The 72,089-nt window shown below is 36.8% G+C and overlaps 2 protein-coding genes across 7 annotated transcripts in view; one reads left to right on the top strand and one right to left on the bottom strand.

Annotated features, from left to right (window-relative positions):
• LOC135203203 (sodium-coupled monocarboxylate transporter 2-like) overlaps positions 1-5,523 on the bottom strand; it is a 16,995-nt gene extending 11,472 nt beyond the window's left edge. Inside the window, exons 1-4 of one of the 3 annotated variants that reach the window (XM_064232953.1) lie at positions 5,239-5,523; positions 2,385-2,518; positions 926-1,114; positions 121-275 (exon numbers count right to left, since the gene is read on the bottom strand). In XM_064232953.1, the coding sequence (XP_064089023.1) occupies positions 121-275; positions 926-1,114; positions 2,385-2,518; positions 5,239-5,452 (692 nt within the window). In that variant the 5' untranslated portion in view covers positions 5,453-5,523. Of the gene's footprint in view, positions 1-120; positions 276-925; positions 1,115-2,384; positions 2,519-4,570; positions 4,765-5,238 lie in introns of those variants that run through there. The other 2 variants (XM_064232954.1, XM_064232955.1) reach the window with 2 other exon arrangements.
• A 13,088-nt stretch (positions 5,524-18,611) lies between these two features.
• On the top strand, positions 18,612-44,199 carry LOC135203202 (sodium-coupled monocarboxylate transporter 2-like). Of its 4 annotated transcripts, XR_010311883.1 has the most exons (11): positions 18,613-19,114; positions 21,605-21,738; positions 22,099-22,288; positions 23,197-23,352; positions 23,607-23,747; positions 25,030-25,236; positions 26,199-26,317; positions 26,644-26,798; positions 30,914-31,212; positions 33,046-33,146; positions 40,497-40,992. XR_010311883.1 is itself a non-coding variant. In XM_064232952.1 (7 exons), exons 1-7 carry the CDS (start codon positions 23,608-23,610, stop codon positions 43,780-43,782), a joined length of 1,122 nt encoding a protein of 373 aa, XP_064089022.1. In that variant the 5' UTR covers positions 22,354-23,607; the 3' UTR covers positions 43,783-44,199. The 4 variants fall into 4 exon arrangements, 2 of the variants coding, with proteins under 2 accessions (XP_064089022.1, XP_064089021.1); XR_010311882.1 differs by having other exon boundaries at positions 18,612-19,114; positions 23,197-23,747; XM_064232952.1 differs by lacking the exons at positions 18,613-19,114; positions 21,605-21,738; positions 22,099-22,288; positions 40,497-40,992 and adding an exon at positions 43,682-44,199 and having other exon boundaries at positions 22,354-23,747.
• Positions 44,200-72,089: the final 27,890 nt, after the last annotated feature.

The raw sequence follows: 72,089 nt of genomic DNA, 5'->3' as shown, positions 1-72,089 counted from the left end.
GTAAGATATATCACCATTCCTTTTAAGTATCTTTGTACAGTAATTTTTTGTAAAGGTAAGCTTACTTAAAACCCCACTTCCTCTACGAATCGACAATCATACCAGATTACGTGTACCTACTTGAAAAACTCCAATCTTCCACCTTTTCCGGCTTTGTAGAAGACATCACCAATGCCATCCAGATCCATGAGACAGAAAACAAATGTTAGCACAAGTCCCAGGACCATCAGGAACGACTGCAGTACATCTGTATACACCACAGCTTTTACTCCACCCTGGAGGGACAGATGAATGAATTACATTCCGTGGACCTAATTTGTATGTTCATTACGGATGGTGAACTTTATAGAACAGCTTCAAGAAAAATGTAGTAAGCCTATCTTTGTCGAGAACCCGGAATTGGAATGAAATAGCAACAAAATCATAGAAGTACTTTCATTACATTTAAATAACCTGAGAATTTGAGTTATCTAATTCGATCTTTAAACAAGACTTCAACTACATCATACTTTCTTACCTTATTGACCACCAAGAAAGAGACCTCAATTTAATTATCACATAATTAATTATTTTTTCAGTTATTCAAAGTTGTGAGCTAAGAACATTTTTAAGTAAAAAAGCAGTGACTTAGTAACATGTGAGAAAAAACACAGGAATAGATAAATGTAGAGGCCCATCCTAAACCTAAGATGTATATGGCAAATACAGATGACAATTCTAAATCTAATCTGTTTCTGAATATGTCAATAACTCTGTAAGAGATGTAAATATACCTCTTGCAAACTTACAAAAAGAATTTATAATATTCCCCATGACAGATTTCTATTATTTTCTTAAAAGCCCTTGTATGGGACAAGTGGACTATTTGAAATGTGCAATAGACCACGTTGTAGCCCAGGGTTAAAATGAAGCTCTCAAAACTCACAATAGTGATGTAAAATGTGCAGCTGAGACCAATGATGGCAACTGACAAGTTAGGTGAAAGACCTGTCACTGCAGACAGGGCGAGAGATGGACTGTAGAGAACGATGCTCATGTAGATGAGAGCCGAGATCATGAGAGTCAGTGATCCCAAATTCTTAAGAGTTTTGGAACCGTATCTCAAGACGATGTACTGTTGGCGAGATGAATAAAAACTAGTATTGTATTATTGGGAAGGTGAATAAAAACTGGCAATGTACTTTTTGTGAGGTGAATAAAACTGGTCATGTGCTGTTGGCAAGGTGATTAAAACTGGCATTGTACTGTTAGGTAGGTGAATAAAAACCATGTACGGTTGGCAAGGTAAATAGAAATTGTCAATGTACTGTTGGCAATTGGCACAAAAACGGGCAACCGTACTTTTGGTTTGGGTCATTCTTTGTACCAAAAACCGGGCAAGTGTTCTGTTTGGCAATGGTTAATTAAAAAAAAAAAAAACAAAACTTGGCAATGTACTGTTTGGCAATTGGTAAACAACAAAAACGGTTTTCAATTGTACTGTTGGCAATTGGTACAAAAACGGGCAATGTACTGTTGGCAATTGGTACAAAAACGGGCAACGTACTGTTGGCAATTGGTTAAACAAAAAAACGGGCAAACGGTACCTGTTTGGCAATTTGGTACAAAAAAGGGCAATGTACTGTTGGCAAGGTGAATAACAACTGGCAATGTGAATAAAAACTGACAACGTGCTGTTGGTAAAATGAATAAAAAGTGGCAAATGTTTATTATATGACGACAATACATTGGTTGTAGCATCAGTTACAGCAATGTTTGTGTGTACTAAAACATGAGCTTGTTTTTAAAGCATTGCTTGTTATTTTTGCTGGAATAACTAACATTCTTTACGGATCAGTTTAATCCTTGTATCAAGTACAGCAAGGATGGAATGTCTTGAGTAAAACAAAACAAAAACAAAAAGAAATTCGAAATGGCACTTTATCAGGAACTGTGCTATATTCTACAAAAGCTAATATCTTTTACAAAAGATACATTCCTAAATACTATCACTTGTATCGCAACTCCTTATTCCAAAAAACTAATTCACCTCTTTTATTTATGTAACTCGTAAACTAAAGCAATATGAACATTGTCATTTGCTAAGACAAAAATATGTTATATTTATCTCGACATTAAGCAACAAGAATTTTTGTCTTTTACCTGACCAGTGGATCGTTTATTAACAAGCATCTGAAATACCCCATCTTTTTACATATTTCATAAAACAGCAACAAGGCATAATCACCTCCTTTTACAATAAAAGTCCATTACCATTTAGAAAAATATGACAAATAGATATATGCCATTTTTTGAAGTATTGGTATTTTTCATTTACAAATAAAGAATTTGCTCTTACTCTATATATATCATTCAAAATAAAAGCTAGGACGCTGAATAATTACCCGGCTAATCGAAGCTATTTTCAGAGGATATAAAACTGGCAGTATAAGTTGGTGTAATATCAGCGACCCGTAGACTATCCCGAGAATGCTCAGGGACAACTGAGTTCCAAAAAAGTACATTTCAGCTGGGAGGCCTGTTTCAGGTTAAAGAAAATAAGTTGCCCCTCTGGAAAATCTTTAAAGTTTCAAATCAGTCAAAATCTGGAAAAGAATCTTTATTAAAGTTTCCCGCCAGATAAAACTTAACACATTCCTGTAGGTTTCAACTAACAACTGCTAATTCAAAGGCAAATCCTTGAAGTTCCAAATCAGTCAAAATCTGAAAAGAATCTTCAACGTTTCCAATCAGGTAAAACGTAGCAAATTCCTGTGATTTCATCCAACAAGTACCAATTTTTACATATTGTGAAATACGAATATTAATATTGACTTGAAAGAAAAATCGGTTTATAAGATTTAGCAAGAAGATCAAGTAATTCAATAATGCTCATAATGAACAAATAATTGTTAAAGTTATACTTACACTTATAAATGTCTTCATTCTGAAAAACTCAATAACAAGGAACCTAGACTTACCATCCTACTGATTTTTTTCTTTTAAGTTCACCCCGTACGGAAAAAGAAATTTTTCATTTCATGATTCGTGTCTGCTCCCGGTAATCATATTAGATAAACATTTGCGAGAGACCTTCAACAAACGTAGTCAACATAGTAAAAAGGATTTGAACGATGAATAAGTTTTATCAGCTTAGGTTTCCCAGTTTCCGAGAGGGAAAAAGCAGCAATTTATTTCTTTCTTCGTCTGCCTCGCATCAACCTTCTCGTTTAAAATTCTCAACATATTAACCGCCTCTTGCGACCCTTACCTCCAGAGGAAAGTGGCTAGCCATGATGATACCGAATCTGCATTTAAAGTGGGCTTACCAAAACCAGTAATATTATTTTTTGTATAATAGATGATGCCCAGATGAAAATTTTATATTAGTACCCGAAAAGTGTCGTATGAATGCGTGAACTATTTCAAATTTCACTTTGAGACCCGCTTTTGTGGAATATGAGTCAAGAAAAATGGAAAGAAAACAATTATAATGTATTCTCTAACAAATGTTAATTAAAACGACTGAGTAGTGAAATCAACAGGTTAGGCAGTTAAAAAGTATTTAGGGAATCCTGCTAAACGAAGTTTGTAATTAAAGCAAGATACGATAAAACATTTGTACTTCATGACTTCAACAATTGATTACTGTTGCCTCTTTTGATGAGAAACAGCTCTCAAAATACAATACTACTCGGGGAGTGAACTCCAAGAGAGCATGATGTTAGTCGATTATGGCTATCATTGCCAAGTCAACAAAACAGAAACTTCATACTATCTTTCAAGTTATGCTGATTATGGCTTGTAGCATAAAGTAACTAGTTTCTGCAGCAAAAATACCAGTAATTAGGTTCTCAACCCTAGCCATTTCTAACCCATCATCTGCAGCACAGATTTCCATGTAGGAAATCTATAGTATCCCATTTCTGTTCGATAAGATGACGTTAGTGACCCGGTGCTGGGGATACTTATAGTTTATAATGTCAAATTTCTTATTTCAAAATCACACTTACAATGACTGTTTCCAGAATTTTGCCTGTTCCTTAATATTTTAAAAAATGGAGATTCAGTCCTCATATGTGTTAATGTTTTGAGCATTAAAAGTAACAGAGAAATCCTTAGGGAGTGGCATAAAAAGGCAAAATTTGCTATTTCGAAGAACTATAAACTAGAAACAATAGCCCGTGCCAGCAGAAACTGGCTCAAAGTATGAACAAAAGCAATAGAGCAAAGTCGAGTAACTCCTTCCACTAATTCTGGACATGTCTTGCTTTACACGTTCCTTGTTTTAATAGATTCGGTTATCAAAATGCCTTCTTTCTCACCAAAACTCAGGTTTTACTTGTCATGGATTCATTTCGACTCTACCTCTTTTTTGTTTACTAATATTTTGGATCCTTCACCCCTACAACTACGGGGCGCCCCCTCAAACTCCTCACAAAACTATTTCATGACAAGAACATAATCCACACGCCCACCTCCTTTCCTAAAGCTACACACCCTTTCTGTCAGTTCTGCCATTTGTTTGATTTTCTCGGTCAAAATCCTACCACTTACCTACTTTTATGTACTCTATTAGATTCACACCAACCGTACATTTGATGTCTAGGCCAGTCCCTTACGACGCTCCTGATTGGATGTTGATAAGCCAGTCACAGGGCTGGAAACTCTCCTCAGTCTCTCGAGAGAGAGTTCACAAAGGCAGGATGTATGTACCAGCTCTCCTGAAAGACGTATATTTCAGGAGAGGTAAAACAAAGATCCTACCCATGTAAACTCTCGAGAGAGACTGAGGGTTTCCAGCCCTGTGATTGGTTTATCAACAGCCAATCAGGAGCGTCGCCAGGGACTGGCCTAGACATCATATGCACAGTTGATGTGAATCTACTATTGTAGCATCGTCCTCTTATGAATTTTCCAGTCACCTTCGTCACGTTTAGCCCGACCGCCCCATTCTTTATGAAATGGTCTGAAGATTGCAGACTCAAGAGTCAACTAATAGATCAGTGAATATCATTTCTCATAAAAAAATTTAAAAAAAAAGTAAAACTTTTGCTGGAGAGAAGAGAAAAGGCTGTTTCCGTCAGAGATTAGTAATATATGTTATTTACTTCTAGATTTGGCTGTTTAGAACAAATATTTTTTGTAAGGCAGCGTTTATTCTAAAGGAAAATTACTCTCATATTAGCATTTTTTTACATCATTTTTAAATACTTATAAAAACTTTTGGCGTTTTCTTGGAGTGGAGAATTTACCCACCTAATATGGTTATGGGGGAGAGAAATCCCACGAGAAGAGATACCGCAACAGGGATGAGAGACATTTTGCCACTTCCCAAGAAGTAGTCACTGGTGGATTCATTTCGCTTTCCTTTGATTGCGCTGTAAACACCAATTCCGGAGGAAGCCACGAAGAGGGAGACAAACAGTATCCAGTCCAAGATTCCTAAGGTCTTCGCTTCGACGTCCCCCATCGTTTGCCAGAAAATGTTCAGGTGAAAACTGCGGTTCAGGAACAACCAAAGGCTAAGAACTAACTGAGCAAAGAGCACGCTCGGGGGAGGAAGAGGTTACATCTCAAGGGAGTGAGTCATCAACTTTGGTTTACTGGCTACGATTACATTTCGAATTATTTGCTTTTCTTACGGCACGAGGAATCTACATAGTACAATGTCTACCAGTCTTCTCCTGTATCGCCAAAACACTCGCCTTTTCGGTTCATTATACATTTCAAACACTGCTTTCACCTTTTTTCGCTCACATTGAAGACCCACACTTCACTTCCGTAAAGGAGAGATGCTTCAGCATTCATTTCATCTACCCTAGTCTTGGCTTCCATCGACACAACAATTTTCTTCCCTTCTGATACTCCCATCCTGCTGCCTATTTTGTGGCTCATCTGTTCTCTCATCTTACCCTCATCAATAATATCAATTCCTACATGCTTATATGAAACTACTGCTTTCATTCGATCACAGATCACAACGATCGTTATTACTCCGTCTTTCTAGTTCACATTAACCCTCATCACCTTACTCCTTTTCACACTTACTTTTAACTCGCTCTTCTTGCACACTCCGAACCTTCACTAACCTCGGAAGTTTCTCGTCACTATCACCAATCAAGAGTATATCGTCCGCAAACACAAACCGTTCCAAACTTCATTTAGGAACCATTATATCAAAAAACCTATGGAGACATACCACACCTTTGGCTCAACCCCAATTTCATACTAAACCCGCTTCTCTTCCGTTTATAATGAAACTCTATCGACTCCCCTACCGCCATTATAAAGTTTACCATCCACACTGTATCTCTATCAACTCTATAATGAACTTTCCATGGACCCATACTGCATCATTATCACAGAAAATTTCCACTTTATTTTCAAACTTTTCATATAAATTATTCATAAAAGACAAATGATCGATGCATTTTCTTCGTTGTTTAAACCCACAATGTGCTTCCCCTGTCAAACTTTCTGTTATCTGTCTTACTTTCTCAATCAAGATCCCACCATTCACCTTCCTTGATGTAATGAGCAAAGTTTTTCCCTTATATTTCTTACAGCCTCTTCAGTCACCTTAACCCTGATACAAAGGAACTTTTATTCCTTGCAATCATTCCTTCAGAACCTTTCCCTCATCCAGATATACCTTACACAATCTGGTCAGCCATACAATCACACTTTCACTGTCATATGGCAGCATATCACTTGTCATCGTTTCACCTGAAGGTGCCTTTTCATTTTTCAGCGATTTAATTTCATATAGTATTCTACACTGGCATCAGAGATATGACTTAGATCTCTACACTAAGAACAAAAATTGCAATAAACAAACCAATTGCTAAGCGCCTGACTGTCCTTAATTTTGTTTAAAGATGACAATCTTCCGAACTCCTTGGGACCCTCATATTCCAACTGTTAAAATAAGTATAAAAATTTGAATCTTTTGGTACTAAACTAATGCTAAGTTAAACCAACATTATGTGACCTTGAATAGAGTTTAACAAATTCTTGGAACGATACCCAATAACAAACATAATGAAAACTGAAATTGTTAGCAACGAACTATCCTTAAAATCTTAAATGGAAGTATTATTGCTAACAACAATGCCATCCATTGTCCGAGAATTGCTATAAAAATATCGATCAGCAAAGCTACCGATTTGCATTGGCGCACCTGTGTTCAAGGGCGAAATCTCTGACACTCGTATATTTACATCCCTATAAAATGACTAAGCTACGTTGATATACACAAGGAGAGAGAAATACTGAAAGTTATTCGTTATATTCAGAAAATGACGATACTGAAACGGAAATATTTAAGACTACAATTTTCTGAAGAAATTGCAGTTGTCGGTGTTAACCTTTACTTCCAGCTTAGCGCTCAAAAGTGTTTTCTCGGCAGAACTGCTTCATTGGAGTTTTTCTCTGCTATAATTCTTCTCTATTTTGGCGCTTACCTTAACCCCTCGAGCATATAAAACAAGCATTAAGCTACAAATGTCCTTTGATATACAATTCTCTCTACCTCGGAATTAATATATTTTCATACATGTTAACCGAAGGGGAATTTTTTAGTTGATAATGAGTTCGCCGTCCCTTGGGCTCAAAACCATGGGACAAGAACTCAAGACAGCAGTGATGCGCCTTAAACTGCAAAGCCATCAAGGGAGGTATAAGTTGATGGCTGTGGTTTAAGGCGCGTCACTGCACTCCTGATTTCTTGTTCCATGGTTCGAGCCCATGGGACGGCAAACTTATTATCAACTAAAAACTTCCCCTCCGGTTAACATATATGAAAATATATTAATTCCAAGGTAGAGCGAATCGGATATTAAAGGACATTTGCAGCTTAATTCTTGTGTATAAATCACGGTGATGTGATAAAATTCATTTCATAATATTGCTATGTGCGCCAAACGCACTACATGGTCGCGGAAGGCGAACTTATTACCAGCTGAAAAATTCCCCCTCGGTTAACATATGCATATGTAAATATATTAGTTACGAAGTAGAGCGAATTGAATATAAAGGACATTTGTAGTTTAAAGGTTGTATATGAATTACGGTTATGTGATAGAATTCATTATACAAAACAAGTGTAAAATCGATACAGATTGATTTAAAACCATATAGAAGATAAGTCCGACTGTATTTTTCTGAGGACATCAGTATTGCACTTCTCAAATGTAATTTCTTTCATACTATATTAAAGATTTATATATAAAAAAAACTAACCAATTTTCGTTTTTGTGGTATTAGGTATTGATGACTTTCCACTTGGACGAACATATTTTTTTCTGCCTATGAAAATATGCAATAACAGAAGACCTATTTGGTGACAAATAAAAGGTATCTTTGTTAATCCTCTTTGATGATATTCATAAAGGCAGTCCTCAAAGAATAGAACCAGTTTACCTGATGAAGAAGTTAGAAAGGGAAAGCATTATTCCACAAGTAAGAGAGAGAGAGAGGGATCATTTGAAGGACAAAAAAAAAAGGTGAAGAAAAAAGAAAGCAGCTCCATTTGGTGTTTTCGTGTCTGTTGCAACAGATGACAGAATATCATTTATTTATTCCTCAATTGTTTTTGATGGCCTGATCAAACTTCAGGCGAGTTTTTAGACACTGATTCGAGCAGATGAACGTGAACAATATTATTGTCTTGAGAGAGAGAGAGAGAGAGAGAGAGAGAGAGAGAGAGAGAGAGAGAGAGAGAGATTACTTAATCAAGCAAAGGAGGGGATGGAAATAATTTGAGATTAATTCCACAAAAGGTTCTATGACGAGAAAATATAAGAATTAGTGAGAGAGAGAGAGAGAGAGAGAGAGAGAGAGAGAGAGAGAGAGAGAGAGAGAGACAGAGACAGAGAGAGAGGAGTATAGCTGATAATTCTTTTGAGTGTTACCCGAGGAACGTAGACCCAGCAACATGCAAAGTCGATTCAGCTTTACAGAAAACGGGACGACAATTAACAAGACTCTATGATAAGGCTAATTGCTAATCGCCGATAACCAAGACAAAGAAACGAAGCATATGGGTTCGTTTGCTGTGTTCCCCACATTCTCATCAGCTGTCCGAATTTCGTGGAATATTTAAAACATTTAGACGTAAACAGAAAATGTTTTGTCAAGGTCAGTATATAGTTTTAGATGTTTTTAAAGACTGGAATTTAACCAGTTTAATAATAAGCTTTTAAGCAATGTTGGTCATCGCGAACCTCTCTCTCTCTCTCTCTCTCTCTCTCTCTCTCATCAAAATATAAATCCGAGCAAACAGAATTTGAGTTGTCTGAGATTTTCATTTCGTTTCTTTTCGGATGTTCCAATAATTTTTCTAGATCAATCTTTTCTTTGTTGAAAATATCATCTGAAACTTCTTCCTTGACGACCCCAAAAGCCACCACACTCTCTCTCTCTCTCTCTCTCTCTCTCTCTCTCTCTCTCTCTCTCTCTCTCTCTGTCTGTGTGTGTGTGTGTGTGTGTGTGAGTGTGTGTGTTTAAATTTCATTCAAAATCTGTTAATCTCGGGCAAAAAACAGAAATGACTTACGAATACCCGATAACAACCTAATTATTGAATGCATTATTATGATAGGAGAGTCGAAGAACAAGGCTGGTACCTGTCCAGCTGCTGACCGAAGTCTTGCATATTAAGTAGACAGCTTAATTACCACCTGTTAAAGGTCGTTAATAAGAATGTCATCTACGCTGCAACGAGAGCAACGATTCCGTTCTCGCTAAAAAGGTTTACTTGGGTGTTACAATATGAGGCCAAAGGCTTGCCTCATGCATAAATTATGGCTTACAGATGTTTGAAATACAGAGAATAAAATATCTATGGCCTCTTTGCACGCACACACACACACACACACACACACACACACACACACACACATATATATAATATATATATATAATAATATACTATTATATATTATATATATATATATATATATAGATAAGTATATATATATATATATATATATACATATATATATAGGGTATACATATATAATATATAGATATATATATATATATATATATACATATATATATATATGAATAATTATCACATCACCGTGATTCATATAAATTTATATGAATCACGGTGATTTGATAATTATTCATAATATGGCTACATTCGTCAAACGTTCGAATTTGTTAACATGGTAGAGCGGACTGGATATAGATTCTAATTACGAATAACAGAGTTCGAGGGTTATTTGTAAGGTCAGAATCGGTATAAACTTAAAACCTCACTTGTTAGCTGAATCGATAACGTCACTGTCGTCTTGATTTCGCCCCTCTCCGCTGGATGGTGGTTCGATCCCACGAGAGGACGAAATTATTATCAACTAAAAAATTCCCCTCCGGTTTACATATATGAGAATATATCATTTCCGAGGTAGAGCGAATTAGATATTAAAGGACATTTGTAGCTCGAATAATATATATAGCCAAAATTAGCAGGAGGACACTCGGCAGAGTCACATTAAGATGTCGGGGGGGCAGGAACACAATTTGATATTTTGACAGTTTATTCCAACGTTTTGCAATACGTTATTGTATCCTCAGGGAATTCTACAATAAATAATATTTTTTTTTAGAAAACTTTTAAGAATTATAAAATCAGAATAAATGATTATCTATAAGTCAAATTAACAGGAAGTTATACTTAAAATACACAATGAATTACATTGATAAACTCTTATTAGTGTTATATTCTACGAATTTTCTTTTATTTCACAAACATGTTATGTATAACCTTTAACTTGTTATCTACCATAAATATTCTTCTATGCTTTTTCACGTGTGGGCTCTTTTGATAGTTACAGTACTCTGTTTACTATTCATGTCTTTGACCTCTTGGCTGTTCCATAAGGTAAAAGGATCTTACATATGAAGGGTGATTGAATATGGAGGCAAACTGATCTGGGTATTGGCATTAAAGGGTTGCTTAGTAAAAACGAAGGGAACATAGTGTTTTAAAAGAACGCTGAAGTTACTCCTCTTCTCTTTCATGTCTTACACCCCCCCCCCCCCACCCCACCATCAAAGGTATGACACATGTATTTACTTCCTCGTTAATTGATATTTTGTATAAATACACACACGCGCGCTCACACACACACACACATATGTGTATATATATATATGATATATATATATATATATATATATATATATATATATATATATATATATATATATATATATATATATATATATATATTCAGATGAAAGAGGGGCTATAATTAATAATATATTTAATATGCCATTGTGATGTGCTGTGACTTGTTTAGAATGCGCACATAGAGACAAGAGTCCGAAGCATTGACCTAAGAAAGCTGATAAATTATTTCTGGGATGGAGTGATACGAAGATGCATAGTTAAGCGGGTCAATGTTCGTGAGTTCATGACAGCTTGTTCAAGGTGCCTTTGGAAACTGGTTGTAACCAGTTTATAGAGGCGTTACCAAAGAGTATGAGTTCGTGTGTACGTGCGCACCTCTTCCGTTCATAATGGCATCTTTAGCCAAATCTATGGGGAGACTTACGGAGGTGTCTGTGCGAGAAAGGCAGAGCCACGATGGCGAGTGCCAAAGAGTTTCTTGAACATTGTGTGTGGTTTTCAAGGCTGTAATGGGTAAGTGTTGTATACTTTAGCCAAAGGGATGGCTTGTTTGATATCTGGTAAAGATGTTTAATCTTTGACTTTGTCTTTACAATTGTGTGTGCTTACGAATATGTTCTCGTGTCTTTGTAACAGGCGGTTCTAGTGAGGGTACCGAGAGTCCTAGGGACAGAGAGTCCCGAATGGAGGGAACTATAATATTTTGGAGAAGAGATAATTGGTGTGACTAATTACTGATTGAGACATTTTAATACTGGGAGTTATCTAAGTAGTTTGTCTGTGAGACTTGAATTATTATCTTTCCATTGTTGAATAAATATTATATTTTTTGTAATTTTGACTCTGATTTGATGACCTGTTAGAATGGAGAGAGAGAGAGAGAGAGAGAGAGAGAGAGAGAGAGAGAGGGGGGGGGGGGAGACTGTGTGTAACTAGTTTGCTTTAACGCTCGGGTTTAACGCATACCAAAAAACACCCTTCTCTGGTAATAGGTGTCAGGGATGGGTAATATATATATATATATATATATATATATATATATATATATATATATATATATATATGTGTGTGTGTGTGTGTGTATGTACGTATATGCATATATACATATATATAGATATTGTGGCGAAGTGCCAAGTATCTGGTTGCTACCTTACCAATCATTAATTGTTACCTCACAACAGCCGGACACCTGAACCTTCATCACAAGTAAAAAAAAAAATGAATGAATACTCTAAAGGCAACAGTGATCCCTTAAACAACTTACCAGTATTGCAGAAAATCAGACCAAGTTCATCAAAACAGGTGTGAGGTAATCTCATGTGTAATTAAATTAATGAAAGGGCATCACTACATCAACAACTCAGAAGTCTAAGTACTTCCCTGGATCTAACTCACTTCAAGTAAATTGAAAGAAAACAACTCAATTACCACTATGTTTCTACCTAAGCAAATCATATTTATACTGGTGAAAAAGAAAACACATAAAAACTGTAAATACAAAAATTCATTATTAAACTCAAAATTTATAAGAGAAATTCACAATCTCAGGGAGATTAACTTTTACTTGACAACAAAGCAAAGTTTAATTAATTCTTGAATTAAATTAAGTAAAATTAAATCAAAATTAATTTATCACAAATTTCAAAAGAATTAATTCAATCAAAATTCAAAAGGGTTAGGCAATAATTAAAATTTGGAAATTAATTCACAAGTGCTAAACAATAATGAAACTTGAGAAGAATTCTAAGTAAATGCAAATTAATTCACAAGTGTTAAATTCAATTAATTGTGCAACGATTAATTATTGAAAACAACTAAGTTAATCAAATGGTGAATGCAAATGTAAGCACATCACAGAAATATATGGAAAATACCAAAATTGTAAAAAGCAATAATCACACAGAATATAAAATATAAACACACACTTCAATAAGAAAAAATGGATAAATGCACAAAAAATCAATTGAAACAAATACAAAAGACAAATATTTGCAATGTGTAAAAATTTAAACTTGCTTCATGAAACCACTGTAACTATTAGTTGCAACAAATAAAAATATAACACATTACCTTGGTACCAATTTTCTTTCTGCTGCAGCTGGCTCTAAAATTTCACCACACAATTCACATTATTTCAAAAAAGAAAAGGCGCCATTACACACTTGTACAATGTTTGTTTAGATTCCACAAAAAGCACTAAATAATACTAAATAATGCTAAGAAATATCAAATCTAAAATTTATATGAGTGACCAACAATTACATACACTAAAGTCTTTATTTGAAATCAAAAGTGGCGAGAGATCTCTGTACGCCAGGGATTCTCTCCTTGTATGGGCAACTTCAAGAGACTGACTGGCTCAAAACGTTTTGGACACGTGAAAGATGGTGCAATCTTTCTAGAAGCTTCTAATATGAAGTAGATTTACAGAAAAATCGTGAAATCTCCACGTGGATATCGACAAAGAAGTATGCGTCTAAAACCAGTCATGTACATTGTATGATCTCTTCGTTCCAAACAGAACTCGCTCAAGTAAGATTGACATGTTATGAAAACAAAACAGAGGCTTCGAGCTCTCCTAATCTGAGGTGTTGACATATTACAGAAATAATTTCTAGCTTGGAACAGACAAAGTTAATCTCTTTCTTTTCACATTCTACATTATATACTTGTTTTAGATTATGTTATGCAAAATCTGAACATACATTTTAAGACATCCTATAACTCTAAGCTAAATAAGGAATCTGGAAATGTTGCAAAACTCTTTTCTAACATCTTATACAATCAAAGAGAAGATATATTCGTTATGAAAGTAGCAGCATGTAATATATATATATATATCTATATATATATATATATATATATATATATATATATATATATATATATATATATATGTGTGTGTGTGTGTGTGTGTGTGCGTGCGTGTGTGCGTGTGTGTGTGTATCTGTGTGTGTCGTGTTTGTTTGTGTCTGCGGATGTGTTATGTGCAATTTTCCAAAACTAAGCGGTTATCCCTAACAGGAAGTGGGAGCAGGGGAACCCAAATCTATTCGCATACACCTGACTTTGGACCAGGTCCTAGTTAAATTTGTGTCATCCCAATTTAAGGCAAATCAACGATCAGGGCTACATTCACATTGTAATTGCTGAATTCTGTATGAAGCCCCTGTGCAGATAACTTCCTCGATATTAGAGGCTTCATGAACCTACATAGGAGAATCATGGGTAGTGCGTCGAACACTCTCACCCACTCTTTCGTTAGCGGTGTGTTGAGGATCATCCTTTGCAATACCTCTTGCACTCCATCTATCTACTCCTTCCTAAGTCTCCCCCCACCCCCACCCACCCCCACCCCTCCTTCCTCTTAGGACTTCTTTTGGTAGCCATTTATGGTTGTTCTGATTTATTTCGTGCGCGTGTTCAAGAATGATAATTATGATAAACTACTTTTAAACTATTTGCCTTTATTCCTTTTGAATTATTCTTTTCATTTTTATTTCGTTCTTTATTTCCTTATTGTTTTTCCCAAATTCTGTAGTAAAACAGATGAAGGTAGCGACCCCATAGTTTGAACATTTTTGTGAAGAACTTACCTTCAAAACTTACGTTGTTCAGGTAACTTGGGTATATCACCCAAGTTACCTGAACAAAGTAAGTTTTGATGGGAAGCTCTTCACAAAAATGAGTATTTTATCAGTTAACATTATAAGTCTTCAGTTTCTCTGCACTTGCAATGTCATAGAGGCCACACTTAGCCCTGATCTGACTGCTTGCAGAAGTACCACTTGCCCTTAGCTATATACTCCTACGAATCCCAAAGTTATCGCTTGGATGAATCCCTGAATAAAGTTACACATGTGAATATCGCTGTTACAGGGGATTATTCATTACGTGATTAAATATAAATGCATCCTATTTCAGTAAACTGATTCTCATTTGGGCATGGACCTCAGCCTCATTAAATTCACCATCAATAACGGCAGTATCATGACATGCATCTGTACTGCGGCTTACCCTCTGAACCTCACGGTCAAAACACTCTTATTATTCCAGAAAATTGCCATAATTCTTCCATAATTCTGCGCTTTGTAAAATAAAAATTTGATTGAGCAAAACACTGGAAGGACAAGTGTATGTATGTTTCCTAGAACCGGACATCACATTATCTTCTTCAAATTTCTTTGAACTTGGATCTTCAGGCTATGTAGTGACAAGCGAATCCAAAAAAAAAAAAAAAAAAAAGGAACAAAGAATTCAAGAAGTAAAGAAGACATTGTGGCTATTACAAATGCATATGTATCTGGTAAAAAAGGGAGACCAGTAGATTATATATATATATATATATATATATATATATATATATATATATATATATATATATATATATATATATATATATATATATATATATATATATATATATATGTATATATATTATTATATATTGCTACTTTCAAAATGCATGTTTTCCCCTCTTTGAAATGTTATGTAGATTATGCAACATTTTTTCAGATTCCTAGATAGCTTAGAATAGGATGTTTTAAAATGTGTGTTCAGATTTCGCATAACGTGTTGTAAAAGAATATATATATAACGTAAAGAGAGAGATCCTTGTCTTTTCAAAGCTGCAAATGTTTAACTTTTATGTCGACCCTTTAAGATTAGAGTCTGAGAGATCCGTTTGCTTCCCTGCTCTGTCAGCGCGTTTGATAGCGAGCTCGTTGTTGTCAAAACATGTCAATCTTTTTGTCGCCCAGCCTCCGTTTTGGTCGGGTATGCGTCTTTCTTTTTTTTTTTAACAGACTCGTCTTGGACGTGTATATCTTTGTCAAGTCCCACGTGGATATTGCACATTATGTATGTAAGATTGCGTCAGATTTCAAAGATTCGAGAAGCATTCGTGACAAGAACGTTTTTGTGTCATCTGCCCTGTCGAGTTTCCATGAAGGAAGAGATTTCATTCTATCTTAAGACCCCGAGGCATTAACATCTTGCTCTCCCTCTCTCTCTCTCTCTCTCTCTCCCGCGACATCATTGAGATTATATTAACATAACGTAAATTGGTCACTCGTAACTTAGAATTTCATGTTTGATATTTCTTAAGAGTTTAATTAGTATTAAATAGTTTTTTTGTGGAATCTGAACAAACATTTCGTAACGGCGCCTGGTTTTTGTGAAATTGTGTAAGACAAGACTGCAGCAGAGAAAGAAATTGGTATACCAAGGTAAAGTGTGTTATATTTTTATTAGTTGCAACTAATAATTGTTAGGAACAGTGAATAACTAATAAAGGATAGGGAGTGTGTTTAACTAATAATGGATAGGAATTGTGTTTAACTAATAATTGATAGGAATTGTGTTTGGTAAAAACTGTTGGTTACAGTGTTTTTGAGTGAAAAAGATTTACACTTTTACACATTGCTGATATTTTTTGTGTTTGTGTCTGTTCCATTGTTTGTGCACTTATTCATTTTCTTATTGAAGTGTGTCTTTTTGTTTTATATTTTCATTTGCATTCACAATTTAATTGACTTAGTTATTTTCATTGCTTAATCATTGCACATTTAAGTAAACTTAACATTTGTGAATTAATTTGCATTTACTTAGAATTCTTTTCAAGTTTTATTGTTGTTTAACACTTGTGAATTAATTTCAAATTTTCAATTATTGCCCAACACTTTTGAATTTCAATTGAATTAATTTTCTTGAATTTTGTGATAAATTAATTTTGATTTAATTTTACTTAATTTGATTCAAGAATTAATTAAACTTTACTTTGTTTTCAAGTAACAGTAATTTTCCCTGATATTGTGAATTTCACTTATAAATTTTGAAGTTAATAATAAATTTTTGTATTTAAAATTTTTATAAGTGTTTTCTTTATCTTACACCAGTATAAGTATATATGATTATGATTACATTGATGTTAGGTAGAACCATAGAGTGGTAATTGATTTGCTTTCCTTCAAGTAACTTGAAGTGACTTAGAACCAGGGAAGTACTTAGACTTTTGAAATCAGGGAAATACTTAGACTTTTAAAGTTGTAGATGGAGTGATGCCCTTTGATTAATTTAATTGCTTACAAGATTACCTCACACCTGTTTTGATGAACTTAGTCTGATCTTCTGCAATACTGGTAAGTGTTAAGGGATCACTGTTGCCTTTAGAGTATTCAGTCGTTTAAACGTGTTATGAGGGTTCAGGTGTCTGGCTTTTGTGAGGTAATATTTGATGCAATGGTAACCAGATACTTGGGACTTCGTAACAATATATATATATATATATATATATATACATACATACATACATATATATATGTATATATATACATATATATATGTATATATATATATATATATATATATATATATATCGATGTACCCCACAATAACAACCAAGGAGAAACCAGAAGAAAAAGGAAACAGAGTTCTTAATTTGTCCAAACGGTTTCGCCCTCCATCAATCAGTCCTCTTCCTGGGAAGAAGCATAACAATATATGATATATATATATATATATATCATATATAATAACATATATCTATATATTATATTATATATATATATTATATATATATATATAGATATATATACACTGGTAATTCTGGTTAAAGCCAATGCACTGAACGGCCCAGACCTTGAAAACCACAATGTTAACTTCCTCAAACCCGTTGAACGGAGTCCAGCGTCATAAACTGAAAAATCAGGAAAGCTGGTTTAGAGCAACAATAAACGTTATTAATTCAGAGCACGTGACCCTCCTTCATTAAATCCAGACGATGATCTTGAAGCGTTTTTAAGAATAAACCTGTGGTTTGGTCTAAAATGTCGAATGTGCAACAGAGAACAAAGGAGGGAAATGATTTGCCGCACGACGAAAAAAGCTGGAAAGTGAGGGTCTTTCCGTTACTTATCTTTCTTGTACAAAATATGACTTGTAGGGTAGGCTATGTCACTGGCAATAGCGATATTTATTATCATAAAGCCCACAAAAAATTTTACAGTTATAAAATAACGTGAAGAAAGAAACCCATACGAACATTTTAAACTTTCCTTATTTTAGTGGCTTTGAAAACATAAAAGTACTATTAACATCTTTTCACGTCAACCTCGTTTTATCTTATAATAGCACATAAAGGAATGTTAATAAAAATAGAACCAAAAAAACCATACTATATAAAATTCCATGTTTAGGCTGGCCAATCTAAGGATATCCTGTTGATTTAGTTCTAAAAGTTTTATATATGAAAATATTACAAGGAAACTAACTTTGTTATGTAAACGTTAAGGCACAGATTCTGTGTAAAAATAAATTGTCAGAACCCATCGGCGATTAGTTTATTCCTTACGATTTTTTGCCTCAGGAAAAATTCATAATCTGTGCGCTACAGAATTAATATTCAGTACTATAAAGATCTCTTGAAATTTAGATATTTTCAAGTATTCCATTCAGGAAAAGCAATATGTGAATAAAAAGCCGCTGCACGCTGATAATTATAATTATAATAATAACTGAAAAACAATAGCTAACTGGTAGTGGAAAAATTTCTGCCAGTTTTCATTTACGTTAATTAGATCAAAATTCATTTTATTAAAGAATTTCTCCTTATCAATTATTAGTACGTTGTTCTGTTGCTAGGAAAACGATACTTTTGAAGCCAGGGTACGATACCTTGGCAACAGAAAATGAGAAAAGTTCAGTTACCGCTCAACCTCAACCTGAGTAAGGTCTCAACGCTATACTTCACCAGACGACGTGCTACTGGTCCCCAAAAAATGGAAGCCTTCGAGACCAAGACGTCAGGAATCACAGACTTGATCCTACTTATAGGCCTCCTCGTGGTTTCCTCGGGCATCGGAGTCTACAGTGCCCTTCGCGGAAGGGGCAACCACTCGACCGATGAATACCTCTTAGGAGGTCGCAAAATGTCTCCGGGCCCTGTCGCAATATCTCTCGTTGCAGGAGTGGTTTCTGCCATTTCCATCATAGGTGAGCAAATGGTTTTTCTTTTCTTTTCTTTTCTTCTTAACCTGGAAGGTTTTCAACCCCCATTCAATAGAATTTGAAAAATAACTAAATTCCTAAATTTACCGTTTGCTAATAAAAATCTGTATTATGAGAGATGACTTTTCTGTAATGGGAGTCACATAGCACAGCTGGGCTCTGGAATTTTTCCACAATATTACCCTTTTATTTCCCCATTACTGACTGTTTAAACCAATCGTAATAAGAGCTGTCACTGTACTCCAAGCGTACTTTTATGCAGCTGCAGTATGGATTTATTAAGCAGTATGAAGCTTGCCTAGGTATTTCCTCTCTTGTATTGAATTTAGACAAAAATTATGAACAGACGTTTGATTACATGCATGCGTTAATCCCCAAGCCCCACAATGTCATGGGTATGTTTGAAGGCTATGGAAGTTCCCCGTTGGCCGAGTGGTTTTCGCGCTCGGCTACCTATCCGGTGGTCCGAAGTTCGATTCTAGGCTCGGCCAACGCGGAACCAGAGGAATTTATTTCTGGTGATAGAAATTCATTTCTCAATGTAATGTGGTTCGGATCCCACAATAAGCTGTAGGTCCCGTTGCTAGGTAACCAATTGTTTCCTAGCCACTTAAAAATATCTAATCCTTCGGCCCAGCCCTAGGAGAGCTGTTAATCAGCTCAGTGGTCTGTTAAAACTAAGATATACTTAACTTTTTGAAGGCTATGGATATTTCTTTGGCATGCTGCAGATAGTCAGATAGGCCAACAGCAAACCAGCCTAGAAAGAGACGGATCATACTTCTCAGAAGAGAAGAGATCAGATAATTCCATATTTCTGAGCTGACGAAAGCTGGTTCTTACAAACTAAGCAATTTCCCCAGAGTACTCGTGGAACTGCGAAGCCTGGCATTCCTTAAGGTTGGGAAATGGCATTAGCGTAGAGTCAGGCAACCCTGGAAGCAATATCTGGTGTGCTCTCAAAAGAAGTAGGGGGCGCCATCTGGATAACTCAATTAAAATTAAAGTTGGAACAAAAAACTGGGTTATTGATGAGACAGATTCTTAGTTCTGATTCTGTTATGAAGGATGGCAAATGAAATGACATGAAGCACATTAGAAGTACAAGAACTACACATAAGCTTCATGCATGCAGAGGTGTAGTACAGACCCATATTAAAACGCTCCTTAGGACAACCTTTTATCCAGGCACTACTATGGCGACTGTCCCCCTAATCCAGATATTAATGCGGTGGTTGTCCCTTTCATTCAGGTTTTACTGTTCTGTCTGTCCCTTTGATACAGGTATTACTGTTCTGTCTAATACCTTTAACCAGGTATTAAAGGACTGTCTGTCCCTTTTATCCAGGTATTACTGTAGTAACTGTCACTTTCCATGTATTACTATGCTTTCTGTCCCCTTTAATCAGGTATTCCTGTGGTATCTGTCCCTTATACCCCCGTATTACTGCGGTGTCAGTACCCTCTAGGCAGGTATTACTGTTGTGACTGTCCCTTGTCCCTTTTATCTAGGTTTTACTCTGCTGTTTGTTACCTTTAACCACGTATTTCTATGCTGTCTGTCATTTTATCCAGGAATTACTGTGGTGACTGTCCCTTTTATCCAGGTATTGAGTGACTGTCCCTTTTATCCAGGTATTGCTGTCCTTTTTACTCAGGTATTACTGTGGTGACTGAAAAGCATTTTCAGTAATATATTTATGATCCCAAGTACATGAAATGGGGTATAATAAACCAGTAGAGTTTATTTAAAACCTAAGTTACAAAGGCGAGGGGAAAGGGGGCGGGGTTACGGGTTTGAAACCTATCCTATTAGATAAACGTCTAGATCGATCAAGTGGTTCGAGTTTCTATAGTGCACCAACGTACATACAAACATACAAACATTCACTTCTATATGTGTGAGTGTGTGAGTGTTTCAGTAGCGTTAACGTTACTTTCACCAGCGAAAGTTCCTAGTTTCCTATCAAGACAAGACAGAGATTGGTGATCATTTGCTAAAATCCATTATGACTTTGTTAACCAACGCAATGAATTATGTGGTGCTGGTTAGTTGACTACTGTGAGTGAGTCGCTTTCAAATTTGAAGAAAGGCTTGGGGCTAACAACCACATCCTAGAATATTAGTTAAGATGCAAAGAGGTAACACATGCTACCATATATAATGTGTAGGTAAATATACACAAGACTGAAACTAGTAAGCTATCCCATAGCAGTTTTGGCAGCAAAATAAAAGTTTTTTAAATCTTTTTATCAGCAATAATTCCTGATAAAACCTAACCCGCCGGGATTTTAATGTTCATATAAGGCCCAACTTCAAATGTAAGCACCAATTGTTATTCATTCTAATTCTACGCCAGTTACTTGGTTGTTGTTCAGCTGATATTCTTTCAAGTGTATAGGATTCAATGATAAGACTCCCGAAAATTCATGAAAAGGTATCCCAGTTAAAGTATTCTCTGAAACTCGTAACAGGTCTGTCAGCCGAGATGTACTACTTCGGGACTCAGTTAACTTTCAACCTAATGGGAGTCATCTATGGAATGTTAATCGTCCAGGAGTTGATCTTACCTGTGCTATATCCTTTGGAAATTGTGTCCATCAATGAAGTAAGTTGGTGATACACTTTGTATTTTTTCTGGAATGCATTTGAAAACGGAAATGTAAACATTTACCGAAATTTGCCCAGGTTCTTGGGATCAAAACTGGTGTTTACTGGATGGTATATAATTCTCCAGGGCCATATATAGATTGTTTTTATTTTTATTATTAACATTAGTATTTTTAGCAAGAATTCATTGACTATAGATAGCAAGTTAAAGAAAAGATACTAGCTAACAATCCAGCGATGCTATTTTCTATTATGACTTAGACTGTCCAGAAAGCACTTGATTTACAGTTAGTCATTACCGCCTTGCAAAATGTTCAGTAAACCTAAAAATTAAAGTTTGGTCTACAATTCCCAACAGTACATCGTACTCAGGTTTGGCTCCAAAGGACTGAAGAATTTGGGATCACTCATCCTGATCTCGGCCACTTTCTTGTATATGGGGATGTGTCTCTACGCGCCGGCTCTCTCCCTCACTACCATGACAGGACTTCCGCCTCACCTCTCCGTTATCATCATGGGACTTTATCTGCACTTTTTACATTACTATTGTAAGTGATAAAGACATAAAGAATATTGCACTTATGTCCAATTTTTCACGAACTGCTTATTTTCCTCTGAAACTTCTCTGTGTTTAAGGTTGTCGTAGCCTAGTGGAATCATCAACGAAGCGTACTTGGCGAATTCCGGGTTCAGACAGCCACTACCCGGTTCCCCCAGGGCCTTGCTTGGGCAGAGAGGGTATATACTGTGTTACGGCGGAATGACCTTTCCCTTGTTTCTGCTGCTCAGCAATGAACTTTCAACCCTTGGTCTTTTCCCAAAACATATTACAGGGTTTCATTAAGGGCGTCATGAGCTCTTTAAAATATTGTGGAATTAACTGCGTGGGTTCAAATGCCACCATGGCAGGATAGGGTGCCTTCACCAATTCCCCTTCCGTATGCAAGGCTTTTAATAAGTGAATCCAAAGAGTGAGGAAACTGAGAAGTTAGGAAGTCAATGTTGGTATTAATCATATAGATTGTAGGGTGAATAGACAGTTGTCGCATGATAATAATTATTGCTTTACTATTGTCAACAAAGAATTTTTACATCATCTCATCTTCCATAAGCTCCAAGAACTTTCCTTAAGTCACAGTAAGACACGAAATATTTTTAGATTTTGTTAGATCATTCATATTCATAGATCAAGGATTTGTTTCACTACTCAGACTGGCATCATATCGCATTTTGATAAAAGAAAGCAGATCTGCCAGTCATATAGCCAACTGGATAAAATTTCATATCATAATTTAAAAGGAAACAGGTTCGCAGTTTTGTCTAGTATGAGGAAAGGTAGAGATTCTAGAATTCCTACCAAGCGAAATTTCTGAGGAATTTTGATAAAACGGATGAACATATCACTTTAGTTGAAGGCATAACTTCGATAAATAAAATCTACCGTCTCTATTTACAGGGTGGAGTAAAGGCTGTGGTGTACACTGATGTTGTACAAATGCTCATAGTGTTCCTGGGGGCTTCTGTTGACCGTTGTGTTTTGCGTTTTAGAGTTGAAGAGCTTTAGTTCTATCTTCCACACAGCCGACGAAGGGGGAAGATTAGAGTTCTTCAAGTGAGTTTCTCTATTTATTTCGATCTTAGACTCGTCAAGAGGAAGAATGAAACTCACTCAGCCTTTTCTAACAATCATCGTAAGATAGCTGAAAGAATCCACGAAAATCCCTCTCATCACACACAAAGAAGTAGCTTGTTCGGTGAAATGAATTAATTGATAACATTTACCGAGTGAAATAATGAGACCCATCATACGAGACAATTATGGAGATTTTTGCTCTGTTGAGGAAGCGGTTATTATTTCTTTTGCAGTATGAATCCAGACCCGTTCATCCGACACACCTTCTGGTCTGTTCACTTCATTGGGGGTTTTAATATGGTTTACCTGATTGGGTTTAACCAACCCAGCTACCAGAGATTCGCCTCCATTTCATCCCTGTCTATGGCCAAAAGGTGAGCTGGGGCTCATTTTTGGGGCGAGTTGAAAAATGATATTCTTGAATTTTCAGAAACGGTTAGAAAGTTACTGACATTCAAAAACATATTTTGATATGTGCAATGTACTTAAAAGCAGTTTTATATATCCCATATCAGTGATTTCTTTAATTGTACGAAGTACTATTGAACTCTGTTAAGATAATTTTCTCCTTATTTATCTCATTACTATACACTGTACTTTAGCTGTTGTTTTCATTTTTTTACGAGTCTGAATTATCTCCGTTTTCTACCTAAATGGCCTTAAATCGTTTCCTAAATTTTGATAGATTTTGCCTGAGATGACGAATCAAAAATAACTTTGGTCACTGAAAATAAGAGCCCCATTCTCTTGCTGTTCAGTCAGTGTATGACAGGGCTATGATTTTCTTCTGTGAAATGATGTTGAGAATGGATGGTTTTTCTTTGCTCACTGATAATTGGGATATTTGGGAAAAACTATCGCGAGAGTATATATAATGTTCTAAGAGGTCTACAATAATAAAAAAAAATGTTGCGAGTTCGTGTTTAATTTGAAAACTTTTTACAAAGCTTTCGAACCCTTCCCTGGGTTCATCTTCAGTCCAAATGAATGATTGGGCACAACATGTACTGAGGTGAATTTAAAAATAGATAAACAGGGTCGCTGAAGATTGTTGACACCGCCCTTTAGCTCGTTTATGGACCAGGTGATGAAGAAAGAGGACAGTTAACTCCAACTAGGTTATATCCTCTCTCAAACCTTCTGGCTGCAATTCTCATAGATCTCCGCAATGGTTATTGCAACATTGCAGGAAGTCCTTCATCCGGAGAAAGCAGCCAGGAGGATTTGACAGGGAAGAGGAAATAACCTAGTTGAAGTTAACTGCCCTCTTTCTTTTCTTCATCACCTGGTCCATAAACGAGCAAACGACCGGTGTCAACAACCTTCAGCGACCCTGTTTATCTATTTTTAAATTCACCTCAGAACATGTTGTGCCTAAGCTTTCATTTGAACTGAAGATGAACCCAGGGAAGGGTGCGAAAATTTTGTGAGGGGTTTCTAAATAACAAGAACTCGCAACATTTTTTTAACATTGTGGACCTCTTAGAACAGAAAATTGGGATATTGTCATATATATACTAACAACTCAGGAAAGTTTAAGGGGGAAAAGCTGATCTTTAATAGATATGAATTGCAGCTTACTCGAAAGCTTTTGAATATTCTAACAATTATTTGTTATACAAGAAATAAAAAACTGATAAAGCAACGTCCCGGCAGACTCTGCGTGTGGTTCACGCTGAGCCAATTGGTCATATGGCTATTGATCTACTTCGCTGGCATTGCTGCATACGCAGTATACAGCAAATGTGACCCCCTCACTCTCGGGGCCATAGAAAAGCCAGATCAGATTCTCCCTCACCTGGTTCTGGATAAGCTGTCGCACATCCCTAGACTGGTTGGTCTCTTCGCCGGAGGTGTGCTCAGGTAAGTCTGTGTACGGAGGTGTGCTCAGGTAAGTCTGTGTACGGAGGTGTGCTCAGGTAAGTCCTTGTACGGAGGTGTACTCAGGTAAGTCCTTGTACGGAGGTGTACTCAGGTAAGTCCTTGTACGGAGGTGTACTCAGGTAAGTCTGTGTACGGAGGTGTACTCAAGTAAGTCTGTGTACGGAGGTGTACTCAGGTAAGTCCGTGTACGGAGATGTGCTAAGGTAAGTGACAGCGTTCTGCTCTTCCTGTGAATGACGTCATTCAGACAGACTGCGACCTTTCGATGTTGGAAACTCTTTCTGTACTGTTCTACTTGCGCCAACAACTGTCTAATTTTACATTTTCACCTGATGGACTTCTTTCTCCTCTGTCTTTTTTCCATCATGCCTCATTTGAAGGTCCACCTGCAGGACTGTAAGAATTCCTCCAAATTCTGATTATGATATAACCAAGGATTTTTTTTCTCAGTTGAAGGTTAGATTTCTATCCTAGATTACTCTTCGACGATTTTCCGTCCTTTTATAAGTGGGTAAAATGGCCACTGGGTATTCAGGTAACTACTATAATTTTCTCTTTTCCTTTTTATTGTTACTCGATACCAGATGGGATATTACCTTTTTCTGTAATCTACGGATCTTTGTAGGATTTTGAATAGTATTGTTCTTTTCAAGAATTTCCGGGTATTGCTGAAGTTAATTTCCTAAAAACCCGTTATTTCGTAAGTAACGCAGAATTAACTATAATTAAAGAAAATGTAATCCATCACATTTCTTGCGTTTACATTGGAAATAATAAATCTCTCCATTGAGGTGACTAAAGCTGGGATAAGCTTTTGGCAAGTTACCTAATAATCATCGTTTATTTCGAGTCTCAGTGCAAATGATAAATCTTGCCATTAGCGTAACCAAAATTGGGAAAACCTTTTGTCAAGACACCTAACAATCAGCATTTCTTTGCAGCTCTGTCTCGTCATACGGTAACTCGGCGGCCTCTCTTCTTTGGCAAGATTTCCTCCGCGAACTGGACGTCTTCAGAGGAATCTCAGATGTGAATGCTACGAGGGTTGTAAAGCTGCTTTGTAAGCATCGCGTTTCTCCATTATTCACGAGAATTCATTGAACACCAACAAAAAAAAAATAACAATGCATCTTATATCTGTAATCTTTACAAAAGCAAAAAAAATTTTTTACTTATTTTTCTGTTTAAAATAGTAGGAATGTATACCATCAGTACCTACAACACCATTTATGTTAGCTAATAAAGCCAGAAAAATTTATGAAAATTAATAACAAATCAAGAATAAACCGATCAGCCAAAATCAAATGAAGGGCCTGAGAAACATAGTACAAACGTCAATCCATAACCCTCCACGCCATGTTTCTTTTGATCCATTCATATTTTCAGCTGTAGTGGCAGGACTCGCTGGCACGGGAATTGGAGTATTTGTGGGGCAACTTGGAAATATCGCACAGGTTGCATTTACTGCCACGAATTCTACGTCCGGGCCAATCGCTGGATTATTCTTAAGTGGTATCTGCCTCCCATGGATCAATCGTAAGGTTGGTCAACCCGAAATACTAAAATTCGTGTCATTCATTCTTCGTAAAAAATGGATGTTAAGGCGGAATTGAATTTTTATAATGTGTCGCTTAAAATGAGTTTATTAAATCTAGGCCAAGCACCGGCGCACATTCGGTCATTCAGTGTTTGAAATAATGACAAGAGGGAGTTGCATGATTGGGCAGTCGGAGGTTTTTTTTTGGACAGGGAGACCGAAGACAGGAAACAAGTAAAGAATGGAGACGTGGATACAGCTAGAGGCAGAGGGATTGCCCTTTGGCAATGTCTACAGTGTAGCACTTGAGGTGCACTAATGTCTCTAAACCAATGGATAGTCACGCTTGAAATTATAGGGCTCAGTCTTTTAGGTTAATTACCGTTACGCCATAACGGGTGCTGCATATCATTGTCTTTCAGTTAATCAGAAACTGAGGTTTATCCCATAAAGTCTCCTTAGAACAGTTCCTGAGCTTCTCCTTTTAGAGCTGTAACTCTGGTCTTCTACAGTTTTAGTTTTCTGTAAAAGGAAACTATTGAGATGGCTATTTGTCTGTCCGTCTGCACCTTTTCTTTCCGCCCTCAGATCTTAAAAACTACTGAGACTATAGGGCTGCAAATTGGTATGTTGATCATCCATCCTCCAATCATCAATCATACCAAATTGTAGCCTTCTAGCCTCAGTGGTTTTTATCGCATTTAAGATTGAATTTAGCCATGATTGTGCGTTTGGCACCACTACCGATGCCAACAACACAGGCCACCACCAGGCCTTGGCTGGAAGTTTCATGGGCCGCGGTTGATAGTTTCATAGACCGTGGCTGAAAGTTTAATACAGCATTATACCGTACAGAAAACTCGATTGTGCGGATTTTCTGTTATACTGTTGTGGCGTATTCTTTGTTATTATATTCTAGTGTACTCTGAGGTTACAAGGGAATATCAGTTACTATTTACTCATCTCAACTAGGAAGTTAATGACCCAACTCACTGTTTCGGGGAATATATTTTATATATACTAGCAAACATACCCTTCTACGATGGATGATAAAATACGGGTGTAGAAGTGAAAAATTTATATGTACTATTTGTTCAGCAATATTAATTAAAATAAGGGCAATTTTTATACATACCTACTACAGAACCTCTTTGTACACAATATTATTAGTTTGTCCACAACTTAATTTCAAGTTGGCAAAGTCAGTTGCTCTGCTCACCGCCACATACAATTGGCCATGCGTGAACATGGGTGACGGCAGAAACACACCAACACGATCCAAAGTCTGGCCCTGCGACTTGTTTGCAGTGAATGAGAAGGCCAGATTGATGGGAAACTGCCTGCGCCGTAACTGGAACGAAAACTGGTTGTCCGAAGGCATCAGAGGAATCCGGGGGATGAACAGAGGTTTGCCGGTGTCAGGGCCCGTTGCTATCACTGCTTCGATGACGTGGGAGTTTAGCTCCATAACGGTGTACCTCGTTCCGTTGCAATGTCCATTGGCAGGATCGAAATTCCGAAACAACATTACCGGCAGTACTTCTTCAACGTTATTTTGGCAACTGGCCAGTCCCGATGGATTTAAGTATAATTCAAAAAATCTTGCGGATATTGATGATAATTTTCATCTTCTATTGTGTCCGAGCTGAAATATTCGTGACTTTCTCCGGGGAAGTTGTACAGAAATTATGTATGAAAAATCGTAAAGTAACTAAGTTCTACGGAATACCAGCCTCGTTTCACGGCCAGAAACAGCTCCGTTTCAGGGAATCCCTTCTCACCCCCTTCCCCACCCCCTACAAAGGAGGGGGTAGGTTGGATGAAACCCCATTACAAACCATCTTAGGGGTCCCCACCATAACCCTGCCAAGTTTCATGCCATCTGATAAAGCCTTTTAGCCGTGATTGAATGAGACAGACAGACAGACTTTAGCCCTTATAATGAATCCCATATATATATATATATATATATATATATATATATATATAGATATTTTATTTATATATATATATATATATATATATATAAATGTTTTACCAGGATTAGATTATTCTTGTCTTGTAAAAAAAAAAATATCATTTAAAGCGCGTCAGTGGCGTGATCGGTATGGCGTTGGCGTGCCACCTCGGTTGCCGCGAGTTCGATTCTGAGGCATTCCACTGAGAGGTCACAGATGTGTATTTCTGGTGATAGAAGTGCACTCTCGACGCGGTTCGGAAGTCACGTAAAGCCGTTGGTCCCGTTGCTGAAGAACCACTGGTTCCTGCAACGTAAAAGCACCATACAAGCAAACAATCATTATAGCAGTGAAGATGCATATTTTATTTATAGGAAAGAAATTTACGAGAATGATGTCTTTATCAGATGGAAAATGTGGCTATGACCATTGCGCCTGCAACGATAGTTGATGGAATAATTCACGCAATATATTTTTTCTTAATCATCAGTTTTCATAACGTATAAAAGAGCAAACATTTTGTGTTTTTTTTATTCTTAGTGTGAAACCCGCCCAGTTCATTGGTTTAAAAAATCTCGCTGGTATCTTTTAGTGCTCAAATCAACACTATTAATTTCTGATTCACGTTTCTAATCATTTGGGAGAAGCTGGAACCACCACGCCCGTTCCCTTACAGACGGTTCAGACTTAGTCACGCGGAAAATAAGAAAGAAAAGGGAATATAATATATACACATAAGTACGAAGGTGAGTGGGAACCTTAGATCCTAGTCGAGTCACTACAGCTGGAAAGAAACCTTCGGAATACAGGAAAATGGAAAACAGAAAAACCCGTCAGAGCAAGATCGGTTATTGTAAAAATGGAAAGCAATTCTAGTCGATTAACAGTAGAATTTGGGTGTAGAACGTGAGCCAAACCCTTCTTAAATGGTAGATCCGCTATTCTTGGACGTCGACAGTAATTTCAGATATAAGTAACTCATTCGGTTACGCGGTTACCGAAGGTCAGCAGCCTCCTTCCATAGATTATTAATTGAAGTAACAAGATGCGACACAGAGGCCTCAAGCTGATGAAAAGAGTGATAGTTGTGTTACTGACTTTTTGTGAGAATTTCTAATACAGTAACGCACACGCGTCGCCGGAAATACCACGAACCTTTTAAAACACTTCCAGCATTCATGAAATTGTTACCAGGAACATTTCATAGTTTGGGAAAAAAATTGACTTCGCTCATATATCTAAAGGGAAACTATATTTCTGAAGAGAAAAAATTTTTAAACTTAAAAATGCAACCCGATTCGTTTAAAATATCAAGACCTTTTCCTAGATAGTGGGGCCCCCCCCACAAAAGGGCTTTAACCCGGTATGTACCCAGCTTTGCACCCTGTTAATTATGTACAATCCCGTTGGGGATCACATTGAAAACATAAACAAAAGACTGTCAATATCATAAAGATAATGGCCCCCAAGAAATATGAGTCCTAGATAACGACCCTTGAAAACCCTTGGGAGTCAATATCTAGAAAAGACCCTGATATCATCTCCATCAAAGAAGGCAATTACCTTCCTCATATCAGCTCTTGGAGAGAAAATATCCTCTGAAAGCCAAAGTAGAAGAGATGTCAAGGGTGGTGACTAGATGAATGTTCCCTACTTCAGTCGTTAAGAAAAAGAGGATCAAAGAAATACTCTAAATAGGAGCAAACAAAACTGGGGAAATCGGAAATCAATGAATGGGATGGGCTGGTGTTTTTTAAAGTTGATGAAATGATGACTATTCTAAAATTAATTTTTTTCTTATTATTCCTGTTTTCTGAAGAGGTTAACTGTATGACTATAGTATCATCTGAAGGGTTCAATCTAAAATACTATAAAGATGTTTTCTGAAGCGGTTAACTGCATGAATATAGTATCATCTGAAGATTTCAATATAAGATACAATAAAGATTCGAGAAGATTTTGAGTCGACAAACGAATTCCCAACGAATTTCACTCGTATGTCTAAGAAATTATTGTCGGGTGGTGTTTCTTCTTCTCTTGCTTTTTCAGAGATAAGAAAATTAATCAGATTTAATTAAAATCTTTGGATAATAATACATCTTAGAACAGGACGAATGAAGGATAGATATCATGACCTCTGGCCTCATTGTTAACATTTCAGGGTGCTTACGCTGGCTTGGCAGTGTCGCTAACATTCTCAGCTTGGCTTACAATAGGACAGTTCGTGAAAGGAACTGGGAGTCCGGATAAACTGCCCTTATCTGTGGAAGGATGTCCGGAGAGTGCATTCAGAATTTTCAACACATCTGTGGAACATGTGTTAAACTACACTATTACCTCCTCCTCCTCCTCCTCCCCCTCCTCCGTTTCTGTGACTTCCCTTCCCAGGGACAGGGACTTCTACTCTGTCAGTGGAAATCAAGAGTCTAAAACTGAGAAACCCGTCTACGAACAGGAACAGTAAGTACCTCGATTTTACGGTTCCCTTTACTGTACCTCCGTTCATATTATCTTTCTTCTCTCTTGCTATTCACCCTCTCCTAATAATTATTTCAACGTGCAACTACTGCGAGGTTTTCCTCCTGTTACACTTTTCAAACCTTCTACCCACTCTCAATCTCCTTACCAGCGCTGAATGACCTCGCGTATCATATCATTTTTGATGCCCTTGTATGAGCATGGTATGTAGTATCTTGACGGTGCCGATATAGATACCATACATCGTTAGTATTTAAAGAAGCTTCCACTTTGAACAAGCTTAGCTCATGAGGTGTCAGGATTAGGATAACTTATAGTTTACAAGTTTTAGGTACGCGTTAGCAAGTCATTATAACCTACTCTTCCGTACTGATTAGTTTTCAAACGGAAATTTTGTTGCTTATGTATCTGAATTAAAAGACAAAGAAATGGGGTCAGATGCCTCTTGATCCAAAGCTAATTCCATGAAGACGTTTCAGGAACATTCATTTAAACTGACGCTTCACCAGTATGAATGTACAGCACTCAGACAGTTGCAATTTTATTTCCTTTTGTAATTTTCTGTCGTGTATTTTGTTTTATTAATTTCATTGGTAATTATCATATTTGTATTTAATTTAGTTCTTGTTCCTCAGCTCTGTCTTCTTCTTCTTCTTTTTCTTCTTGTGGGCATTATTTACTACACATTTATACTGAAGAAACGTCAATTTAAATGAATGTTCCTGAAGGTCTTCATGGAATTAACTTTTTATCAAGAAGCATCTGAACCCATATCTTAGAGCCTTTTACTTCAGATACATCAACAACAAAGTTTGAATACTAACCAGTACGGAGGAGTGAGTTATAATGACTTGTTAACGTGTACCTAAAACTTGTAAACTATAAATTATCCTTTACGGTGTTTTAAAAATACGAATTATGAGAATGATTACACTGACTCAACAATTGAAAACTTTCCCTTTCTATGTTGCCTTACGTATCCTTATTACTCCAGTATCAGTTGTGTCATCCTTATACTTCATTAATACGTAAATACGTCGATCTTACTAATGCAGTTCATTATTTTCTCTATTCTTAGTCACCGTCTGACTTTCTAGGTTTCACCAGACTTTCAAAGAAACAGATAAACAAGTACATTTAGAACTGTCTCCTCTTTGCGTAACTAATTGCTTATTATTACAGATTATTATTGGCATGGTAATTTACATCAAATGGGGTGTATCAGCCTGTTAATATATTCGCCAGCATATAAAATGTCCTATTCAATACACACTGAATATTTTCTGTCATTAATACAAATCATTTGTTCCAGTAAAAGTTAGGAAACTTTTAAACGCTTCTATTCCACACTGGACGAGAGCGTACTCAACTACCAATCTGATAGTCCGATTTCGCTTCCGGCTGGTGATAGTGTGGAATCAGAGGAATTTATTTCTGGTGATTAGAAATTCAGTTCTCGATACAGTGTGGTTCGGATCCCACAATAAGCTGTAGGTCCCGTTGCTAAGTAACCAACTGGTTCCTAGCCACGTAAAAGAAAAAAAAATTCTAATCCTTCGGGCCAGCCCATGGAGAGCTGTTAGTCAGCTCAGTGGTCTGGTTAAACAAGATATGTTTAATTTTAAGCACTTCTAGGACAATTGCCATTAGTAAAAAAATAACATACTTGATAGGTGACATTGTTACTTTGAGAAGATCTCAATTCTGATAATAAATTGCTCGTTACATAACAAGTCTCTCGTTAAACTAATGACCGCACAGAGGATGACAGAGGAGTTAAGAAAACGTTGAACGAAATATGCCTTTCCCTTCCAGACAGATAGAGAGAGATTTTTATCACCTCAGTTACTGCTACACCGGCACTTTGGGACTTCTCATCTCTCTCGCTGTCGGCAGCATCGTTTCGTTTCTTACAGGTAAGGAATCCTTTACATATATATATATATATATATATATATATATTATATATATATATATATATATATATATATATATATATCATATCTACTATTATGGTATGTATATATATATATATGTTAATATCTATATATATATAAGAGATATATAAAATAATATATATTTATATATATATAGATGTATATATATAATATATGTATATATATATATATATATATATATAGATCTATATATATAGAATATATATTATATACATATATGATCAGAGTGATTTTATAGTGCTGTTACCCCACACTCATTTAGGTTAATTTAGATTAACTTAGTTATTGAAATCAACTAGAGTCCTCAATGTCGAATAAAGAAAGGGAAAGATACAGGCTAGATTATTATTATTATTTATTAAATTATTATTATTATTATTATTATTATTGATTATTAATTATTATTATTATTATTATTATTATTATTATTATTATTATATTCTGGGAGTTTTTATAGGGCGGGGTGGGGCTCCGGGTTGCATTCTGCCTCCTTAGAGTTCATCACTACGTGCACTGTTTTTAGTAGCACACTCTTCTGCATAAGTCCTGGAACTACTCGGCATCTATTTTTTTTTTAATTCCTCTTCATGGATCTTGGGATCGTGCCTAGTGCTCCTATGATTATGAGTACAATTTCCACTGGCATATCCCATATCCTTATTTTTTTCAGGTCTTCATACTTATCAATTTTTTCTCTTTCTTTCTCATCTATTCTGGTGTCCCATGGTATTATGACATCAATGAGTGATACTTTCTTCTTGATTTTGTTAAACAACATCATGTCAGGTCTACTGGCATATATCTGTTCTGATACTGTGGTCCCAGCGGATCTTTGCCTGATCGTTTTCTATCACTCCCTCAGGTTGGTGTTTGTACTTATTACTGCAAGCTAGCTGGTGTTTCTTGTGCAGGCACCAGTGGAAACGCCTTTGCTACTGAATCTTGCCTCTTTTTGTACTGGTTCTGTGCAAGTGCAGGACATTCGTTTGCTATGTGGTTTATGGTCTCTTTTTCACCTTGCATTTCCTGCATAAGGGTGAGATGTTATTTCCATCTATTGTTGCTTGGACATATCTGGTTTTTAGGGCCTGATTCTGTGCCGCTGTTAGCATTCTTTCTGTTTCCTCGTAGAGTTCTCCCTTCTGTAGCCATTGCCATGTTTCGTAGCTGGCCAGTTCTTTAGTCTGTATCATGTAGCTACTGTCCATGCATTGGTTTGTTGTGCTATTCCTCTCTTCTGTATATTTCTGGGTCTCCGTCTACTTGCATTAGTCCCTCTTCACATGCATTCCTTAGCCAATCGTCTTCACTGGTTTTCAGATATTGCCCCAGTGCTTTGCTCTCGATGTTGATGCAGTCCTCTATGCTTAGTAGCCCTCTCCCTCCTTCCTTTTGTGTTATGTATAGTCTGTATTTGCTCTTGGGTGTAGTACTTTGTGTATTGTCATGTGTTTCCCAGTTTTCTGGTTTATGCTGCCCATGTGTTTATGGCTCTCACCATTTCCAGCATTGAGTTTTGACTTGGGTATCGCCTAAAGTCTCTGCATTTATTCTTTCCTGACCATGTCCTTCATCTCTTGGTGTTTTATATCGCATATTTCTAGGCATTTGTATCATGTCTCATCTGTATGCTTATACATAAGCAACAAGTTTAAATACTAACCAGTACGGAATAGTGAGTTATAATGACTTGTTAACGCGTACCTAACTTGTAAACTATAAATTATCCTTTACGGTGTTTTAAAATTACGAATTATGACAATGATTACGCTGACTCAACATTTGAAAACTTTCCCCGTTCTGTGTTGTCTTATGTATTCTTATTACACCAGTTGTGTCATCCTTATACTTCATTGTGGTCATCCATTTGGGTGCATGGTGATTTGTGATACAATGCTGGAGTTGTTCTGTTATTCATGGCTGTAGGTCCTTGAAGTTTTTCAGCCAGTATCCATGGACTTCATCGGGAACTGGGGCTTTCCAGTTGGGCATTTTCTTTAGTTGGTGTCTGATTGTGTCTGTCGCGATCTCGGTGAATCTTTGCTTTATTCTCCCCATTTCTTCTGCCTTGACTTCCTGGAGCCATGTTGCATGTTTGTTGTATGATAGCGGATTGCTCCATATGTTCACCCAGAGTTTCTTACTATGTTTAGCTTCAGGAATTTCCTGGTGGTTGTCTTACCCTTCCCCTCATAGTTGGCTGTATAGTCTTTTCTGGTTGGTTACGAAAAGTTTGTTCTGCTGGTATCTTTTATTCCTGTTCATGTACCATAAGAGGATCTCATGTGCTTTGGATTTAAGCCTCTGTTGTATATCCGCTGTGTTGTTTAGCCCCTTTTCCTGTACTTTGTTTTTCTTGTTCAGTTCTTCCCTTCTTTTCTTGCTTCTTAGCATCTTTTCTGCCAACCCCTTCAGTTTACGCAAGTCAGATCTCATCACCATAATTTATTTTCCCAGTCGCCTTTTCCAAAGCGGTGGCTGTTTGGGTCTCTGTTGGGTTGGTTGTGATGGTGGTGTTGGTGTTTGTATCGCCCATGAGTTCTGCTACCAGTCTTGCTCCTGCATATGCCAGGTTATTTGTTTCTGTGATACTGGTGGTGTGTATTAGTCTCATCATTTCATTAACTTTGATTGTTTTCTCCCTTAGTTTCTTTGCGTCGTAGGCTTTCATGGAGGGGATCTTTGTTCTCTCTGTATCTGGCTTCATCTGTTGTCTGATCTTTTCCACCCATTCCGACCTCTCTGTTACATACTCAGTGTTTCTTTGTGTGTCGGCGTTTGGTAGCTCATTATTCCTTTCGTTGTTATTATTATTATTATTATTATTATTATTATTATTATTATTATTATTATTATTATTATTATTATTATTATTATTGCTTATACAATTCTTGCTTATACAATTTTCTCTCTCTCTCTCTCTCTCTCTCTCTCTCTCTCTCTCTCTCTCTCTCCAACGCGACGTTTCCTCCTGATCCGCAGGGCATTATCAAGCGATGACTGCTAAGGGACTGAATTCGAGTGGCGAGTCCTTCTTCTTAAATCGTGGTGTCACCTTCCCAGGAACCAATGAAAACTCGACCTGCCGGAGAGGTTCTCTATACCGTACTCGAGAGCCCGCAACACCACGATTTAAGAAGAAGGACTCGCCACTCGAATTTCCTACGGGCTGCTCTTGAGCAAGAGCCCGTGCTGGCATAAAGCCAGCTAAATCTTAAACAACAAACAGCACCCGAATTCAGTCCCTTAGCAGTCATCGCTTGATAATGTCCTGCGGATCAGGAGGAAACGTCGCGTCAGACCTTACCTTACCTTACCTTACAGACCTTACATCTTGTTCGGGTTGCCCCAGGTCCCTCAGTGTGAGGCACCTCTAATGTCTACCAGAGAGTTGCTAGTACATCTTCCGGTATATTTTGCATCTTCCAATCTTGGATGGTCTGGGATGCAGTTTAGATATTTGTCGAGCTTATTCTTAAACACATCTACGCTCACTCCTGATATATTCCTCAGATGAGCTGGCAACGCATTGAATGAACGCTGCATTATCGATGCTGGTGCGTAGTGGATTAATGTCCTGTGTGCTTTCCTTATTTCCTGGTATAGTTTTGGGCACTATTAATCTACCTCTGCTTGCTCTTTCTGATATTTTTAGTTCCATGATATTTTCTGCTATTCCTTCTATCTGTTTCCATGCCTGAATTATCATGTAGCGTTCTCTTCTCCTTTCTAGACTATATAATTTTAAGAATTGTAGTCTTTCCCAGTAGTCTAGGTCCTTAACTTCTTCTATTCTAGCTGTAAAGGACCTTTGTACACTCTCTATTTGTGCAATATCCTTTTGATAGTGTGGGTACCATATCATATTGCAATATTCAAGTGGACTACGAACATATGTTTTATAAAGCATAATCATGTGTTCAGCTTTTCTTGTTTTTGAAGTGCCGTAACAACATTCCCATTTTTTGCTTTACATTTTGCCAACAGAGTTGCTATTTGATCATTGCATAACATGTTCCTATTCATCATCACACCAAGGTCTTTAACTGCTTCCTTATTTGTGATGGTCTCATTATTAGGTCCCTTATATGCATATAGCTTTCTTTCTCTGTCTCCATAATTTATTGATTCAAATTTATCAGAGTTAAATACCATCCTATTTACCTCTGCCCAATCATATACTTTGTTAAGGTCTCTTTGTAGAGCGTTCCTATCTTCATCACAAGTAATTTCTCTACTTATTCTTGTGTCATCTGCGAAACTACTCACTACCGAATCCTTAACATTATTGTCTATGTCTTCAATCATAATAACAAACAGTATTGCAGCTAACACCGTACCTTGCGGCACACCGGATATTACCTTGGCTTCATCCGATTTCTCGTCGTTTGCTATAACTATCTGTTTTCTGTTGTGTAAAAATTCTTTTAACCATCTTCCTACTTTATCCACGATATTGTGTTTTCTAATTTTCTTCGCTAATATATTATGGTCTACTTTATCAAAAGCTTTTGCAAAGTCTAAATAAACCACATCTGTTTCATTTCCGCTTTTCATATTTTTGAATATGTTCTCACGGTGGACTAACAGTTGGGTTTGTGTACTTTTTCTGGGTACGAAACCATGTTGTCCTTTATTAAACAAATTATTTTTTATTAAATGTTTCATAATATTTTTCTTCATTACCCTTTCATACACTTTCATAATATGTGATGTTAGACTCACAGGCCTATAATTACTTGCCTCTAGTCTTGATCCACTTTTGAAAGTAGGGGTAATATATGCTAATTTGTGCTCATCATAAATCTTGCCTGTATCTACACTTTGTCTTAATAATATTGCAAGTGGCTTTGCGATAGAATGAACTACTTTCTTTAACAAAATAGCAGGAATTCCATCAGGCCCTGCAGCAGCTCCATTTTTAATTTCATTAATAGCCTGCACAATATCAGCTTCATTAATATCTATGTCAGCTAAATATTCACTATTTTCATCCCTTACTTCTATATCATTATCTTCATTATCTATTCTAGGGGTGAATTCTCTCTTATATCGTTCTGCCAGTATGTTGCAAATTTCCTTTTTTTTCATTCGTTAATCTCCCTTCAATTCTCAGAGGGCCTATTTTTATTCTTCTTTTATTCATCTTCTTCGCATATGAGTATAATAGTTTGGGGTTTTGCTTGATATTTAATAGGGTTTTTTCTTCCAAGTCCCGTTTTTCATTTTCTTTTGATTGTATAATCTTTTGTTCTGCATTTTCTATCTTACTTTTTAGTTCTATAACTTTCCATGCATTTTTTTCTTTTGCAAGACCTTTTTTCCACTTTCTGATTTTCTGGAACAAGATCCTTCTGTCTCTTGGTATGCATGAATGATGTTTACTTTTCTTCTTCGGTATATATTTTTCCACTATTTTCTCCAATATTTTATATAATATCTCCGTATTTACCCTTAAGTCATCACTTACGAAAATGTTATCCCAATCTTTGTTTAATTCTTCATTAATTTCTGACCATTTTATATTTTTACTGTAGAAGTTGTATTTTCCATATCCTTCCCACTTTTTCCTTTCTTGCTTATCTCTATTTTCACTTGCTTTGGAATGAACTGTTAATTCTATGACATTATGGTCTGAAATACTCGCATTATAAACTATTATTTCTTTAACATAATTCATCTCGTTCACAAATACTAGGTCTAAAGTATTTTCCTTTCTTGTTGGCAGGTGATTTATTTGTTGAATGTTGTATTCTAGTAGCATATCTAATAGCTTTTCAAATTGCCTCTTATCTTCTGCACTACTATTACTCTCTTTTTTATATGTATAAGTACAACCACAATCTCCTATTCGTTCTTTCCATTCTACGAAAGGAAAGTTGAAGTCACCAGATAGGAGAATAGTCCAGTCCTTGTGATTTCTACATATATCATCCAATTTTTCAATTATTAAGTCAAAATCTTTAGTATTAGGAGGTCTATATATTACTATGTTCATCAATTTTTCAGATTCAAATTCTACCGCTATTAGTTCACATTCTGAGTTACTATATTTCTCATATATTTTTCCTTGTTTTTTGTCTTTCCCATATATTGCGGTTCCCCCTTGATTCCTATTTTTTCTATCTGATCTATAAGTTTGGAACCCTTTTATTTGATCATCATTCCCCAGTCTCTTGGGAATGTGAGAGAAGATGAGAGAGAGAGAGAGAGAGAGAGAGAGAGAGAGAGAGAGAGAGAGAGAGAGAGAGAGAGAATTGTATAAGCAAGAATTGTATAAGCAATAATTAATCAAATGACTCTGTGAGGTACAAAGGACCTCTGGAACTGAGAGGGTCTACGGTGAGGCACATTTACTGCATATATGTGCTGCTTCTCAGCGTATATGGTTGCTCTCGGCAAATATAGGGGATCAGGGATCAATTGTGAATTGGAAGCATCTCCGTTGAAATAAAATGTATGAAAAAGTGACAAACATGAGACTATCCGTCGACGGTCTAAGTCATAACTAGTATTATCGTGAAACAGAAACCTACCACCACGAACCATTCTATCTAAAAGAGATAAATCTCTGGCAGAAGCAGATATCCACACCGGAGAACAGTATTCTAATATTCTAATACAGGAAGCACAAATGACCTAAAATAGCTTGCTCTGATTTTATCACTATTATATATATATATATATATATATATATATATATATATATATATATATATATATATATATATATAGATATATATATATATATATATATATATATGAGGTCATACGAACAATACCTAACTTTTGGTCGGGCATTTGCTGAAACTTTCATTATATGTTTCTCAAAAGTAGGATGTCAGTCTACAGCTACACCTGGAATAGTTAAAGCTTCAGACTCTCTCAGCAATGTCCCATCCACCTGAAGGGGAGGATGGGGTAGAGAATCTGCAGATTTGTTAACGAAGAAACGATGAAAGTTTTATGTATAAAAAAAAAAAAACTTAAATTCATCTACTAGAATGACTTCAGAAAAAACTATAAAGAGATAAAAACTTTTTTCTGTATATCACACACACACACACCCACACACATACACACACACACACACACACACACATATATATATATATATATATATATATATATATATATATATATATATATATATATACTATATATATATATATATATATATATATAGATATATATATATATATATATATATATATATATATATATATATATATATATATATATATATATATTTTACATGTGTGATGTGTATGCGCTCTTTTTATGGTAAACAATTTATTATCTTTCCAGGTCCTGTAGACCCGAACGACGTGGACCCAAGACTAGTAAGCCCTCGGTGCTTAAAATTCTCTAAATGGCTCTGGAAATCCTTTAAGGACTCTGGAATTAACTGAGAATATTTGAGATGGAGTAACAGAACACAAGAACAGGAAGTTAACAGAAAGTCCCGATTGCTGACTGCATTAGATCAGGAACGAAATTGAAATCATATTTCCGGGCGGGGGCTTTTGGGCGGGATGGCCCGATTTCTTCTAACTTGCTTCTTTGGAACGAAAATGTCTGGGAAACCATAAAAATACAAAGTACTCTCTTTGAATCTTTGATTACTGTTGCATTTTTTCTTTTCTTTTTTCTTTTTCCTTTTTATAATAAAAACAGCGAATCTTCCGAAATCTTTCGTTTTTGTTATCGTCCTCAGCCATTTACTCTTTATTGGACCATGTCTGAACGTTATATAGTTTTACAAGACGGAAATGATTTTCAAAAATGAAAAAAAAATCGAAATCTTCCATCTTTCAGAAAAGTCGGGAAAAAATTGTTTTTATATCAAATGACACTTTCACTTAAAACAGAATGTCATTCACACGCTGGATCAATGATCAACTTTCATTTGACATGTTGTAAAACCCGCCCATGAATTCATCTTTGGGAAATATAAAGCCATAAAAACGTATTACAGAAAATCCTTTTACTGAGCTTGTGCTCTATATCAGCACCATTGACTTCATGGGTAGGAATATGTGGTTAAACGAAAGAGAGAGAAATATATTGGATTCTGTAGAAAAAAAATAAATAGATAAATAAAAATTATCTCAGCGGCAGACATTGCAAAGCCGACGACTCTGTTGATAAAAACAGATCAAAGAATGGTGTTGGAATTCGACAAAGATTGTAAACAAACCTCTTTGAAAATGTTTTTGAAGCAGTACTGTTATCAAGTGTTTAAAGAATTAGGCATGTCCACATTATTATTTGACCAGACCACTTATAAAGCTGGCCCGAAGGGTTTGAACGAAACACCAAGTCTAGTAAGTAGAGATCTAGCTCTGAAAAAACGGTCATTCGGTGTAGTGATGTATCAAAGGGAATGACACTTAAAACTGCTCAAAGGCACATGCTTCCACACTGGAGCATATTTACTCACGTTTCCACACGTAAACACTAACAAAATATAAAATCAATAAAATTCAGAATAAGTTAAGTAGCATTTTAAAAAAATTTTAATTCATTAAATGTCCAAAGGGGTCACGTTCTCAAAATAAAAGAGATATGATAATCCCAGAATGAATCCAAGAACAGAAGCAGAGTTCCAGTGAATGCAAAGGAAAGCGTTCGCCATATCATGAAATGATCATTGTTGAGAAGCAGATGTAGCAATATGAATTATGTGATGCTTTCAGAAAAGAGATGAGAGCCATTTTAAAACCTGAAATGGTGATGGGCGAAAGCCAGGGACCTTCTCTTAATTAAGTATCGCCCGAGTACATTCTCTCCTTCCGGCAGACTTTATGAACCAAGCTTCAACCTCATGGTTCTATTACACCTTTCTGAAGAATAATTCCTGGTTTGGCACTAACTCTTTTTTTTTATATTTTTTAAAATTTTATTTTACTTTTTTTTTTGGGGGGGGGCGGGAGCATTATGTTTCCTACTTCATATCCAAAGGTGTTTATCAGAGATCTTTTTCCTCACCTTGTGTTTCCTTTCATTTACGAGTAAAGTATTCGTCCTACATTTCCTCCTTCACCCGAATGGCCGATGATTCAGTTCTCTAACTCATCTACCTTCACATGTTTCGCTATTCATTAACTTTCACTCACAAAGATATACAATTGTCAGTTTTTTTTTATAGCAACAAATTCATTGCATCCCTGTGGCAATATATTTCTCTCACAAATCCAGCAGACGTTGAACGTGAATTTTATGTTTTTGCTGATGCTCCATATCTTGTAAAATTTATTCGGAATAGGGCTGGTCTTCTATAATTTCCTGTAAATATTATGTAATCCGATAGTCAAAAATTGAATATATTATATAATCCAATAATAAACTAGCAATTGAATCTACAAAACTATTATTAAACACCCTCATATAACGCAGATAACAGAGAATTGTAATGCGAATCCAGTACCCAAAAAGGGCCTACCCTGTAGTATCGCACTGCGGAACGCCACTATTTTTTTGCGGCATATGGCAGCTCGAGTAAGTGATGAGGTAATGAGGTAAAGGTAGTGAATTATCGAAATCATCGAATGAAAAGTGTCGTGTCGAACCCGCAGGTTTTCCCAGCATTGTCGTCCCATGCGAATACCGCGGGTTCTTGCCAAAATCAGTCGTTTGTTTATTTTTCCAAAATACATGAACTTAAGAAGGAACCAATAGATAAAGAGTAACTTCTTTCAATTCCTGAGGTAGCAACAACGTTATCATTTTATGGTACATATTTTATCCTGTACAGGTTCTTCCTCGGACTCTCGCGCGATTAGAGGTTCGGAAAATAAACTGGTTCTCAACATGTGGCTTTATCAGTAATGCCATGTTTCTTTACATGCGTATCAAATGTTGCTGTAAAACTATAAGAACATTATAATAGAGTATGGGATTAACCAGTAAACTATAAAAAGGAAAACAATGAAAGCTAAACATTTGACTCACACTGGGACAACTCGTGCGCTGTTTTCTCGCTATCAGTAAAAAGGAACCTAGAATGAAACTTGTCTCTGTTGAGGGGATACGAGCCTTTGCATTTTACGCTAATAGTTGGGCGATTACTTCATGGCAGGCCGTCTTCGGTCATTTCGTCCATGCACGTTAGCTCTTTAATCGCTTTCCACAATATAAAAGTTGTTGTTTATCCGTGTCATTATCTTGCGCTCGATGATGAAACCAATTTGATCAAATTTTAAAGATCTTCCCATTGCCACCGTTTAACAGATACATTTAATGTAGCACCGGGACAAATGAAAAGGAGACACTAATGAATTGTTGCAGGTTTACACCAACTTCGCCGGACCTGCCTTGCGACATTTGCATACAACTAATGTTCGGAAAGCATAAAATAGTCATAAAAGGGTAATAAATTTTGTAAACATAACAAACAGATAAGAAAACAGCCCTAACAAACAAAAGCTAATCTGAAACACGATCTTTTTCCTTGCCTTTTTTATCTTTTTTTTTTTTTTTCTCTCGAGCAGCAGTTAAGAAGCAGCATCCGAACTGGTTGTTTTGCAAGTCGAAAAGGAGACTTAAAGATTCGGAACCCGCTTTCATCTCCGTCTCCGGCCGTCAGGGGTAACTTTTACTGGTCAGGGGGCTTAATGGCCATCGCGAAATGAGACCGAGCGACGCAGTGGGCTTACGTCATTGCAAGGTATTGCTGCAGGATCCTCTTGCGCTGTCATTGTTTGTGTTTAGTCTCAAAACGAGGACGGACAAGGAAACTGCGACTCCGATAAAAAAAGTGAGAGAAAAGGTGATCATGGGACGTCGGATTTTGCAGACAGCAGTGAGGCGTGATTATAAGATTGTCTGCGTCGATGTGTTCGTCTTGATTAAAGTCGAAAATATGAATAAATGGAATTATGAGATCATAAATCTCTCTCTCTCTCTCTCTCTCTCTCTCTCTCTCTCTCTCTCTCTCTCTCTCTCTCATTAGACGAAAAAGTCGAAGCAAGTAGGAGTTATGAATGAAAACGAAACATACGTAAAGAATACTGTACAACATAAAGGAATTATGTCAAACAAGAAATATTTTTACATAGATAACCACCTATCAAAAATTTATAAGTCAACCCTCACCAAAATAGCCCTCTCTCTGAAGTAAGAGCTATATACATAATATTCAGTTGACTCAACATTTAAAGTCCTATCAGTACTTGTGTAACAGTGCTCCTTTCAATAAGCTAGTATAAAAATAAACTTGCCATGGAGTTGCCGAATTTAACCAGTTGCTGACCACTCAAAGTCCTCGTAGTCTACTCATTTCGGTCATAACCTCATCCTTGGCAATCTCTCAGTCATTCTTGCACAAAGAAAGTAACTTGCCATTTTTGGGGGAGTATTATCAACTTACATGACCAAAACTATTCATTTTAGATGCCAAACTGCCGCCACTTCTGATATATGGCAAGGAAAAAGTAAATATTCATTTTCATTGTAAATTTCCAACTCCGCAGCTTGACATGAAATTAATACGACCAATACCTATTCATCCTTGGCCATATCCATCTCCAACCTTGCCTTTGCAGGTCGATTTTGATCTACCCAAATATGAATGCCGTCTTCATCTTAGTATTTTTTTTAACACAAAACAAAACAAAACAAAAAAAATAAAACAAGAATCCACTTATAATTATTTCTGGCAAATAACAGAAATAACTTAGCCAAGAATTTGCATTGAGTCGGAAGACTTACTGTAAAATCGTTGCCATTACAGATCATCTTGGTTGATTGGACCTATATCAGAAGTCTATACTAGTCCTATTCCCTCTAGTACACCCTTCGGACACCTTTTGGCAGGTGACATAAGGTCAACTTTATCTAAATCAACCAACCATTATCAGTTTAAAGACTTAATGAGCTGCAGAGATGAATCTTAACAACAAAATAACTCGAGAATGATTGTTTTGTACAAAAAATGTTTACGTGAAAAGATGGCGGCCGAAATATTACCATGCTGGAGGTATTTCTGATACTTTTGGTTTATAGAACAGGTATTTTAGAGAAAATACGAGTAACAAGGAAATGGAAGGCAGAGTTCCTTCTATCGAGGACATTGTGGTCTTGTTCCTGAGAATCTGTTGTCTTTTTAGATTAAGCCGGCCTTGCGCCGCCACGGGCTCTTGCTCGAGGGCAGCCCATAATGGGCTTTGATGGAAACTTATAATCAGACTCCAAATGGACTAGAAAACTATTCTCTGTTTTATTGTTAGTACTATTGTAAGGATAAATGTCATCTTTATTTTTACGAACACTCAAGGCACGCAGAGAGAGAGAGAGAGAGAGAGAGAGAGAGAGAGAGAGAGAGAGAGAGAGAGTGATATGTTCCATTACAGAAGAATAAAAACAAGACAGAATATGTATAATCAAAACAGCAAAATCAACATAAATACAACAAAATCTTCTGAATATAAAAGCACGCAGTAAACTAGGAAGGCATTTCACATAACAAACTGAACACCACGATATCAGAAAGAGCAAAAAGAAACCGAGCAAAAAAAAAAACTGATCTGATATCAATGATAGCCAACCTAAATTAGGGAAGTGTTAGCCTCTGATTATAATGGTGACTTTTATCAGAGCAAATAACACAGCAAACTTGTCAGGATGTTGACGGATGCCTCTCCAGTATTTACCTTTTTGTGCAAGCTGCAATTAGCTGTTGAGAGAACGCATCCGTCTCCCTTCAAATGCTGTTGTTCAATTTAAGGGAATGATGATTCCGACGATATCAAGGAGGTTCGGTGGTTCTGAATCACATTTAGATATCTGAGGGTGGGTTGGGGAGAGAGGAGAGAGCGAGGGGGGGGGGGGGGGGGGTTTGGTGGAAAGGAGGTGGTCGTTTTAGACGTCAGCGTGGAGACGCCACTCGATCTTTTCCGTAATAGATTGGTTCTGACTTTTCGCTTACTCGGGGAGTAAGCCTACAGTCTGCTTCTTGTTGTTGGGGGGGAGGGGGGTTAAGAAACCCCTATGGAAAAGCTTAGAAAGGTCTGAAAAAGGTGTTTCACTTGAGTTAAATACAAGAATTTTAGGGTAGGATATTTATGATTTATTTATTAGAACGAAAATGTAAAAAAAATTAATAGTGCATGTTAAACAGTACAGAAAATTTATTATTTCTAATAAAATATAGCGTATTCATTTTAATTTTCGTTGGTGAATCAACATGCTATTTGACTGCAGATTTTAGTACGCGCCCTGGGTAAGCTGGAGATCTGATTACGCCTTGTTATGATTATAGCTGGTTACACGATTATCCTTAAATCCTCACTGCAACTTTATAAATGAAAGAAAACAGGGAAAGGATCATTGTGCCATTCTTGGAAATAAATAAAGAAATAAAGGGGAGGGCACATCGTCTTCCCTACTAGAGAGAAGAGAGAAGACGAAGGCTCGTTGCATCGCATCCTACCGAGAATAACATTTATTGTATCGAATCCAGAAGAGTAAGAAAAGTGGGTTGATGCCTTCGTCGAATTTACAGTTTTAAAGGATCATAATTACAAACAGCATACCCTTCCGCCGTCCCACCAACCCCCATTCCGACACGGGGGAGGGCTTACAATATCCTCACATTAAGAAACAAGTCAAAAATGCCCCGATTTTTCTTCTGCGCGATCGAGTTTTCTGTACAGCGTATAATGTTGTGTGAAACTATCAGCTACGACCGGACCAGGACGGTCAGCGTTGCCGTTTCATTTGGATTACTCCCTAAATCTATGGCGGAAAGGAGGCTTCTAGGGAGAAGTTGTAGGGTAAGAATTTTTTGTGGGATTTTTTTGTGGACTAATAATAAATAAATAGATAAAATTTTATTTCAAGGTCCTGCACGGTAGCGCTTCAATTGCTCCCCAGATGTGGTAGATTGAAGGTGCGTGGGAAGACTCCTGAAAGCGCTGCCAGACGTACGAGCCAGGGCTAACTTTAACCTTAAATAAAATAAAAACTAAAGAAGCTGGAGGGTTGCAGTTTGGATGATCAACATTGTACCAAAAATAAGAAAAAATAAAAACTATTGGAGCTAGAAGGTTGCAGTTTGGTATGTTTGATGATTGGAGAGTGGATGATCAACATTATTAGCCTCTCTGTTGGCCGACTTGATAACGTCACTGGCCGTTCCTGATTTCGTTCCCGTCCACTGGACGGTGGTTCGATCCCATGAGGGGACGAAATTATTATCAACTAAAAATTCCCCTTCGGTGCATATATGAAAATATATCAATTCCGAGGTAGAGCGAATTAGATATTAAAGGACATTTGTAGCTCGAATGATATTATATGAATCACTGTGATGTGATCATTATTCGTACCAATTATATGAGTCCTCTAACCTCAGTAGTTTTTCAGTTTTGAAGGCGGACAGAACAGGTGCAGACGGACAGACTAGGCTTACTGTATCAATTCTAGGGAAAGTGAAACAGGATCACGTTTGTTCTTTCCCTCCCGAGAAACTGCAACAGGGGAAGGCTTGTCATGTATCAGACACTGGAGGTCACTTCAAAGATGGTCAGTTTATCTATACTCTCCAGACGGAAAGAGGTAACCAAAAAATGCAAACGAAAAGGAAGCATACAAATCGCAAACAAGTGACTGACTGGCTTCTTAAATGTGTCAGGTCTTAAATTGTCAATCTTAGAATGACAAACACAATTAACAATTTCAGTTCATTTATATTCCGCGCCGATGACCAAACGGCGATGATATAATAGAAACCCATTTAAAATGTGAAAAATAGATTTCCAGGAGCTCTAATGGGTGAGGAGTGTATCCTTCAAAACGTGGGTGTACTCCAGACTTATTAACTTGATAAATAACAAGGACTCGGTTCTGGAACTTCCAGACAACAGTAACGCCGCCGCTTGGTCAACGGGCCTTCAAACTACCGTGATTTTGGGAACTGGCAGTTCCCTCTTTTTATTCTGATGAAAGAAAGTGTTTTTATTTAGCTTATCACATTTTTTCCGCACACTATTTTGACAAGGCGAGAGCAATACAAGTCTTTATGTACTTGAGTCACCCGTGTAAAAAAAAAAAATTATACTTTGTCATAATTAACTGGGGTTAAGACATTTTCCCCTGAGGTTGAATATACATCAAAGGTTCCCTGTTACGCGATGATATTGGAGTTACTGTAATCGCTGAAGAAAATTGAAGATAAAAATGTTTATCTAGCAAATATTCACATGGATACTTCGTGTAGATACTCACAATATACACACAACCCACTCAAGCACATACAAATACACACACACACGTATATATTATTAATATATATATATATATATATGTGTGTGTGGTGTGTGTGTGTGTGTGTGTGTATGTATGTGGTATACATACATATGTGTATGGAGCCATAACAAGAAACACACTAGCACGTTGTTACTGAATTCAAAACCTTATTCATTCTATATTTGCATAACAAAAATTCTCTTGGGAAGTCGAATTGTCATCATCAGTGCACTAAAACGCCTGCACTAGTTTAAAACGATAATTATGATGACGTTGGTGCTGTTGTCCATTATACTAAAATGGTGTTGCTGTGCATAGCAACACCAAAATTAATAATGATAATACGAATAAGTATGGTAATAAAATATAAGTGTATCAGTAGTATATAACAAAGAACCAATATATAGCTGGTAAAAGACGATAACAGTAAATAATTGACTCGATACTTATCTCTTAACCAATTGATATATTGTTGAAAAACAAAATGATTTAACAGTATAATGACCGGGAAATTGCCGCCAGAACTCGCCCGAGCTGAGAGCTCGGCAGCCATTAGTTTAATCGAGAGGTCCATTGGCCGTGTTCCGAGGAGAATTCAATCCGGGATTTATGGAGACACTAACTCCTCGGCGCCACTTAGCAGATAATTAATCCATGCTCCTTGTCTATCAGATGTTATCACTTCATGGATCCTTTCAGGACCTTCGCCCTTTTTCAACATTATTTAACGAAGACTGTAGCTTTTGCCTTCCAGGCTGATGGTAATTAAACACAAGGGCGCGTTTCTGTAGCTTTACGTTCGTCTGTTGATAAAGGCTGTTGGCTTTGATTATTTCTGAATGGCTTTGTAATTATCCAGCGCTAAGTGTCTGCCTTACTAAGTGCTCTCATATTATCTGTTTTCCAAAGGGAAGGCCGTTAGGATAGGCAAAACAGTACTTTATGTGGTCCGATCCAGAAGAACACAGGAAACAGGGCAGTGGTCAATAATCTCATCTCATGAATACTCGCTGAAAACCCACAGGGTAGCGCCTTCTGGCGCCACGCCCTTGAAAAGAAAAAAGGCGTATCTCTCCAGGTTGGAAGAGAGATAGAAGTCTGTCGCCATAGTCTCCTGAGAAATTAGCTTGGGTTTTAATTATTTTGTCCCCTCGGATTTGGAAATTCTAAGTAGGTGATGCAACCAGGTCCTGATGAATTTTTCATAATTCTTTTACCCTGCAACTCATGTTTTAATTCAGCTATAATTAACGCAGTTAGTCATCTCTCTCTTCATATTTTCTGGAAAGCTAAAGTGCCTCTTCTCAAATCTTAAGGATGTTTGTGTTTCTCTAATATAAAATACACCTGATTAGGGCCATCTTTTTCTAATAGCATTTGAAAGTAATTCATTCTATAATTACTGCATATAGTTACCTGCTGTGGATTGGCAATCAAAATACAAAATCTGGCAATCAAAAGACAAAATTACAATGAAGTAAAGGAGTAACTATTATACAATTCAAGTACTGAAATGTATATAAAAATACGAAACATTACTTCAAGGTTATTGTCACAACTGATTACGTTAGATAGTATTGTTTATGACTATAGAAACTCACAAAAATAAGAATCCTGTACACTAAAGATCATGGGTTATCTCAACAACTACCTATAATAGAATGTATTTTAGATGAACAAATAAGCACAAAAAGTTAACATCTAACTTCCGTAAAAGCTCGGTTTTTAATCACAATAATATAAATTGAGACATTGGTACAAAAATACTGAACATTCAATTACGTAAAAGATCTGGTTACCAGTTAAATGACTTTCTATAGAATTTATCGCAACTAATGTATATTTTAAAAAACAAAACAAAAAAGTACATTTAAAAGGTCCAGAGAACCTCTTCAAAATGAAGATACAATCCGCTTCTCGCCAAAGAAATAAATTGGCGCCATTTGTAGATGAAATTAGCGCTGACATGTTGATACAAGCTCAGATAAATGTAAATAGTGGCTTCTTTAAAGAGAGATGTTCAGGGAATCGAAAAAGACTATTATTTTTCAAATATTAATTTGCGTTTGTGTGGACTTGGCAACTCAATAAAGATAACATTAATAATCAGTGATTGGGAAACTGCCGGCTATGAAGATAATATCGTGGCATGTTGCATAAAAAAAATTAATAGATCTTTGGTGCCTCCCGTTCTGAAATATAATTTCTCTTCATTTTTTATCCCTTGACTTTTAAATTTCAGTAAGAAGTTGTGTTAACAGACAGATAAATTTCCTCGGGATATTCAGTGAAAGCTCTGCTTTGCTTTACCAGAAAAATTAAGTATATCTTAGTTTAACCAGACCACTGAGCTGATCTCTCCTAGTTTTGGCCCGAAGGATTAGATTTCTTTTTTTTTTTTTACGTGGCTAGGAACCAATTGGTTACTTAGCAACGGTACCAACAGGTTACTGTGGAATCCGAACCACATCGAGAAATTAATTTCTATCACCAGAAATGAATTCCTCTGATTCTTTGTCGGCACAGAGGGGAATCGAACCCGGACACTGAGGTCGGCAGTCGAGCACGTTACTGACTCGTCCAACGCGGATCTTTAGTAGAAACATGAGCGGAAGGGTTGCTGGATTTCGGCATAACATTAGTTGAAAGAACAGCTAAATGTCCTGAGAAAATTAGATGAAAGGACCATTCAATTTCAAAAGAGAATTAGGTAGGAAGGATTTTAAACTAATAAAGAAAGGGTAGGTATAGGGACTCCCGAACCTCAACAGAGTTGAGTAGAAAGAGTACTAGAGCTCACTACATAGTTAGGAACAACGAATGGAGAATTTCAACGAATAAGTTTTATAAAGTGACTCAACAGTTCCAAAACAAAGTTCCTTGAGATGACCTGTGTGTATCAGAAGAAAGTTTCTTGAGAGGACTACTAAGTCTCAGAAGAAAGTTTGTTGAAACGTCTGCCAAGTTAAAAAAAAAAAAAAAAAAAAAAATTTGAGTGGACTGCCAAGTTTGAAAAAAAAAAATCTTGAAACAACTGCAAGTTAAAAAAAAAATAAAAATAAAAAATGTCTCTTGAGTGGACTGCTAATTTTCAGAAGAAGGTTTGTTGGAGGACTGACAAGTTTCAAAAGAAAGTTTCTAGGGATGACTGCTAAGTTTGAGAATAAAATTTATTGAAATGACTGCTAAGTTTCCGGAGAAAGTTTCTTAAGAGAACTGCTAAGTTTGAGAAGAAATTTTCTTGAAACGACTGCTACCTTCAAAAAGAAAGTTCCAGAGGAACCTTTCTTGAGAGGACTGCCAAGTTTCAAAAGAAAGTTTATCGAAAGGACTGATAACTATCAAAAACATGTTTCTTGAGAGGAATGGATTGCCAAGTTTCAAAATAAAGCTACGTAAAAAGACTACTATGTTTTAAAAGAAAGTTTTTTTTAGGGAAAATGCTAAGTTTGAAAAGAAACTTTATTGAAAGGACAGCTAGATTCAAACGGAAAATTTGGTAAGAATGACTAAATTTCGATAAAAGACAGGTTAGAATACTCGTAGAGCTTCAAAAGAGATTTGGAAAGATTAAATATCATGCAACTCATCTCATTTTTCATTCGTACGTGAAACAAGCGTCACACTTTCGAAGGTCAACGGCACCTGAGTAAAATGAAGACATCGCGAGAGTGAGTCATTAAACGCGCGCTCGAAGGATACTGAGACAATGCATGATGAGCAGCAATAATTCATGATGATAGTCTCAAAACGGGTAATTATGACCTCACGGGAGTGATACGCCCAAAACTTTCGAATTTCAATGAAATCTTGATCATTAGGTCTTCCAGATGATGAGAGCAAGTGATCATTATGCGAGATCAGGAGCCTTCATTCACGCAAATGAGTTCACACTTCCAAGAGGATTATCATTTCCTTTATGGCTCAAATCCTTCAACGTAGGGCGGTATTTAGCAATTATTAATAAGTGCTAAGCAAGTGAGTTTTGACAGCCATTAAATAACATGTTGAAAAGCATATATTTTTTTCTGTAATTGCTCGTTTTACGTCTAGATTGTGAAAAAAGAGGGCAAGTCCTTCAATAGACTTTGTCATCCGATTAATCTTTCCCAAATGTAATGTTTCATTTAATATACCAACAGGAAACAAAAGAAAAATATTTTTAAAATAACGAAAACATAAAAGTAAAGTTAACTTTGTATGCCACAAAAGTTTTGTAATTTTGCAACGAGAGAGAGAGAGAGAGAGAGAGAGAGAGAGAGAGAGAGAGAGAGAGAGAAATTCTTCATTTGATAAACCGCTACCATAACCTTGATGAATCGCGCATATTACAAGGCCTCTGGTCTTATCAACGAGATATATTAGCCATCCACATTTCGCTTGGTTCGACCATGACTCTACATCATTGTCAAGTGCCCTTAGCTTGAGAAATGACTCCCAGAGGTGCCATTAAATTGGGGAATAAATGTTCCGTGCCATTATCGGGTACACAGTTAATCTGTGTAACGTCTTCATTTATCGGAGGAGCGATTGATATGGATAGACCAACTCAAGCGAAATCAGCCACCGGCTTTCCTCCATTCGTCTGAAATATTTATCATCGCTAATTGAACAACAACCTCTGATAACTGCTTGGCAATTGAAATCGTAAGATAAAGACCAAATAATCGTTTTCAGTAGTTGGTGTAGTTATTTTGACAACCATTAGATTATTTATTTACGTCCGCTATCTGAAGAGGCGTGGCTCTGAGGCGAAGGGTCGTTATGTAAAAGAATGTCGAAGTAGTCAACTGAATTACAGAAAACTCTGGTGGAAACGAAAAAGATAAAGTTGTGAGGTTTCTTCATCAATTTATTTTTAATTAGCTCTATCACGAATGGAATGCATGAAACTAATAAAATAAAATAAATTTAAATGGGAGTTGCTTCAGAATAGAAATAAGAGTATTTAGCAGTTAGAAGGAAAATTATTAGACAGATGATGAAATTATTACTTCGAATGATTTCAGCTTCCGCACTTATAAGACTCTTCATAAAAATAATAACTTTTTTTGCATCATTAATTACAAGTACAAAAAGTTTTTCAGGAGGTCGTTAACGGGTTGAAAACAATATTTAATTGCCTTAAACTGACCCTGATATAAAACGTCGCAATCTGCCTTGAAAACGAGGATGTGGATCTGTCCACATCTTTTCTCTTTCATAGTTTCAACATTTTATGTTTCCTTATTACTGTTTACTCTGTTCACCGGCCTATCATTCCCGAAGTTTGAAAACTATAGTTTGTGAAACTACTGCTGTGAAACTATAGTCGTGTGTGAGAGACTAGTTGCAGCTTTGGTTGACAACATTCCTAAGACTAACAATTATGAGCACTGTTGATGTACAATTCGATTCAAGAGAGGCTTACACACACACACACACACATTATATATATATATATATATATATATATATATATATATATATATATGTGTGTGTGTGTGTGTGTGTGTGTGTGTGTGTATGTTTGTGGGCGCAAACGTATACCAGTAATACACGGATCCTTTCCTAATTTTTTCTTCAGTGAGTGAGGTCAATCTACCACGTCTTTAACGCGATTCAATTCCCGATTGCCTTTAAGAAAGAGTAGAAAAACATTTTTTGTTCTTTTCAGAATGAAGTCATGGTCATCACTCATAGTTAGCCATAATGGTAAACCAAGTTTTGGAGATAGGAAAGGGTCAATCGAGTGATACGAATCGAGATGATTATAGACCACGGCAATTTTCCTTTCGTCGGAGTTTGCTGTAATACGTCTTCACGTGATACGGAAGAAGAAGAAGAGATGGACTGGACGTAATTGGAGAAACGCTTATAAACACATTTGTCTTTTGGAAAGAATGAGACGATGTTGTCCTTAAGAAAGAATAGACCGTATATGACTGTTATATTACGTATGACCAAAGCAGAGTTAGTGTTGCTTCCAAACAGTGACTAGATGAAACCGGATATTGGAATGGGTACACAATTTATCTAGATCTTGCGTTGACCGTTTACGAAAAAAATAATAAAAAAGGGAGAAGCTAGATATGAACTCAAGAGACGAAATATAGCTATTATAAGTAAGTTTGCTTAACAGCGCTTAGGCCAGAAGACATTCGTAGATTTTATCCTGGGGAAGCCATTCAAACGATTGTCCTAAAACTGTCAGGTATGATACTGGGAGTAGAATATTAAGAGCCAATTAAACTATTATTCTTTTATAGTAGTTCCTCAATACGACTTTAGCTCGAAGAGCTATGAATATAATATTTCTCTAGAGAAGAGCCAGTAGATATTTCCAAGGCGAAAAGCCGAGTACAGAAAGTCAAACTTATTAATAGTCGCCAAGGTCAGTATGAATTAACAACTTTTTTTTTTAACTTCATCAAACTAGTCCAGAATGCCTGAAAGTTGAATTCTTATGACTATGAACCTTCGAATTCTCGAGAGAAGTATTACTTTAATTTAGTGTGTATTTTACAGGACGCAGAAGAATGATAATTTTCCATTCCAGCTATGAACAAATGTTTCTGGAGAAAAGGCTCGCAATTTTTTTTCTTACATATAGACTAGAGAAAAGGCAGTACATAAATTTCTAAATTGTTAATACTGAGACACTAACAACGAGGTGTGACGTTTGCTAACGTCGTTATCACTTCCAACACAGGTTCATTTTGTTGGTTTGGTTTGTTTGTTAGCATGTTGGCGCAGATATGTATGTGGAGATTTCTATGAAACTGTCACCAAGATAGATCCATATTCAAACTACAGTTTTCTTATGTTGTCACCAGCTAGATAATACCACAAAGAACGTACACTCGGATGACTACATCATCACTTCTGATACAGAGGCAAACTACATATTATACGCAAGTAGTTAATAAACTCCTAGCAAACAACCTCAAAAAAATGAAGTTTAAAACTTTCAAGAAATGTCTTAGCATACTCAAAGGACATTAAAACCAATATAGATTAGATTAGATTAAGATACTTTATTGGCCACAACAATTATACATGGCTCATATTTACAGTAATTACTTACATTTGGTCCAACAAAAAGACAAAACACTACACTTGGCAATATAAAATATTATATACACAAAAGTAAGAGTAACAAGTATTTATCTTATACAACAATTAAACAAAAAAATAAGAGTTATCATATGGCAAACAAAATTAAGAACAAAATTTGACATTTATATACAAAAATCATACTCCAAAAAGCTATTCTTATTCTCATTTTTTTCCACCTCACAAATATTCATATATACTCAAAGGATTAAGCTATTAATCTTACATTGCTCTGCCAGGGTTCGCCGATTTGAAAATATATCCTTCATGTTAGATCAATTACATTCATCTCTTATTATGTTGTGTCCTTGAGCATATTTGCGTTACATGTACTTCTGTTTGAATAGGTTTGAATGGCTCCACAGGTACACAACCTTCGCCAACGGCAGACGGCCTCTCCCCCTCCTACTCCACCTACTTACTTCCACGGCCAGAGAGTGAGCTGCAATTCTGAACTAAGTAAATGAGACTTGTCTAATTCAGAAAAATTATGCCTACAGAATAGATGTCATGAACTAAGAGGTCTGGATTGATTTCTCTATGTAACTTTTCTTGAGGGGTCAGAATTAATGATGTTACGTCAGTGTTTCCATTGCGATTTTTACATCATCTCTACTATCATTAATCAGTCCTTCTACGTAAGTCTTGGTGTTATACCTGGCTCCTAATACGGTCTTAATTTTGAATATCAAAGGGTCATCCTCCAGCGAAGACCTCTCTCTCCACATCCTACTAAAAAAACTTTGTTTGCTACGAACAAGATCTCGTAATGGCGGGTACCCCGATTTAATATAACATAATTCATTACGTGTTTTCCTTCTAACGCCAAGTAAAAGTTTTAATCCCCAGTTAAACAACTTCACTACTGGCTTCAAGTCCGCATTCAGCCACGGTTCACACCCATACAAGACAGCGGACTTAAAGCAGCATCAAAAACTTTTTTTTTAGCAATAAAAGGCATATTTTTATTCAAAAGTGAAACAAATTTATTGATATGTGGCATCCTGGATCGAGCATGAGCCGCAACAGAGGAAGACAGAGCCATCCGCAGTAAAGATCAATCCCAAATAGCAGGTCTCCTCTTTCTATTATCATCTTAGACAGCTAATTTGGGGAAGCATTTCACTATTTCATAGCTACGTAATTAGATCTCCATTTTGACTTAACGGATGGTCCATTTATCATACTTTACCCTAAATGTACAAAGTTCTTCCAATAAACGTAATTTGACTAGCCGAAACAATTTTTGCTCTTTTGTATCTAACATTTGCCATTAAAGGGGCTTCAATATAAAGAATTATTCTAACAGTTATATCAGATATAGTTTGTACACCTTTTTCCTCTCTTTTAGATTACTGTAGTCATATCTTACCTACTTGCTCACTTGGTACTTTCTAGTCCTTTCAGTATTTTCCATTTTCATTTTGTAATTCCCAGATTTCATTCCATTTTCTAAATAGTGAAAGCTTTCGGCAACTGATAATGAAAGTATCCCAAAGACCATCTTGAGACTTAATCATCCGTTACTTGGAAATTTCAATTAAAACTACCTATAAGATCGCTCTGAGCAGTTAATTTTTTTTTCTACCTTTGATGTCACGATGTCGAAGAACTTCAAGTAAAGTCGTTCAGTAGTTTTCGTTAATAGTTTATATTTTTAATTAACAAGGTTTAATGGTGTGACTATTTACTTTACTTTTCAGATTCAAAGGTTTCAACAGTTTGGATTCTGGTCTAAATTAGGCAATCTTTGAACACGCGAAAATTCATAAATGTTAAATTTCATACTAAATTTGTTTGTACTCTAATCATTTAAGGTTTCCGTATTATGCTTCATAATAAAAAAAATCCAATTTTCTACAGAGGTGAAGATTTAAGAAAAGTCTGAACATTTCTTAGTTACATTCAACTTTGACACAAGGAAAGGAAAAGTTTAAAAAGTTCAACAAATCAATACAAAAACACAAGATACCAGAAATAGTATTTGAACAAATTTAATTCTCAACGGCCTCAAACTCAACAGAGCCAACAACAAAACCAAATCACAAGTCTGTGTTGGAGACATGCTCTGAAAACAGTGGGGAAAAAGCAGACATCTAGTATTATTATTATAATTTCAGTAGATTGAACCTATTCACATGAAACAAGCACTCAAGGGCCATTGACTTGAAATTAAAGCTTCCAAAGAATGTTGGTTTCAACATCCCACCGCAGACGCCACGACCCCACACTGCAGCAGCAACTGACCATGATACAGAGCCAGTGATTTTTCATCTCCCTGAGGAAGACGCGAAGCCGTAACATCCAAGTGGCATCACGACACTTAACCACTATATCAGTGGACCAGCAAAGTGATACTGAATATGTGAAGGCTTCAGGAATCGGGGAACTAATTCAGAATGAACTCTGTAAGAAAAGCAGTTGTTCCAGTTGTCCCATTCTTAGCCAGAACTTTAAGTAAGTTATCCAAGACGAGTAGTACGTCGGAGATCATCAGTAATAGTGAACAATACTTCTTTTGACGCATATCACCGCTTGCTCTCACCTGCAATGACATAAGCAGAAATTGTACATCGTTGTAATAACGGGCCATATACAATCTGAATACCAAAGGGAGGAAATATATCACCTTCAAAACTAGGACTGAAAATAAAGATACGTAAATTTTTAGTTTCAAAGCTCTTGTGTCAAGGACAAGATTTGAAAAATCAAAAGCTCTTCTCAAGCAAGCACTTTAGTTGAAGATTGATCTAAATAAGTAATGATATTTATGGAGTCAGTATCTCCTGTAAACAGGAGAAAATGAGTATGCTCCCTACTGATTACGAATTAATGGAATTAATGAGCACATGATTATGACCACTTAACAGTACCAAGGTGTTCTCCGGGGGACTTAACAGACTTGAAACTGAAAAACTGAAGGCGAATATAAAATTCATCAAATTACAAGGTTACAAATTATCAAAATAGGAACAGTAAATAAGCACGTAATAACAAAAAAAAGAGCAACAACTTTGTAAGTTCAGCGAAAGCCCCGCTGAAATATCAGACTATAGCTAGGAAGAAATATTCAGGAAAAATTCAAATCTCGATTTAGGGACAAAACCTTTGAGAGTTTGTAGTTAATATGTCACTTGATAGCCTAAAACATCTAAAAATTATATTATTTAGGACAATCAAAGAAAAAAGCACCCCCACCCACCCTTTTTTTTTTTTTTTTTTTTTTTTTTAGGTGGATTTTCTTTGACTGTCCTAAATAATATCATTTTTAGATGTTTTAGGCTATCAAGTGACATAATAACTACAAACTCTCAAAAGGTTTTGTCCCTAAATCGAGATTTGAATTTTTCCTGAATATTTCTTCCTAGCTATAGACTGATTTTTTGGCAGGCTTTCGCTGAACTTAAAAAGTTGTTGCTCTTTTTTTTTGTTATTACGTGCTTATTTACTGTTCTATTTTGATATTTTTTTTTTGTGCATGTTCCAGGTGGATATACCAACATTCTGTCAGATCGAATTTCTATTTAAGACTGTAGTTTCTCACCAATCACCAAATAACCTTCAGTACGAGGGCCGGAAATTTCCGTTTTTTCACATTTTTTTTCATAAAATCATTAATTTTCCCTGTAGGATGATAAAACTCACAGGGAATATGCATTATTATAGTGCTAATAATGCCTGAAAATTTCATTAGCCTGTCTTGATTAGTGTATTTTTGGCAAATATTTTTTACGATCGGCACCCCCCAAAGTGGAGCCTACCCTTAAACCAATCCTTTGCCTAGAATTTTCGCTAATATAGACTGCCCTTCTAAACTTTTAGAATAATTTCAGGAATGTGCTCGTACGTTGACAATTAACAACTCTGCAAAACTACCTGTGTAGAAAACACCAACGCTTTAATGACAGTTCGATATTTTGCGTCTTTAGTCTAGCAGAAAGACTAACCACAACGTTTATAAAACTATTTTTTCCGTATTTTTTAATGCTTGATACCCAAATAACGCCTACTAAGTTTAGTAAACCGTTATAAGACATGCTCAAGACTAATAAAGTACAAGGACTGTTAAAAAAAAAAAAAAAAAAAAAAAAAAAAAAAAAAAAAAAAAGCACGTTATTGCTATTTTATGTTGCTGGAGTAGAGAACAGAATAATTTTGACCAATTTGCCTAAAAGTATCAATTGTCAAACTAATTTATCACTAATAAAGATCAACAAGAAGATTAGATCAACTGACAATCCAAGTAGTTACTGAAGTAGAAATGTTTAAAAACACAATCTTGATTTACTAAACAGGTAGATCTATATTACTATCCCGCGGCGGCCTAGACTATGGCAGTTGCGGGTTTCCTATGCAGTTTAACCTCCTGAACAAGTATTTTAAGTAATATTTATTCGGACGACTTATTAACCCCCAGGGGCCAGTACTAAACACGGCGAAATACATTGGACGCCCCAATCCCTAGTGGATGTCGTATTCGCGGTTACGTTCCTTGCAGCCCTTGCGGACCTATTCTTCAGAATTACCCTAAAAATAAAGGCGGACGAGTTAGGGCAAATCTAATCTAGATATCTGAAAAGTTACCGATGCAAAATGACTACCAGAGGCTTTGTCCTACCAAACGTTGCTTGAAACAGAACCATAACAGTACTGACTCTCTACCTAATAAAGCTAAGCCAAATATGAAGTGATTTATGTACAGGAATCTGCACCTTAAAGGAAATTTTTTAACCTATTAGTCTGTTGCACTAGACTCCCTGATCATGTATAGTAGGTCAATAGGCCTACTATACAATTCATGGGAGCACCCCCACCCCTATAGGGGCACCGCCCCTGTAGGGTTGGAGGTTTAAAAAAAATTGTTACAGGTACACAGATGTAAAAGATAGTAATAAAAATTTAAAAGCTTATGTAAAATACGTAACACGAAATAACCGATTTAGCAGACCTACCTAACGATAACAAACTGGTATAGTGTAATTTTAACCACACAATCACAAACTGTTGCAGTGTATTCAGACTCTATAACCTACTCCAACCGTTTAACTCCCTCAAATCAACAATACTCACACCAGGTAACTGAAAGTAATGTTGATCATTAGTTCTAAATATGTGCGTCATGCATATATATACTATATTATCTAATAGTATAGGAACATCATCAACGCTACATCCCTTTACAGTTCATAACGCAAAAATAAAATCCTTAAACCAACGTAAAATAACATTCAAATTGATCATTTACGAAATATAGGATTCGCTTTTACAAATGGAGCCAGGGTTTTGTAATAAAAGAACAAAGAAACATTAACGCCCCTCACCTCCCAGAAAGACCGCAAGGCGTAGCCTTTTAGTAACTGGATTACAGGAGTCTTTTAACACCGCCTTAATAAAAGCACAGCAATCCGCGAAGTCAGACTGTCAGAGCCGAAACGATGTGGTTGCGAACTTGCCGAGATGGTTCACAATCACAAGATCAAGTGTATTGTCTTTGGTTGCGTCTCCACTCAGGGATTCCACAGTCCACACACCAGGAGCAGCTACCACCTCATCGTCAAGGACACTGTAGTGTTCTAACTGATAATATTTCTCGTTAGACGAGTAGTTTTTCGCGCTCGTCTACTGTCTACCAATCCATTGGTACGAAATTCGATTCTCGGCTTTGCCAACGCGGAATCAGAGGAATTTATTTCTGGTGATAAAAATTCATTTCTCGATATAATGTGGTTGTGGGATTTTCTCGATATAACGTCGTTCGGATCCCACAATAAACTGCAGGTCCCGTTGCCAGGTAACCAACTGGTTCCTAGGCACGTAAAAATATCTAATCCTTCCGGCCAGCTCTAGTAGAGCTGTTAATCAGCTCAGTGGTCTGGTAAAACTAAGATATGCTTACCTTTATAAAAGCAAAACAGTCACTTGTACCCTTGGAAATGCAAATGGGAGAATTTGACGACTCCTGCGAAACACATTTTATTTCTCTATTTCGTCTTTTGGGATTGAGCTGATATTCCTTTCGGGATCCTTGGGCTTGTAGGAGAATGATTTGCCAATTGAGATTGCAACATGGCTTGTCATAATAATAGTATTCCGCTTGCACGGCAGTTAGTTCTGATGAGAAATAAAGGAAGTCTACCTTCCCCCCCCCCACCAACCACGACCCCCACCCCTCCGTGGAGGGCTGGAGCCCATGCCCGTCGGGTAAACCTGATACATCCCGCAAATTATCTTTCCCTTTTATAATCGCTGTGTCACAATCGTAGTACAGTGCTTCTCTCATCCCATGGTGATATATGCGTGAGTGCATATCCCCACCATAAGGATAGATATCTAAATTCTTTGTTTTAGCGTGCCATCATTTTTCATCACTGAAAGCAATCCTCCCAAGAACTATTCATAGCATTAAATGTGGCTCAAGTCTTTAAAGTTTTGGATAATCCATATAAAGCCATTTTTGCTGACAGTAATAGTACTATAGTACGTAGATTCACATCAACCGTGCACTTGATGTCTAGGCCAGTTCCTTATGCGCTCCTGATTGGTCGTTGATAAGCCAATAACAGGGCTGGAAACTCTCAAGTCTCTCACGGAGTTCACATAGGCAGGATGTATGTTCCACTTCTCCTGAAAGACGTATACCTCAGGAGAGATGGAACATAGATCCTACCCATGTGAACTCTCGAGAGAGAGACTGAGAGTTTCCAGCCATGTGACTGGCTTATCACCAGCAGCCAATCTGGAGCGTCGTAAGGGACTGGCCTAGATATCAAATGCACGGTTGATGTGAACCTACTATAGCAGTGCGGAAGTCAAGCGACACAGCAAGCTCCGGGACCTATCGGGTTAAGTGCAGATTTCGTTGAAGAGGGTGCTTGTTCATGCAGTTATCCACTTACGAAATATAAATATTAGTAAATAATTATCATTTGGGAGTGTGGAACTGTTAGAATATCCTCAAACCGGTAAATTATGTAGTACCATGAATGTCGTACTGTCGTACACTCTGTTGTTGTCTGATTCTATTAGCGGCGCCTATCACCAGCGCGGGCGTTTGCTCCTCCGGCAGCCCGTATGAAACGGGAATAAGATAGAGGACAACAATCGGCTCTTTCGCCATTTCAATCTCTATTTTAATGTTAAGACACTCGCCCTGATTAGATCATGAGGCCCCATACCAGGGTAGGCTTCGAATCGCAGTCCTCCAACTCATAATTGCTTATTTGTCAGCTTTTTCCCCTTGACCGTTATCATCACCATTATTATCATTAACATCAGCATAGCATCAAGCAAGAAGCTCAAGCAGCCTTGCGTAGCATTACGCTACAGTTGGGAACAATCGGCCATTATACAAATGGCCGCCAAATGTTCTCTCAGTGCTTATAAGGGATAAACACTGTCAGGAAAATCAGATCGCTGAACATTAGCCGGAATATATATCTCAGCAATCATGTTACCATACCCCCACCGCCAGGCCCTCCCCCCTCGGGGAGGGAGTGATGGGGGAGATACGAGGTTTATGTGTTCATGATTTGGGGGGAGGATAATAGGGGACAGCCTTCACTTATCCCTATTAAGCGGAGAATAAATGTTTGTTTAGATCGCCCTCTCATTATCGGTAAACCTCCACCCGACATTAACTGATTCTTCGATTTTGCAAATGAAAAAGTCGAAGCAGGTAACGCTCATTTTCTTACACTTGTAATTGATGCAAATGAGGAACAAATGATACGAAAAGAAGAAGAAGAAGAAGAAGAAGCAGAACAGACAACAACCCTTTTGTTTATCTGATTGGTTGCGAAGTGCCAATTATGTGGTTGTGTGAAGTCGTACTCCAGAATAAAGGGAGGGTTTGCTGAATGCTGATGGAGCGGAGCGCTGCCGAAGATTGAGAGGTGTGGAGAGAGAGAGAGAGAGAGAGAGTTCTAAGAATGTTTGGAGGTTTGAGTATGATGAATATCCCGTGCATTTCGGCGCATGGATAATTTTAAAAGCTCGCCCAGGAATACATAGAAATTCCAGCAAAACAAAAACATGTTTAATTGTAGTACGAACTGTAGTTGAGTCTAAGTGCTGAGATTATCTGAATAAATATCTGCTTTCGCGATGAAGTCTTGTAGACAGACTACGCTACGAGCCCCGATCAGAACGATAACCACAACGCTTGCTTTTAGAGGTAAATGAAGCAGTAATTAGCCACTTAGCGTTCACATTCTCCAGGAGTATTGATGGCGGAGATAATGGCATCGAGACTCCATGAACACCTCTGTAATTGCAACAGAGATGTTGGCACAATTAGAAGTAATTACTGATGAAGACGATTACAGTATCGAGGATTGCGGTGCTGCTCTCCTTTCTTTTCCTTTTTTTTTATTTTCCTAATCCTTTGCTACAGGAAGATGTAAGAGATTCCTAACTTCCACTTACTCACTGATATCATAGTTAGACATAAAATAGCAGTCATTCTTACTTGATGAGAGAGAAAGGGAGATTTCAGAATAATGTAAGATATCTGTTATTTTTGCGTTTCTGTATTATTTGTACGAACATCAACGTCGCCTACTTTTTGTTCCTTGTCCATATGTTTGCAAAGCAGTGGAACCTACCTTTCGTATCACCTCAGAGTAATATGACATATATTTTCATGTCAATATGAACTTATAAATTTAGGCCTGGATAGATTAAACTGTTTTCATTGTTTGTTATTTTTACGGAGGTCTGAGATGCACAGCCAGTAAAGGTATTCTGCATAGAGCATGGGTCTTGAATGTATTAATTTTAATGTTTTCTTGAAAGATGAAGGTGGATAAAAAAAAGTCGCTTTGAGATCAAGTTTTTGCCTGAATTTTATCTTTATATCTTTCTTATTAGTTAAGTTTAATAGGTATATTCATATGATATAATTCTATATTTTATGCATTTTTCATAGTATTTGCCCATATTTAAGAACTACTCTATGTATATAGTAGATCAGGCAGATATGGGGTACACATTTTTACTGGGGAGATAGTTTTTTTATGATAAAGTCCATTGGCATTTTGTCATTATTAAGAGAATGTATTAGACACAAGACACTAAATAATGATATGCATTACATAATATTTTGTAGATAATATTGCAGTTTACTGATGAAATTTCTCGCATTTATAAGCTCTACTACTATTGCATGCGCTTACAGTATTTGAATACGTAGTTACATAGGTGGAATGTTTAACAGGAAATTGCGATACTTGCTGTAGAAATAAAACTGGTTTATGATTTAGAAAGGAAATTAGCTCATACTTAAATTTTGAGGTAAATTCCATGATATCACACAATAAGAAACCAGATACTATAATTGGCAGTGTTCTAAAAAGCAGGACGATGATACTCAACAAAGCATTTTACTTATGATGGAACACCACGTTTCATACTCCCTTACGAAGACTTGCACGAAGATAGACCACATTTCCATGCCTGTTTTCCAAATGTTTGAGAAGGTGACCAACACTAATGTTATTATAACTTACATCTGGAATAACCAGGAAAGACTGTCTTGGCTGGCCTATTCCCGCACGTGGTTCTGCCTGCCTGAAGACATGTTCTTGCAGTGAAGTGCCTGAATGACAACAGTGGAAGGTTGCTTTCATCAATCATCCGAGAAAATATCTGCCAACCACCACTTTTTCATTCTAATGGATATATGATAACAGTTGATGTCCTGGTCCACCCTATCAGTGCGATAAAGTTGACTTACGCTAATTTTATTTTTGTTGCCCTTTGCTGACTGACTTGGATACCACTGAAACCAACATCATCTTGTGAATATCCACAATAATATCCATGTTTCCTCGAGGAACCTTCATTTCGTTTGTGGAGTTTATAGGAAAAGTCTCCGGAATGCTATAGTTCCGTATTCTTTCTGCTGCTCCATAGTTTATCCTTAATAGGCTATTTACTAATGGTAAACTTGTCTTGGTAGTTTTTCAAATAAAATCATCAAAGTTCCTCCACCTTTTCCGAACATGTCTTCATAGTGACGATTCAACCCGAAGGCTGTCCCTTGGTATACATAAAAAATAGCCAGATATCCAAGTGGGAATTTAGGCATCAAGCCTTGCATCCAAATCTCATATTTTTTTCGAATGCACTGTTTGCATCCATGTCTACCAAAATATTCTATCACTGCCAATTCAAGCGATTTATGTTGATCCGTGTAGTTGGCTATGGCAAGTTTTGTGTTTAAATGTTCATTAGAGGTTGGATTTTTGCCAGTTGGTCATTCTTGTTTAGTGCCTAATCATCAGTGAAATGCAGAAAACGTAGTTTTTCTTAAAATCTATCATGTGACATTGCCTTAGCAACGAGTTCGACTCCAACATCAGCATCCAAATATACTAGTATAATCGGCGACTTACTTGTTACGCTGGGCCATTCTAGTAATAGGGAACTGAAACAACCAAGATGTTGTTATCTGCAAAGTAATTCATCAGCTATTATGTAGGTAGATATTCATCCAAGGATCACAAAATAGCAAACAGGCACTTTATTCTAACGAAGAAACGACAAAGTTGCTCTTAGGAAATACATTCTCTAAGATTTTTTCCTGTCCGTTAGATATTTTGCCTCCATATCTGCCTGACCTTCTATATATAGTAGGTAATGAAATAAAGCCTGTAATATTTATGCTTCAACTTCTATTTCAGTTTTGAATGAATTGGTTAATGATTTTCAATGACATGTTACGTATCAATATAAAGGTGTTTCGTGAATTTGTGTAACCATGAGCTCAAGTCAAAAATGTGAAAATATTAAAACTTTCTATATACCTTTGGTATTTTGTCAAAAAGTAGAAAAATGCGGATACGACAAAGAAAATCAACTTTTTATATTAATGATTAGATAAACAAGAACCAAGGAATGTGAAAAATAATAAGAAAAACAAAAGAGATTAGGGTGTGATATCTCCTACCAATTGCACTACTATATATATTAGGTCAGGCATTAATGGGTTAATTAAGGCAGAAACGGAAAAGTCAGATTAGTATGGTACGCTTGACCTTGAAGTGTTGCTTGCTTTCTTTACGAATATCAGAGGTTACCGATTTCCTTTCTTTCAGAGCGCATCTCACGTTTGCCATTGTGTGACCATGTTACACATATGCACCAAATTTCTCTCGAGTGAAGAGTGCAACGTATGCTCCTTGTAGTATCATACGCGACCGGAGGAACTCTTTAAAGATTTGCTGTGCATGATACAATCAACGAATGGAGCCATTGTTCGTTTTAGAGCCTTCAAATTCTCTCCCCAACTGCAGTTGCCAACTTGGCGGAAAAAATGCCAATTACAGCGGATTTAGAGCTGATGCCAGACTATGCTAAGTCTAGCATATTTTGATCGATTTTAGCGCATTTCATGCCTTTGAGTCAAAGTTTTAAACATTTGTAATTATTTAGAATACCTTGATAAAACACGAATTTAAAATAAGTTGAGATTTGACTATATTTGTTAAAATAATTTATTTCCTAATAAGAGTGTATCGAGGTACATTCGGTGATAATTCATTTTACGAACTACATAAAAACCTCGTAACTAGTAGGTACGATTTCACTACTTCATTCCACTGCTCAGAATAAAGAGGCCGTCCAGTCATCTTAGTTAGGTAAAAACTAAATTAAGAAACTGACTTGGCTTGAAATTGGTTTTACTGTTCTCACCGTTAAAGAAAAAAAAAAGTTAACCTCAGCTGAAACTTGCGATGATGATGACTTAATTTTTTTTTCTTTTGCGGATTCATGAAAAATGTCTTCCATTCTGTTTTGAAAATTCTTTCTAATCTGGTTACCCTGCATAAATCAGTGCTTCCACTTTAGGGTAAAATACCCTGACTTAAAACAAAGGATGAGTGCTTGATAACGAAAGCCAAACTGAATATGTTGGACTTGAAGGCTAACTTCTGGGGGAAATACAAGAAAGGGGTTTGTGATATCTGCAGAGTGGACATTACAGTACATTTATTCGCTTGCAAAACCTCACAGAAAATAAAAGAACATAACATTACATAAAGACCCTGAAATTCCCTAACAGAAAGTTTGGGAAATACGTAAGACTTGCTCTGTAACTGAAGAATTTCGTTAACCTGGGAACCAAAAAAGAAAAAAATTGAAAGGATTAAGTTTGAATGTTCTGAAATTTATTGGTAATATTTGGTAAAATAAAATTAGTTTTATAAATTGTCTTACCTCTTGGAGTTCTTGTTGCAGAAAAAGGTACTGGTTAGGGATTAAAATAAATGTTCTGATGAAATATTACATAAAACAAAGCTAAGGATATTTAAAATTGTAAATAACAAGGGAATTCACTGTTACTTTAAATTATGTTGTGACAGCATGAAAGAGAAAAGTTGTAACGTAAAATTGATTCGAGTTGAATAGCTCTTCACCTAACACGAGCAGGGTACTGTGCCCGCAACTGTGTTTGTGAAAAGTTCCATGGAACTGAGCGCCTAGGAACCTGTAATTAGAACGTTATTATAATATTTTTTTCAAAATGTATGGGTCTATTGATATTAATTTCGCGGAAACCATGTATTTATTAATGCATTTATTGGATGGTAACAAATATAGTCAATAAAAATTTCCTCAAGAATTATTCAGCTTCCGCTTTCACTCCTCTTCGAGTTATTATATAGAAGAGGATGTATTCCGTTTTAGTTTAGCGTCGTTGGCGACATTGGGAACCTTCGTGTCTGTCGACTCGTCCTGCGAATCAGTTTTTTGGTACCCTAGTGACTGCTACTCTGATCGATTCGGTGTTCTCTGTTTGAAGCTGTGTCGTTATCAACCTTGATTAGTGTGAAATTCCTTAGTTTACAGAAACCTGCGAAGTTTGTAGGAAAATCGATCAGCAGGACATTACCTATAGGCATCATGGCTGGGTAAGAATTTTTAGTTTTAGCAGTTCACATGTTTACCTTCTGTTTTAAATCAACAGCATTGATTGTATGAACTTTTTAAAAGTATTCACGCATTTTATTTTGTCAATATGACCTAGACAAGTTGGGTTTGATGGGTAAAGAATAGCCATATCCCACACTTTGTACCTAGCCTATTAGCTAGTAGCTCTTTTTGTTTCCCCTTCCCTAGACCTAGTATAGGTACAAATCCTTAAAACCTACCTAGCCTCAAATAGTATTTTATAGTGTTTATGTTAAACCGCAAATGGATTGTTGAAACTTTTAAATGTTTTTTAATTATGTTCATTATTGCGATTCTTGGCCTAAGGATTAATAGCTACTATAGCCTAGGTGAATCTAAGGTAGAACTTGGGGAAACAACTGAGTAGAATACCTGGGCCAGTCTTGCCCGCTCGTTGACTCACCTTCTAGAAAAATTTATTTAACACGTCCTGTCACCATTCACGAGTCGTCGGTCGTGGAAGCAACGCCTCGAGACATCTAGTTTCCTCTCGAAATAAGAGTTTTCTCCCAAACAAAATAATGTCATAATTTAAGATTAAACAGGGGTTAATGACAGTCTAGGTAAATTTAGGGTACTAATCTGCGGCGGCGCAGACTATGGCAGTTGTGGTTTTTCTATGCAGATTTACCTACTGAACAAGAATTTTTCAGTACTAAACACGGTGACATACATTGGATGTCCCGATCCTTAGCGGATGTCGTATTCGCGGTTACATTCCTGGCAGTGGTAATTCTACAGAATAGTTCCGCACGGACTGCAAGGAACGCAACCGCGGATACGACATCCACTAGGGATTGGGGTGTCCAGTGTATTTCGCCGTGTTTAGTACTGGCCCCTGGGGGTTAATTACAGTCGTCCGAATAAATATTAGTTAAAATTCTTGTTCAGGAGGTAAAACTGCATAGAAAAACCGCAACTGCCACAGTCTACGCCGCCGCGGTTTAGTGTCCAAGATCTACCGAAGATTGACGCCATCTCGATGTTTGCAGTCACTTATCAATAAACTTTAACATTTCACATGCTAAATCTGCGCACCACTCATACTCATAGACGGTGGGCCAATTTCTTCACAACAATCTTGACCGATGACGACGTTCGCCCTTGAGTCCAAGGAAACTTGCCATTTTTTGGGAGGAAATAAGAAGAGGAGTGCGCTGGATAATTTTGAAATGGTTTAACACCAGTGTAAGGTTATGAATTACATAAGTTTATTACGTATTCATGATAATTATTTTGAAAATATTCAATGTTGAAAAAGTAACTAGGTTCCTGACTTAAATATCAACGGTTTTTCTGTGAACAGTAGCTACGGTGTTGTTCGCGCACTCCTATTTTGCATTGTTGCCAATTGGTATGTATTTACCCTCCAAACTGGGTATATGACTTACACAAAACTGTGGAAATAAGTGAAATTAGCGTATCTATTTGTAGAGTATATACATATTAGAGCAATTTTATCATTATTGCCGTGCTGTGACAACTAGAATTCATGGAAAAAGTTTGTGAATGTATTGGCGTATGTGTGAAGCTCCACTAAATTGGCAACAATAAAATTTTGCCATTCCTAGCATGCAAGCATTAAAGGTTACCTTTATTTCAGGCATAAGTACAATTATTAAAAATAAAAGTCAAAATAGTAATGAAGACTTGAATCATGAAAAGTGCAATAAAAATATAAAGGTAGGTCTAAGCCCTTATACCGGGGCAAACTAGACTATGCCAGTTGACGTTTTTCTACACAGTTTTACCTCCTGAACAAGAATTTAAAATATTTTTTTGGCCAGCTGTAATTTACCTTTGAACTCTATCCTACGGTAAGGGGGACCGATGGGAATGCGGGGTTGTGGGTGGGGTAAAACACTAGGGCGAATTATGCCGTTCAACTGTATCCTATGGTAAAGGGAACGATGGGAATGCGGGGTTTTGGGTGGGGTAAAACACTTGGGGGAAGATTTGTAATGTTACTGTGTCATTTTCTCTTATTTATGACATTTGAAACACGAAATAAGAGCTGAAATAAAGCGATAAATAAACCAATAATGGAGCCTTTACATAGCCGAAATCCACTTACTACTGTTATTATGACGCCGAATCCTACTACACATGTGCCAATCCTACTGCGCATGCGCCGAGATATGAGGGAGCTTTTAGTTCAGACACAAACTTCCTAAGGAGATAAATAAAGGGGGCTTTGTTGGGGGTTACATGTATTTAACCAATCATGTTGCATTATTAACCCTACGTTGCGATAGGAGGTTTTTGGGGAGGATTCTTGCATTGTTACATATGCGTATTCCTTTTCCTCATTTGTTTTGTAATTGTGTAATATTATTTCAAGCTTTTATTTCTGATCTGTTTATCATAGTATTGTTTAATATGTGCACGGACTTGTTCTCTCTTCATAATGTTGCCTTATATATCTTACAATATTACGTTACAAATGAGGGCAGGCCCCTGAAAGTCTCCCGAGGGGGTGGGACTAGAAGGCGGTTTTAGTACGTTTCAAGACCTTTCTGTTAATAACGTGAAATTGATGGTATTACATTTTTCGTGAAATTGGTATTACATCTTTTCATTTTACAGACACTCCAATTTACACATGCATTTTTTCTCCATTCTTTTTTCTATATTCACCTTACATGCCTGTCTGACCCATAACAATTTTGTGGATGACATTTTACTTATAATATTTACTTTCATGTATCTTTCTGAAGGGGGGGGAGGGGTTACAGGAGACCCCCCCCCGTTCTTGTAACACATTCTACTAGGTTAGGTTGGAATCCTAACCTATATGTTACACTTCTAAGATTGTTTTTCTTTGAGGGGTTACGGGGTGAGGGGCGGTGTGTAACATGTTCTGCTTGGTTAGGTTACGATCCTAAACTATATGTTACTCTTCTAAGATTGCCTTCCTTTAAGGGGGGGTACAGGAGCGGAGCTGGCCTGGTCAGGTAACACATTCTACTAGGTTAGGTTAGGTTACTATCCTAACCTATATGTTACACTTCTAAGATTACCTTCCTTTAGGGGGGGGGGGGGGGTAGGGGGGGGGGGGGGGGGGGGGGGGGCTCAGGTAACACATTATACTGAGTTAGGTTAGGTTAGGTTGGTTAGCTTACGATCCTAACCTATATGTTACACTTCTAAGATTGCCTTCCTTTAAGGGGGCCCCCCGTCAGGTTACACGTTCTACTAGGTTAGGTTAGGTTGGTTAGCTTACGATCCTAAGCTATATGTTACACTTTTAAGATTGCCTTCTTTGAGGGGGGGTTACGGGGGCCAGAGCCCCCCGGTCAGGTAACACGCTCTACTAGGTTAGGTTAGGTTAGGTTGGGTTGGTTAGGTTACGATCCTAACCTATATGTTACACTTCTAAGATTGCCTTCCTTCAAGGGGGTTACAGGAGGGGCTGAGCCCCCTCAGTCAGGTAACACGTTCTACTAGGCTAGGATAGGTTAGGTTGTTTAGGTCACTATCCTAACCTATATGCTACACTTCTAAGATTGCCTTCCTTTAAGGGGGGTCTATGGGGATGGGGGGAGCCCACTGGTTAGGTTATACAATTTTTACAATTGTCCTCGACATTTCTTAAGTTCAATC

The sequence above is a fragment of the Macrobrachium nipponense genome, chromosome 33, assembly GCF_015104395.2.
Source record: "Macrobrachium nipponense isolate FS-2020 chromosome 33, ASM1510439v2, whole genome shotgun sequence".
NCBI lineage: Eukaryota > Metazoa > Arthropoda > Malacostraca > Decapoda > Palaemonidae > Macrobrachium > Macrobrachium nipponense.
Note: the sequence above shows the minus strand (reverse complement) of the source record. Positions and strands in the feature narration are given on the sequence as shown.

Excerpts from the sequence above, each read along its gene's own strand:
- LOC135203202 (XM_064232951.1), top strand. The coding sequence starts at position 23,608 with ATGAATCCAGACCCGTTCATCCGACACACCTTCTGGTCTGTTCACTTC. Across the intron at positions 23,748-25,029 it reads TCCCTGTCTATGGCCAAAAG|ACTCTGCGTGTGGTTCACGC; the intron begins GTGAGCTGGGGC and ends ACGTCCCGGCAG. Across the intron at positions 26,799-30,913 it reads TCCCATGGATCAATCGTAAG|GGTGCTTACGCTGGCTTGGC; the intron begins GTTGGTCAACCC and ends TTAACATTTCAG.